This window comes from Bombus vancouverensis, chromosome 18 (genome assembly GCF_051014615.1).
Source record: "Bombus vancouverensis nearcticus chromosome 18, iyBomVanc1_principal, whole genome shotgun sequence".
In the NCBI taxonomy this organism is placed as follows: domain Eukaryota; kingdom Metazoa; phylum Arthropoda; class Insecta; order Hymenoptera; family Apidae; genus Bombus; species Bombus vancouverensis.
In genome coordinates, this window is record NC_134928.1 from 3,051,753 (window position 1) to 3,123,841 (window position 72,089).

The 72,089-nt window shown below is 40.7% G+C and overlaps 1 protein-coding gene across 1 annotated transcript; it reads left to right on the top strand.

Moving 5' to 3' along the window:
* The first annotated feature begins 8,989 nt into the window (after positions 1 to 8,989).
* Positions 8,990 to 56,654, top strand: LOC117160369 (Sex combs reduced). Its single transcript, XM_033341078.2, has 2 exons — positions 8,990 to 12,178; positions 52,827 to 56,654. The coding sequence occupies exons 1-2, from the start codon at positions 11,365 to 11,367 to the stop codon at positions 53,129 to 53,131; spliced, it is 1,119 nt and encodes a 372-aa protein (XP_033196969.1). The 5' UTR covers positions 8,990 to 11,364; the 3' UTR covers positions 53,132 to 56,654.
* The last annotated feature ends 15,435 nt before the right edge of the window (positions 56,655 to 72,089 follow it).

Consider the following 72,089-nt stretch of genomic DNA (forward strand, 5'->3'; position numbering starts at 1 on the left):
AATATCCAAATACCGTAGACGGTAGCCTTCGTAGATCGAAATTTGTCGAATTTCATGGAATTTTTATAGTAAAAATATTTAAGTATTACACAAGGTAGTCACGCATTTACTGAAATACTATAAAAAAGAATTTTTTGTAATATTATAAAATTACAGGGGTAGTCGCGAGACCACTGAAATATTATAAATAACCATTTTTTATAATAAAATTACAAAGGTAGTCACGAGTCTACTGAAATATTATAAAAAAGAATTTTTTATAATATAAAATTACAGAGGTAGTCACGAGTCTACTGAAATATTATAAAAAAGAATTTTTTATAATATAAAATTACAAAGGTAGTCACGAGTCTACTGAAATATTATAAAAAAGAATTTTTTATAATATAAAATTACAAAGGTAGTCACGCGTTTACTGAAATACTATAAAAAAGAATTTTTTATAATATAAAATTACAGAGGTAGTCACGAGTCTACTGAAATATTATAAAAAAGAATTTTTTATAATATAAAATTACAAAGGTAGTCACGAGTCTACTGAAATATTATAAAAAAGAATTTTTTATAATATTTTATAATATTTGAATATATTATATTATATTATAGTATATGTTGAAGATGAAAAGACATCGAGGCCTCCCTTTTTGAATATTCGGGAAAAGCCTAATACCCTACTCCAGACACTTACTGTAAATACACTTAAAGTAATAAAACTAAGAAATAGTTGTGCTCAAGGTTAATGACGGTGGGCTTGGGTTTGAAGTAACGTAACGGTTGACTGAACGTAGCCACGGTCGCGGGAGGGACGTGGATCTAACAGACGTATGGAATAATCATAAAGCTCTCTTTAAAAACAAAGATTGATCGGGGAGGTGGGGAGAGGACATAGAGAGATATTATGCAGAGTAGTACTACTTGCACTTTGAGCGAATCAGAAATCGTGTCAGAATCGTGTATCACATTGCATTCGTCGTCCTGTTGGCAATGGATTCGTTATCGAAACTGAAGCCACCGTCATTCGTGTCTAATCACCGCAATTACTCGATAACGTTGTAATACCTACGACTGTGATAGTCAACATTACCACTATTGTATAACAACCATGACTAATCCCAGCGAAAGTTCGTTAAACGCCCCTAACCCTATTCTTGTCGTCATCCCGATATATATTATATTATATTATATTTGTTGTTATTTCTATATTCAGAGATAGGATCACAATAGTTATTATTTTATTGAACGGATAAATCTATCACACAGTTGTGAGCCAGAAAAAACCTTTATTGCACGAGTTTACAAAAACTAGGGATAAAAATAAGAAAGCATCTTAAGCCTATCGATTAAATCTATCGATTGTAACTGGGATTATCATCTAGTTACTATTTCTTATAACTAACGTATCTGCATTAGGATGGCGAGCACGAATTCACGTTGTCATTTTCAACAATATTATATTAATATCATGTTATAATATCGAAATATTATAGAAAACAATTTTTTATGATATTTAAATATATTATATTTGTTGTTATTTCTATACTCAGAGGTAGGATCACAATAGTTATTATTTTATTGAATGGATAAATCTATCACACAGTTGTGAGCCAAAAAAAACCTTTATTGCACGAGTTTACAAAAACTAGGGATAAAAATAGAAAAGCATCTTAAGCCTATCGATTAAATCTATCGATTGTAACTAGGATTATCATCTAGTTACTATTTCTTATAACTAACGTATCTGCATTAGGATGGTAAGCACAAATTCACGTTGTCATTTTCAACAATATTATTTTAATATATTATAATATTGAAATATTATAAAAAACAATTTTTTATAGTATTATAAAACCAAATTTGAGCCTGCCGAACTCTATGAAAATAATTAGCTTTTTCTCCCATTAAATTATGGAAATTTGACATGATACTGAACATCAAGGTTACGTTACAGGCGATGGAAACAACGTTGGACAGAAGCGGACCCGACAAACATATACTCGATTTCAAACGCTGGAACTGGAAAAAGAATTCCACTATAACCGCTACCTCACTCGAAGACGTCGCATCGAGATATCTAAGGCTCTCTCTTTAACTGAACGCCAGATCAAGATCTGGTTCCAAAATCGGCGAATGAAGGCGAAAAGGGATGGTAAACTCGCTCAACCCCCATTACAAGAGGCGAACAAGGACGACCCACCCGCTTACTCCGCATCAGAAGGAAATTCAGAAGGCAGCAGTTCGCCGAGTCACAATGCTTTGCTCATCGATACGCTGCCGGTCACAGCGTACCCAGGACCAAGCACCGCACCAATGATGCAGCCAGGACGAATTGCGATGCCCGCTCATCTAGTTGCTGCCAGGCAAGACATGCTCCACGAGGCATATTTCGAATATCGTCATCAGCAACAACTACAACAACAACTACAACAACAACTACAACAACAACAACAACAACGACAACAACAACAACAACAACAACAACAACAGCAGCAGCAGCAGCAGCAGCAGCAACAGCAGCAGCAGCAACAACAACAACAACATTATCATCATCATAGGCGGTACGACAACAATGATTATTTTTAGGAAGAGGATTAAGGAAACTAAGATCGTCCCTTGAAATCATGAACACTTATAGCGGTGTATATAGTCCTATTCGATAGTCGCTAGTCGATTGATAGGAGAATTGGAAAATCGTAAGTATAATTATCTTAACAATCGTTGACGTATAGTGTTATTTCGCTAACGATATTTGATGTGTCGTAATGCAGAGAGTTAATAGAACAATGTGATACTCGCGAGGATTCGTGTAATTTGTTACTCGCATGCATGCAACGACAATAAACAAATGTAGATTCAAACTGTTCGATATAATCTTCTCGAGAACTTGGCTCGGACCCAAAGTAATTTCGTACGAAATGTTGAGAAATCGTCGAGTGCTTGAAAATTCAGTCTATTGTTGAATTTGCAAAACTGTTTAATAAACGTAAGTTTAGAACTTTGACACGGATCGTGAGCAAAGAACGTGGTTTTCGGAACAAGATCAGGCCAGCTGACCCTGCAACCACTATGATTTATGGCCAAATGAGCTAAACAGCCGAGTATCCTGCGGCTCAGGTATCTCGAAAGCGAGGTCGTTCACGGCGCATTTCGCTCTGTACGCGGTCGTCGTTGATCGGTTCAGGTTACAACACACAGTATCTCCATTTCGAAGAGAAGCGCGATCGTCCTTTCGAAAATATTTTGACGCGAATTTTATATTTTGACTGATTAATGACACTGACTCGGCGTTTTCACTTTGGTTATAACCCTTTGAACGTGGTTTCAGAAACCGAGACATTTGCAAAAAGTCCACTTGACCGATGGTTTCGCTCTTCTTCGAACGTAATTCTGATTTCAATGATTAAAATTATCGGTAGGAAAACGGTCTCGCTTTAGAATATGAAAAATAATTTCAAAATAATTTACCGATGTTCAGTTACCAGTGAAGGCACAGAATAACGTGGGGAGTCGTAAAGTTAAGGGATGAAGGAGAGTGGGGATACGCTCGGCAGCTGCGCTGTTCACACGAAACAAGATGGCCGAAAACGTTCTTTGTGCGTATACAAACGTGTATCTTGCGCTTCAGTTTTCTAAGTAATTTCTAATTAATAAATTCCTAATTAATAAAATCGCGGGACTTTGTGTGGTTGCGAATTTCGCAAGTATTTAATTGTCATCGTTGCCCGGGGAAAGTGAAGTGCGGCTTTGAATAAATGGAATTTTATAAATCCCGCAAAAATGCAATCACCAGTCCATGTTTTCTTGCTTTATTTAATAGTCGCATCGAAATCTCAGTGTTTGTTATCTAAATCTATAGTCTTTTTTTCTAAATTCTGTTTTTGCAATAATTGCAGATTAACAGTACATGCGAGCAATGTTTAACATTCCTATCAGTTAATTAAATAATTTAGATTTAGCAAGTTTAAATAGTCAGCTTTATATTTAAACGACACATTAGCTTTGTACAAACCGTACGGTTACACCAGTCTGTTATATAGTTATTTGTTACATGTTAATTTCTTAATTTATTAATTATAGAAGTTACACAACATATCCTATTTTATACTAAAACGAATTGTTTCTTACACGATGACAAGTTTCATTCGTAATGCTTTGCACCATAAATTAAAAACAGAGAGCAATTTGTCTAATACAAGCAGAAACTAGTAAACGGAAATCACATTTGCCTAGAATTAATTTAGACCGCCAGCGAAGATTCTCGCCAGTGGACTACCAGCAACCGCACGAAAGCGATTCGACAAACGAGGCCGGTGAATCGCGAGTCGTGTCGTCGTTATCGGTCGATCGCCAGGCATCGATGGCGATCGATAAAGCATTTTAATGGGATCGCGGTTTTCCTTTATCGTGAGGATTCCTCGTGCGCGACAGCCCGTCGGCCTTTAACTATACATCTCGCGCTCTTTTCTTATGCAAACGCAGCAGGCTCCATAGAGTGGAGGAGAGACGTGCCATTTGCGAAATGGTCACGGATTCTCGACCAGAAGGGAGGGGAGGAAAAGAGAAAGAGAGAGGAAAAAGGGGGGCCGAGTAAAGATTTGTATAGAAATGTATAGGTGAGGCCACATCGCGGGGAAAGAGAGAGTACAACTCTGGGACGGACGCCGGCAGCGAGAGTGAACCTTCGGTTTCTAGGGGTTGGACGAAGAGAGCGAGGGTCGATATTGTGCTTGACAGATAGTTTCCCATAGCTCCGGCAATCCATCATGGCCGGCACGCGGATACGTATTGGTTTTTCTGCAACGCGTCTTAGCTGTGAACCTGAAATTGAATATATTTTTTTTCCCCCCCACACTGTCCGGGTAACCCGCGCGGAATTTATCAGCTCTCTTGTTCCTTTCCTCCCTTTTCTAGTTGAGTTTATAAGATTCCCCCCCCCCTTTTTTTTTTGATGTTTGACAATTTTATCAAATTGAACTTTCACAAGATACAATGGGATATGTCTGAAAGTAGCTCTATGAAAATAATTGGGTTGTTACAATTCTTCTGGCTCGAAACCCTGATTAGAAAATGACATTATGAATGAAACAATATACAGCCGTATTTTACTTTAACTATTATTATCTGTAGGTTATATATATTGGCTATTATTGGTCAATATATATATATATATATATATATATGTAATAATAATAATAATATATATATATTGGCCAATGTATATATTGGCCAATATATATATTGGTTTATTATTATTATCTGTTGGTTATATATATATTAGGTTATATATATCTGTAGGTTATATATCTATATTGTTAATTGTTAATCGTTGTTAGAGGGAGAATTCCTTTCTAACGATTCAAGCAGAGTCATATATTGACTTTTTATTAATTATGAATCTTTTTACATTTTGAAATGTCTCACGATTTGACGCAGATTTTGAGGTTAGACTACCTTCATCGACAAAATTCCTTCAGATGTATTTACCGATCTAAGATTACCTATCATATTAAGTGTTAATAATCAATAGAAAGGAATATCTCAAAGGTTATATTCCAACTACATATCTCTATTACCGTGCAAGAAGCATCAACCCACAGACCCGCCAACGACAAAAAGAGAACCATTGACCTGGCAACCCTTATTTATGCAAACACATGAAACTGTCCACGCAGGGGTTTAATATATGAGCATCGTGACAGGCGCACAACCACGACAAGATCTACTTACATTAAACCACTGCCTTCTAAACTTGCACGAATCATTGTATCATTGGTCTCTAGCGTGTCGTATAACTGAGGATGCCACCAAGTTCAATATGTCCATGCGAATTGAAATTAATATATCCTATGCAAACTGAATCAATAAAAAAACAAGAAACAACTGTACATATACTACATAATATATAATGCATACTATTACTATATAATATACCATATAATGTATTATATAATATAGAGTATACAATATAATTGTATATATAATATGTAATATAGCATTAAATATTCTGTAGCATATGCAAAATATTTAAAGCATTGTGAGCAACCAGAACTGTAGTTATCCAACAAGTATGAGTTGTAAAAAGTAAAAAGAAAAGCAATTGTACATATAATATATAATGTAGCATTAAATACTGTGTAGCATATGTAAAGTATTTGTACCCTTGTGCCAAGCAGTACTGTAGTTATCCAACAAGTATGAATTTCAAAAGAGAAAAGAAGAACAATTGTACATATAATATATAATGTAAAATTAAATACTGTGTAGCATATGTAAAGTATTTGTACCCTTGTGCCAAACAGTACTGTAGTTATCCAACAAGTATGAATTTCAAAAGAGAAAAGAAGAACAATTGTACATATAATATATAATGTAAAATTAAATACTGTGTAGCATATGTAAAGTATTTGTACTCTTGTAACAAGCGGTACTGCAGTTATCCAACAAGTATGAGTTTCAAAAGAGAAAAGAAAAACAATTGTACATATAATATATAATGTAAAATTAAATACTGTGTAGCATATGTAAAGTATTTGTACTCTTGTAACAAGCGGTACTGCAGTTATCCAACAAGTATGAGTTTCAAAAGAGAAAAGAAAAACAATTGTACATATAATATATAATGTAATATTAAATACTGTGTAGCATATGTGAAATATTTGGACCCGGTGGAGAAGCAGAATTGTATAAATTTCAATCTTTAACATGTACAACTTTGTACAACTTTTGCGTAAGAATGTATCATGAATATAAATGAGGAAAATTGTAAAAAGAGATTTAAAAATATAGAAATGATTACCCAAACTAGAGTTGAACATATTTTACACAGATTTACCTACCCATTCTCATCCGTAGTTTACAAGTCGCTTCAACCCATTCCTACTTACAAGTCATAAGAAATGTACTTCATGATAATTCGTTGATTAAAACCCGCTATCAACGACGATGATTACTTCCCCAAAGTACTTCTGGTTGGTCGAGCGGCAAATATTACCGCTGGCGAAGGAAGAGGAGAAGAAAACGCCGCGCAAAGCATCCCCTTTCGCGTCGCGGAGAGGAAGGCATAACAGATACACGTGTCCTGGCGGCTCTGCTTTGCGACACGTGATTCATGGGGGTCCCGATACGTTTTTTACACCTGAGACGGCTTTATTAGAATTTCTAATGGGACGAATGAAGAAACAGAGAGGCGGAGAATGGACGAACGCCGTGCGGGAGAGAGACAGCTTTGAAACGACAAAAGAGTGACACGCGGCCGCGAGGCAATGCGGATCAGACCGAAATGCCCCGACCGTGGTCGACTTCTTTCCAAACCGATTCCCCCTATGCCTTTGGCTTTCATTACGTCAGTCTGAAATACATCGACGTCTTGACGTGATGACTTCGTTATCTCGGCCTACGTCCCGAAGAACGTACATCAGCGCGACTCTTCGTAGTATTCTCCGAATGCTATGGGACGTTCGTAATTTTCATCGAAGTATAATTTGTTACTTGTTGCAGCTTGGCTATTCGAACGTGGCACGAAATTCGATCGAACATGTGGCAAATATAATTCGTAATGGCGAACGATTGCGACGGAGGAAGCATTTAAAACATAATTGATTTATAAGATATTTTGAAGTAATTCCCGAAAAAATATAACTTCTTCTAAGTAGAGTATTTTAGAATAAGCTGAACTACAAGTATATTGCGGATTTTCTACAATTTCATATTTTTATCAATGTAAAGAAATTACATTTTCTCCCATCCACTAAATATCATAAAAAATGTCTTACTGTATATTTTTACGCTTTTAACCCTGCATGGAAAATCTCTGTTGGAAGAAAATACCTGCAAATAACACATCCATCTCCATTAGTCCAAAAAACGAACAATTTCGGACGTGACTTATTCTCGCCAATCGATATTCATCCGAATTTTATAATCGAATGGTAAACTGCAACGATGCAACTGTATCCGGTTCTGGCTGCGAGAATTCATTGGAAAGGAGCCTGCGGAACACCGGAAACACGGACCCCCAAGTCTGCAAGAACAAAGCGGCATCGTCGGCGCGATGACGAATCCGCAAACGTCCTGGCAATGATCGCGCTTCCAACGACTCGACGGTGTTTTGCGGCGAGAATGAACCGTGTCTGATCCGCGATCACTTGTCAACCTCCGTCTCCCTCTCTCTTCCTCTTCGGCGAACGAGTTGGTTGACGCGCGCGCGCGCGCGATCGTTCAGGGCACGCCACCGCGACGTGGAAAGAGAGGACTAGAAGGATGGTAGGTGTAGGACAAATACCGGGCTCCGAAGTGGCGAATACTGAAAAGGTGGTGGGGATAGTAGCGTGCACGTACACAACCGCGAGAGAACTTAAAGAGGAAGAGATAGCTAGTTTGGTCGGCGATGGTGGGGCGCGACGATGCGGTGGTGGGGGGACGCGGAAGAAGGGTGGGGCGACCGGGGGCGGGCGCGCGCGACAATTCAACAGGAACGGACGCACTTGCCACATCTGGCGAGCGAGTGGCATACTAGTGGTTTTCGCTCGCTTCTCTCCTGCTTCGAAATTATCCATCTATGGTCGAAACGTGTAGCGATGGTTTTGCGAGAATGTTGCGGCGAAATTTCGAAATTATAAAGATAAGGAGAATGTAACAGGATCGTTTGAGATGCAACACCGACTGTACAACGAATAGTCAGATGATAAAATAGATGAAAATAATAGATAGATGGAGCAAAGGGGAAACAGGAAGACGATAATTTAATTACGTGAAGCGTAGTCGCGAGGAACGCGGAAAATATGCATGAAAACTGGACGAAGTCGAGCACGAAGAGTTATCCGCGAGAAGCAAGGAGAGCTCCGCCTCCTCGGCCGTCCCCTTCGCTCCGGAACCCCACCGACACGTCGCCACCCCGCGGTGCCCCCCGTTTGACCAACTGGCTACTACGTCACACATGCTTCTGCTTGCTTCGAGCCGCCAACTCCGAGGCTTTCCTCTCGACCGGCTCAGTCGGTTCAGTGAGTTACGAGTTGCGTCCGGGTTCGCCGTACGTGCGATAACGGGGGCGTCAATCGGATTGCGCGATTGGGAGAGGATTCCTAACCTCGTGCACGCTTTCCTCTCTCCTTCTCCGTCTTCTCTATCCATCTTTCTCTATCCGTCACCCTGCCTTTCCATCTCTGTTGCTCCTTCCTTCGGTCCGTCTCTCTCATTCGGCTATGGGCAACAGGTTTGAATTTATGGGACAATAAAGAGTGCGGTGCGTAGTGCGCGCGTGTTTCCCTCTTGCTCGCACGAGCGCTCTCCTCTCTTTCCCACCAGCGAGAGCAGCCTCGTTTCTCCCACGGACACGTTCCGGCTCCTCTGCCATCAGAGAACACCGCGCCGGAGACTATCAAACTCTCATAAAACTGTCAGCCGCGGCCGGCCGGCTGACTTATGCGCATCCCTTCTTTCGTTCGCGGCTAGAGACCCGTTTGCTCCTCGACGCGTATTCCTTCTGAATCACGGGGCCCGCGAAATGCGGCCGAAAGTGGCTCGATGGCAGTGATCTACCTTTGGTCGCGAGAAATTTCGTCTAAGAGAAACGAAGAATCTACATTCCGTCGAAGCAGCAGCCTTTCAACTCGGAAATTATCGAGGGCCGTCGTCGTTCAAACTCGTTAAATCTTGAAGATTTGGTGGAAGACACAGGAGGAAATTAAAGGTAGCAATTAAAAACGACGATGATCGCGCGATACCGCTAACGTAACGAAAAACGAGAAATTGCAAAAAGATCGAGGCGATCGGCGATCAAGCAGAACGCGGCGGTAGCATCTAGCGGGGAACCACCTCTTCTTCCTTCTTTCGACGGCACGAGGGTGTACGCGGAAGGGGGCGCGTGCGCGCGTTGCCCCCTCGCAGAGACGGCAAGCGGAAGACTACTTCTTGGTGACGTTGCGGCTAGAAGATTGCAAAGGAGAAAACGACAGCAAAGCAGAAAGAGAGAGAAAGAAGCAGAGAGATCCTCGCCCCACCATCGGTCCTCGGGGCTCCCGAATATCTCTCCATTAGCCCCCCTGACGGTGCTATCCCCTCTCTGTGACCCCACGGATTTCCTGTCCTGCTCGCACACCCCTCTCGTCGGCTCTTGTCACGTCGGGTAGCAGCCAGGCAACACCACCACACGAGCAAGCAGCAGCAGCAGCGCCAGCAGCAGCACCACACAGACCCGACGGAGACGCAAGGAACGGGGTTGAAGAATCCTACGCCGGCGGAGAGACCAATCAAGGTTTGACGAACGACGGGGATTGGTCGAGGCGCTCCTCTGACACGCAGAGAGCGCGGGCACGTGACAAGCTACCGCATACACCGGGCCTCCGTTGGATCGTAGCGAGGCCTTCAGTACGATACCAACCACCCTCCGCGCACGCAACAGGAACGGTGAACGCCGAGCCGCGGCAATAACGCTTCACCCCCTAATGCGGTGATATCGGTACACCGGCATACCGACGATTCACCGCGGACAGAGAGTCATTCGCCACGGTTCCGTCTTCCGTCATACGACGATCGCGTTTTCTTCGTTCGCCGTGTACGTTCTCATTTTTTCGTCGATCTTACTGTCATACGGACGCATCGCATCGGTTGGTTACGTTGGAGATACGTCGTATCGCGAACGCCGGCACAATCGCGGATTTCGTGCATACGCTGTTTCAAAGGACACGCGGTGATTCGTGCGAATAAATCATCGACGAAGAAAGAAATAAAGAAGTGCATGGGGTCTGGTCTTCAATGGGGCGACCCGATAAGCCGGCTGTTACGCGCTACTGCACGCTGCCTCGACGAGTTCTCTGTAGGTAATTGCGACTCGTGAGGTCGTAAAGAAGCAGAAGACAGTTTTATAGCCTAGGCCCACGTGGCCCTCGTAAACTCGACACGGCTCAGGTCGGTTTAGACTCTGCCCGCCTGCCGGTACACGACTGCGTCTCTTTCTATTCGTCGCGATCCCCCTCGTTCATTATCGAATCGTTTAGGGACGTGTTTATCCGCGTGTAACGGGCCGCGATAGGTGTGAACACGCCAAACGAACAAGAGAACGGTGAGCTCGTTTTTATTCCTAACCAAGTGATAGCACCTAATATCCAAGGTTCCTCTGTTATCGGCAAGTGTGACATGCTACCGTTCCCACCGTCATCGTCCTCGTCTTCGTCGTCGTCGTCGTCGTCGTGAAATCAACGACCAGCGATGACAGGCTCTCGTATTTAACGACAGTGCGCGTATCTTGCCGCCACTCGGAGATCCAGATTAGATCGGTGGTGTTGTTGTCGTGGAATATCGAATCGTAACACGTGTGGAACGAATCGGGTAACAGTGACGTTAACGACGGGTGCACTACTCGCGTGAACCATGAGTTCCTATCAGTTCGTCAATTCGCTGGCGTCTTGCTACGCGGGGCAGCAGACGCAACAGCAACCACGAGCCACAGCTAATTCACCTGGAGAACCGATGCAGGCGGCGTCGCCTGCAGGCGGAGACTATTACAATCCGAATGCAGCAGCGACTAGCTACCCTGCACCGTGTTACTCTCCTCAGCAACACTATCCTCAGCATCCGTACGCCACACCAGCCTCTGGAATGCAACATACAGCGCCTACGGGTATGATAGACTACACGCAGTTGCAGCCACAGCCTCGATTGAGCGCAACGACAACCTCGCAGCAACACAATTTGCACCAGCAGTCGCAACATCATCCGCAACAGCACCATCCTCAGCAGCAGCTGCATCAAGACCCGACGACGCCACTTCTTCAGGCCGCGTCCGCGCCATCGGCACCGTCCACGTCGAGCTGCAAGTACGCCGACTCGACGTCCTCAACCAGCGTCGCGTCGCCCCAGGATCTGACCACGTCCACCTCTAGGAACAGTCCGACCCCTCTGGTAGCACCTGGCACCAGCAAAGCCGCGTCAGGCCTCACCTCGCCGCCTGGAAGTTCGTCGAGGTCGTCGGTCGCTGCATCCGCCGCCTCACCCGCAAGCGGAAGTTCCAGACCTGTAGCAGAGGGAAGTTCCACATTGACCACCGCGTCATCCGCATCCTCGCCAGCATCCTCGACCTCCAGTACCTCCAGCACTGGCAACAACTCGTCGAATAAGACAAACCCCACCGGCAACGAGCCACCGAAGATCTACTCGTGGATGAAGAGGGTGCACATCGGACAGAGTAAGTCTCGAACCTTTTCTTCTTCTTATTCTTCTTCCTCTTAACTCAATCGCTGCGATCGCATTTAATTGCATTTAATTGCGGGTTAAGGTCGGACGGTAGACGAACTTGGGTCAAATTACTCTGCGAATTGGTCCTGAAGACAGTAGACTGTTCGATCCGAAGAGATACTCGCGGTCAAGTTGTTAGGAAATTATTGCAAAACAAGCATAGTTTGTGTTTTGCGCAGAGAACGTTAAAACACGGTTATTTTGCGTTTCCTGGTAGGACACGATTATTGACGTGGACGTATAAATTAGACTTGCTATAATTTTGCTTTTTACCGATATGGCAAGATCCCATTCGAAATATAAAATAACATTGTCAGTATCGCAAAGGATATAAGATGTCTCTCGTTTTTTCGTCATTCTCCGATTTTCGCTTCCGGCGACGCGTGCACGAGTTCCTTAACTGCGATCGGCGAAAGAAAGTTTCGAATTTCTGGAAGTCGAACAGTTCTCGTGTTTCCTGGAACACGGGAAGTGTGTGGACCACCATAAACGAATTACTCCGGACGCACACGCACGACGGACAAAAAAAGGACGACGTGGAACCACGCGAAAATGGAGATTCCGTTGGGCCGTAAATCGTGCGTCGGCTTGGCACCCGATCGGCGATAAGTCATCGCGCAGATCTACGAAAGAAACGTGGCGGTTGGGTAAAAGTAAGCAGTCGGTGATTTGTTTTTCGGCGACACGGAAATTTGTGCCAGTATGTCATAACAGGAATGCGGGTCTTAGTTGGCTGTGTGATTACTTCGCGGCGGTCGCCACCTTAAATCGTCGTTAAATCACGCATAAAATATATTAGCCGAGCGATTATAAATTTCGATACTCGTCGCTGATAGCGATCCTCGTTCGTATATCATGCGCCGTGATGTCCCGGTGTCGCAACTATTTCAAATATTCTTTATCGTCTCTGTGAAATTTTTTGATGATCGTTTAGTAGGTAAATACAGATAGAAGTTGGCTGCTTTTTTCGATAATAAATGCGTATCGCTTTATGAGCGGCTAATGGGTTGGCACGCGGCGGAAAAAATTTATCGGAGGGCAATTTGGAGCAATTTGCGTCGGGGCAAAGTGTAGTTTGTAAATGTTATCGCCGAATGGCCGACGTGTAAAGACGAACGACGCGCAAGAATAGCAGAAAATAATCGATAGGATAGCCTCGCTTCTTCGAAACTTGCTGCCAATTACGTGACTATTGTGTCAGGCGTAAAAGAAGGGAAAGGCGACGAGCGAATCAAAATTCCGAAAAATGATAGACGCGTATAACGTGATATTAGCTTGGATTCTGTTAAGGATGGTAATGAATGAGAAACGTGTTAAATCCGACTACAGAGTCTTCTTCTAAATGACGAATAAAAAATTGCTAGGCTTGATAGGAATTTTCTACTTGTGAAAAATGTGACACGGGTTTTTGAGAGCTTACTAAGAATTTCGAGTGTTTGGAGAACTTCTTTATTTTGATAACCGGAATTTGTAACAGCAATCATAAATAGAAGAGAGCATGGTTAAATGGTTTCAGGGATCAAATTCAGAAGGAAAGAAATATGAAACCGTAACACAAACACTTGAAGCTTCTCTTCCATCGTCTTTTCTATCACACAATTTCGATACGAGTATCTAAAATTGAGACCTTGTTGTTCGAGAGAATTTCAATGCTATATTTTCTTTCAAAGACAGCGGACTCTTTCTAAAAGTCTAGCGAAATTAATGACGCCAGAAATGGCGAAAGAGCGCGGCAGCCCAACGTTCTCCCTTCTCTCGTCCCTTTCAAACAAACAAAAACAAATATGGAGAAATGCAAAAGCGAAAAACGAAATCATCCAAATGGAAGAAAACCCGTGACCAGTTCCCACTACTGCCCACGCTGTCCTCTCGCAGAAGGTATCTTCGCGCCGTGAACCTCGAGATCTGTGTGAAACCGCGATTACGTAAACGGTGTCCCGACAAGTGACTGCAGCTACCGTGGTGGTAGTCCCTGGTGAAATCAGCTCGCTGATTCTCCCGTGGATAACCGACGTCGACTATAAAAATACGGAAACGAGAGGAGACAAATAGAGTGCGTCGGTTTCGCGTCGCGAGGACGCCAAGGGGGTTAGAGCTGGTAGAGAAGGAAAGAGTAGGAAGGACAAGGAGGGGGCTAGTCCGAGGCCAGGACAAGAGTAATTCAGCGGAGTCCAAGAGACTGGATCCACCTGCCCCCGTGGTTCAAAGGAGATAAGACAGCGAGCGCTGGTCGCGTTCACATTAGTCGCCCCGCGTGATTTACTGCGTGGCCAGTATGATTCAGTCAGCGGGGAATTTGACGAAGAATTAATGGTATTATGATATCGTGTGTAACTCTATGTATGTGCGGCCGGGCCATAAATCAGGCTGCATTGTGAGGCGCGGGGGGCCCTTTCCTTCGTCGTCTTGCTCTCTTTCTCGATGGCCCTCTCTGTCTCGTCGCCTCGCCGTGTCTTTCTTTCGCCGTTTCCATGGTCCGTTCTCTTGCGCGTTCCCTCTCTGTTAGTCTTTCGCTGTGCGCGTCCGGCCTCTCACGAACGAAGGCCGAAGCCCATTCGACGGGCCTCCCAAACGGGATACGAAATCCAAAGCTCCTTTCCTGCGCCTCTCTCGACTTCCTCTCCCTCGCGCTCACGCCTCCTTCGCGCTTTCATTCTTTCCCCTGCGTTGCCTGTGCGTTTCTGGTTTCCAGTGCGCGGCTGCTGCGCTGGGGGGCTAGGATTACCGACACGGATTATCCCAACTGCGGCTAGAGGATGTTTTACAGGCTGGACGAACTTTCAGCGGCCAACGTCACGGGTTTCCTCCACCTACAGGCTTCTCTTTGTATTTACCTGACGATTCTAGCCGCTTGAAATTTTCATTTGGTAGAAACACTTTGACAGAAACGTATAGAATTGTTGATGCGAGCCGTGCAATATCGCGATGTACTTGAATTCAATCGAATTAATATACGAGGCTATATTTAGAAGCGTCTAGTATTGTATTGTATAGAGAGGGGTTATTATACTGAGAAAGGTGGTGTTTGAGGCTCCATTGACGGTACAACAGTCCTCTGAAGTTCGTCTCGCTATCGAATGCGACGCACGGCGAACGGTACCGCTCTCTGTGGAGACAGGAATTTTTGGCGACGAAAGGACGTCTGTTGAGCGAACCTAACCTTGCTTTAATTGCACTGACATTGTCGTAATAACAGCTTCGTTCACAGAATTGTGAATAAACGGGTGAAGCACAGGATGATCGTAAATCACGAAAAGTCACACGAACGTCCTGCCGTCAAAGGGTGAATTGTGCTCGAGATAATTACGCTAGGTGAGTCCTAACCTGACCGTCTCTTCTGTAAACGATCTTTGAAAGCAAAGAACCCGTTGTTCGTTCTCTTCTTCGCTTCTTTACTCTGTCGGAGATTCTGGATTTAGAGCAGTTTGACTCGAATTTGCCAGATCTACGAACGGCCAACGGTGATATTTAAGATACAATGATGTTGTTGTTGTACGGATTTCAAAATCACAGATTCAGCATGTTTGCCTGTGCGTGGATTAAATATGCAAAAAAAAAAAAAAAATATAGGACGCGAGTGCGGTGCAAGAATATACAAAATACTCAAGGTATTTGTGACTGCTTTTTTATATAAAACAGGAATAAATCTTAGCTTCTTTAATCAGTTCAGAAAAATACTAATTTGTATGAACATTCACAAATAGATAAATAGTAAATATAGTTGAAAGATTAAAAGAAAAATAGTCTGGTAATAAAATGAAGAAATGGCTATTTTTTAGAAGATGGAAGAAATTGGAAATGGAAATACTAATTTGTATGAACATTCACAAATAAATAAATAAATAATACAGTTGAAAGATTAAAAGAAAAATAGTCTGGTAATAAAAAGAAGAAATGGCTATTTTTTAGAAGATGAAAGAAATTGGAAACGGAAATAGTAATTTGTATGAACATTCACAAATAAATAAATAGTAAATACAGTTGAAAGATTAAAAGAAAAATAGTCTGGTAATAAAAAGAAGAAATGGCTATTTTTTAGAAGATGGAAGAAATTGGAAATGGAAATAGTAATTTGTATGAACATTCACAAATAAATAAATAAATAAATACAGTTGAAGAATTAAAAGAAAAATAGTCTGGTAATAAAAAGAAGAAATGGCTATTTTTTAGAAGATGGAAGAAATTGGAAATGGAAATAGTAATTTGTATGAACATTCACAAATAAATAAATAAATAATACAGTTGAAAGATTAAAAGAAAAATAGTCTACTAATAAAATGAAGAAATGGCTATTTTTTAGAACATGGAAAAAATCTTCGCTTCTTTCAAAACAATCAAAATTCTTCTATAAAAACAAAGGTCACAACGTCCGACAGATTAGGTTTCGTGTTTGTATACAGATACATCGTTGCATTCAGTTCATCGTGATAATAAGTAACAGAAATAGTGCAAAAACTAAAAGAGAAATATTCTAGCAATAAAAAGGAAAAATGATACCTTTAATTACGTTTTATATGGTGTGGAAAAACCTAAGACTTCGTACTTTATTATTACATATTTTCTTCTCATTGAACAAAAACACGCGTCAAAAGATGTTATTCGTAATATTATCCTCGTTCCACAAGTCAGACGTATATTCGTAAGGGTTGTTTCACAGAACCAGTTCCCGCATTAATATTTACGTTACTCCTTTGTGAATGCTACTTCACATGCTTTCAAATCGCCATGAAAGCCTACCGTCGCTTTGTCATAAATAAAATTCACTTTATCAAATAATCCGTATAATTGTCGATACAGTTAACGAGCATTTCTTCACGCATGAAATTGAAGGGAAGATATGGCTAATTTTTCTGATCGAAAACACGTGGAATTGCGCTGATTCGAAGCCGTGGCAGCGACACGATGACGTCATCCTCGTCACGGCGTAGTGTTTGTTTCGAAAGAGGTCGAAAGAACGCGTAAGAATAGACATCTCGCGTGTCCGCATCCAGGAGGAAATAATTGATTCGTCAAGGGTCGTATTCAACAAGGCATCTTAGCTGGAGCGTCGCGACGCTTTGAAACACGCGCTGATATGTAAACGTTGAACCGTGTGATCTGAAGAAATAAACGTGCCACGGGTCAGATGTTTCCGCGATCGAATTTTCCGCGTTCGAGAGAAGAAGCCACGATTATCTTCGAAGATGGGGAACATCGATTATTTTAGATCGAGGAATTTCAATGTGGCGCCATTTTCCCTGCTAATAGATGCACAATGTATATTTGAGCGCGTCGAATTTGATGTAAGAAAGTTATTAGTCGGGAAAGACGATTTTTAGTGGTTAAGAAATGTTGCTGTTGAAATTTACTTTCTGTAACGAAACTTCCAAAATTGCCGGTTTCAAACGAGTATTGAGCTCTGATACTTGGTTATTTTATTTTTGATCATAATAACATTCAGAATTAACGATAGGCTTTCATAAGGCCAGTAAGTAAATATTCCTGCAAGGGCAGGTAATTTACTCGATGGAACATTTTTCCTGGAAGCCGAGGGCAGAAGATGGCATCATTTGATATTGTATTTTTTATTATTGGGCTGTGCAAAAAGTTGGCAAATTAAAAGTTGGGAGATGCTGAACGTAATTAGTATTCCGAGAAAATGATGCACGCAATTAAAGTCCTACTTCCCGGTATCCTTGGCTTATTCCACGCATAATTATCTTATACAAGAACGGTATAATTCTCAATATCCTTTCCATTATACGCGATCGGAATTTATTCGAAATTATGTATCTTGATTGTAGTTTAAAGAGTTGCATGTTTCACGACACAAACGGCGAATTATTCTTCAAAATAAGGAAGAATCATTACGGGTATTCGAAAGACTTAAGCGTTATTAGCGTATAATACAACTATGTATAGAAATCTGCACGATTATTCTCATGGAATGGAACGCGAAGACAGTCAGTGCCAATTAACCTAAGCAATTTCTCACACTTGCATCGACGTTCCCCTCCAACCAGCTGAAAAATCAATCAGAGCCGAGACACGAAAATCACAATTAACACGAAATCTCGTTGCAATCCAGTCGGAAATCTTCATTGTAAGCTGGTGGACGGTGAAAAATCGACGAGAAGAGCGAAGTAGCGGCCGCGTTAATGTCCACGAAGCACGCAGCGTTAAGACTCGCGATAACGATCGCGAAACGCGGCCTACCGGTGCACGACGATCTCTTGCGTCGACGAAACGAATCAGTGGCGAACGATGGTGGCTCATCTTCGAACTCGCCGTCTATTTAGAAACGGTCGATTGGCCGTTAAACGGCACGATAATCGGCCTCGCGCGACCCGCTATCGTCCATCGAACGATCGCGCAATTATTTTTGCCTGGAGGTTAACGATTCCACAAGAAGCTGGCAGAAGCAAGCGGAAGGTGGGTTCGCGTAATTACAAGCCGATCGTTCTCTCATAAATAAACACAGAGAAACGTCCTCTCCGGATGTTTCTTCTGGTCTATCCGACGGTAATCGTTCGGCCGTGAGTAGGTTTGTTTGGACGTTTCGGATTATTTGATTGGAGAACGATGTCCGTGTGATGGAGAAGACACAAACCAGGTCTTTCATTCGGTGTAGAAGTGGTAGAATACGTTTGTAATTGTAAGAGTAATTGGAAAGTTGTTGTAACAGGCGCTGAAAGCCTCATAGATTAAAGTTTCGCGTGGAAAACTTTCATGTAAACTTCGCTTCTCATGATTATAGAAATAAGATGCCTGGGTAACTGGACACTCTTGTTTTTACAATAAATAGTTTTTGCTTCTATGTTATGAATAATAGATAAAGTGGAAAATGTCGATTAGTAAATCGAAATACTAGCCACGAGTAGAAATCATTCAAATATTTAGAATCTTTCTCGAGAACAAAGTAACAATTCTTCACTTTTATTGCAATTTCTCTTGATGTTTGAGAAAAAGCTTTTTTCAAATTTTCTTTTCACACATACGGGAGAGCCTTGCAATAAAGTTATCGATGATCACTTTTCCGAAGAATTTTCCATAAATAAACCATATGGTTTGACGTTCGGATGTCAAATAAATTACGCGCATCGATTAATATTGATTAGAAACGCCACGATCGAAATAGCTATGTTTCCTTTCAATAGATTTTACTCCTTAGATTTTAGACATTTTTAATAAATCAATTGATGTTCGAGGAAACCGTTTCTCTAAAGAATGATGCATCCGCTTTCATGAAAGTCCAGTCGAATCTTTTTCGACTTTGTCTGCTTCTTTTTCCATAATTAATCAGCAATAAAATAGGATGTTTTCATGAGAGGAATTCTATCGCCATTTGCCGTATTAATCCTGTTGAAGTAATTACTTCATCTGAAGTAAAAGAAGTTGAAGAAGGAGAGGTCCATATTGTTGTGCCCTTGAATGTGAATGCTGTTTTGAGGCCTAAAAACAAAACAGCTATAAGTAGATTGTTATCGCTGTCTGCTGTAACTTTCAGCTAGAGTTACACACCAAAGTTAATTTTCTTGGTAACGTTTTTTGCTGTAAATGTATCGACGTGCTCTCTATCGCCTTCATTTGTAACATGACACTGCTACAGTGAAGATCCGCATCAGCATACACTGTAGCTGTATTTACTGTGCTATATATTTCTATTAGGTTGGCAACTAAGTGATTGCGGATTTGGCAATACCACCTAGTGACAAAATCCGCAATCGCTTAGTTGCTAAGCCAATATTACAAATTCATGCACGCGTTCCTGTATCAGGTAACCTCAACACATCCGACCTTATAAATAAATAGCATGATAATAAGGACAATTAAAGACAAACGGATGAGCACGTAATACTCCTATTGGCATTCTATGGCTGCCATGTAATTTTTCATAAAAGATTCATGTAACCGTTCTGAGTATCATTGAATGGCACACAAAATCCTTTCCAATGGAGGTTTTTGTGTGGAAACAAATGCTTGTACGTGACTTCAGCGTCGATCTGGCGTTCCATATCTTTTCATTCTTCATTTATTTGCCATCTAGCAATCGTCTACCTTCGCAGCCCGTAATCACGAGTCAATCGTTTCACTATAAACGAAGACTATGAACAGAAAGTGGTACGAGCAAAGGTTTATTGTACTTCATAGGAGCCTATCGGTAGCAGTTAAAATGGCTGGTGGCAAGAACAAGCAGCGATTGCTTTCCCCCTTTAACAAGTCCGTCCCGATCGTCTTAACGTGTTGGTTCTGGTGATCATCGGTTGCGTTTTGAGTAGCTAGAACTCGTTACCGGCTGTGGAAAGGGTGGCGCGATTCGAGCGAAGGATAACAAGCGGATAATACGAGAAGCTATTACGAGTCAGCTCTTTGGGGTCATATTTGTTTGGTCGATTGCAATAAATAGCCGAAGCATTTGCGATTGATCGGCGTTCGGCCTGGTCGTGTTTGGGTCAAGGTAGGCAGCAACACAGGAATAGGTTAAACGTTCTATTCTCTAGTCGACTTTTAATTTATTATTTCACTTAACTATCGCAAGAATAGAAATCCATTAAAGAGTTTACAACAACAAGGAGGCAATTTCAATATTTCAAACGTATTTATGATGAGAACAAATATATAGATTTTCATGTTGAAAAATGCAAAAGTTTACTAGTTTGAATTCCTAGCACGTTTTGATTTTCAATTAATGTTTGCTGATTTACTGAAATTGCTTGAAAACGCAGTTACCTCCTTGTTATAGTAGTCTATTTGGTTTCTATTATTTAGCTAGTGAAAGGTAGAAATGGTGTGACTAGTTAAAAGGGTAGGTCTATTTCAGTTTATCATTTAGCTGGTGATTAAGTATGAGAATAATGGAAGAATTTTTCTCAAGATCCTTGGCAAAATGAATCTACCTGCTTTTATTATGGTAATCTTCGACGCACTGTTTAATCTCGAATTAAAGCTCGCCTACGAGCTGGTCGAACGATCGTCTTTTTCCACCTGATTTCTAATAGGAAATTAACAAGCCCGTAGAGATCGAAGGATGGTCGAGGCAGACGGTATCGGCCACGCATGATGATGAGAACGCGCAGACGTATGTGCGCATTCACGATTATACCATGCCTAACAGGCGAAACTAACACGGGAACGCTAGACTAGAACTGGTTTTCCCAGTCGCGTCGCATATTTCATCTTAGTAACAACAAAAACTTTTTTTCATTAGTATGCATTAATCAATCAGCATGCATAAGCAATACCCTGTCAAATATACAGCTAGTTCCGTGTTAACGTTACACACGCAGTCGGACATTCACGCGGCGGCCATCATATTCTTCCTTGCGAGATGACCGGTTAACAATACTTAATTTACACCGTCAGGATTGCTACTTCATGGAGTTTTTATGGGAACCGCGATATAGCGGATGTTTAATGGCCCGTATCCGGTCGAATCCTGGATGAGACGAGTCGAATGATTCCCGAACGAAGACATTCGGTGTATTTTCCTCCAATCGATTTTCTGAAATGTCGTTCTATCAGGTGTTTCCAATTTCAATATCCAACTCTAATTTAAATAATTTTAGTTACCCCAACACCTTTCGCTTATCTTGTTTCCTTTCACGAAACCTGTGGAGAATTGTGAATCTTAATGGGCGAAATAAATGTATGAGAATACTTACATTGTACTTGGAATTGATATGAAAATAGTTCCAGATTTGTTTAATATGCGATTTACAAGATATTCGTGGATACATATTTGCGCTCTCTTTGTCTCGCCATCTTCTTTTCCGTGCTACCAACGGAACAGTTGCATTTTTCTGTTCTTACGAGCATATATGTGTGTCACTACTACGTGACTAATCTAGTCTAGCACACGAAATTACACATATCTCAATAGTAATTTTAAAATTTGAGATTTTTCATATAAACTAAGACGAACAAAATTTCTAACACGATAAAACGAATATATTAGGTCGGCAACTAAGTGACACAGCGATAGAAGGAACTAACTTTGCTCCAACTTTTTAAATACTTCTTTCTAAGATTCATAACTATTGAGAATTGTGGATTTTAATCGCCGAAATAAATGTATGGGAACACTTACATTACACTCAGAATTGATATCAAAATAGTTTCAGATTTGTTTAATATGTGATTTACAAGATATTCGTCGATACACATTTGCGCGCGTCTCAGCACTCTCTTTGTCTCGCCATCTTTTTTATCACCATGCGTACGCAACAGTTGCATTCTTCTGTTTTACCATACGCTGCGCACGCACATACTTCATACACTCGTACTCATATATGTGTATCACTACTACGCGGCTAATCTAGCGTAACACACGAAATCACACATATCTCAATAAAAACACAGCTCGCCACTAAATACAATCTCAGACCTTAAGAACCTAAATGGACAAAAATATTAGGTTGTCGGAGAAGTTTCTCTCGTTTTATGAGGAAATAATAGACGCACAACGTTTTTGCTTCTATATTATTTTGTCGAATTACGTACCACCCATTTCGTTCTGTTGAGATAAACACCGCGACGTTTCACAGACTTGCTTTCACGTTTGTATGAAGCTGCATTGTAAAAAACACGTTTGCGAAAGAAAGACACTCTCAAGACAATTTATATTTAAAATCTAGCGATTTAGACAAATACAAACAGCGATTATGAAGCGACCAAACTACAAGGATGAACAGCAGCCATTTGAAAAAATTCAAAGCCATAATCGTATAATGGCTGAAGCACGCGTTCACCTCGGTAGAAGGTGGATGCTGGCAGGTTGTCCAATTTAGATCCAGCACGGCCAAAGACTCGAAGCACGGTACAAATCACTTATTAGGACATAAATTTTCAATGCAAGCAGCTAGCGCAAACGGGATGAGCCGATGGGGTAATGGATGTGTGCCGGGAGCGAAGTGGGCCGCCTGTTGCTGCGTGGCCCGCTCACCACGGGGATCCTTGATCCTTATGCTCCTGCAGTCGCTCTCTTTCGGCCCCGGCAAACCCCTCCCCGAAGGAGGATTCCCGCTCCTGAAAATTTACGAGCTGCCGCTGAATGGCTCTAGCTGGCCTGCCGCCACGTTACACGCGTTCCGTGGTTTTCCCGCGACAAAAGTCCCTGGAAAACCGACGCGTAAACCTCCTGATGTCTTTTTCTACCGATTGCTTCCAAACATCTTCATACGGCCCATTGAGTACAAGTTTCTATACACACACTTACAAACATATTCCAACACTTGCACACACATTTTCTAAATATATTATGCATGTTATACATTTGGAAATTTCATTAGAACTATTGTGAGATTTGGTTATTGTGAATACGTTGATTAAGTTTGAAACTAGTTTGAAACTGTATAGAGGAATTGCAATATGTTTATTGCAAATGTATCTATACTGCGTAACAATTAGCAAAGTATTTGAACAGTCAATTATTCATTATATTTATTAATTGTATAGGTGGTATTGGCTAATTAGACGTTTAAGGCCATTATTCATGCTGTACACTATTTCTCTTTCTAAATGTATGTTTGCAAGATTGATTTCTTACCAACGTCATCATGCCAATTGCACGTTATTACGATGCTAATGAAATTTCAGAATATTTTATACATTAAATTTCCTAACCTGTATTTGACCGATTGCAATCTAATGTCAGAAATTGATCGTTTTATTATTCCACTATTTTACGCTTTCGAAAACCACAGGAAAAATTGGTTAACACTAGCTCAGACGTCCTTAACTCTTCGATTTAGTTTGGAATTATTATAAATTTAACTGGAAGTCAATTAGAAAGCTGCAGTGTCTGAATCAGATACCATCCTTGTTCTCTCTGGCCGACAAATTGTCTACGTATTACTAGCTATTTAAACGAGACCGATAAAAAGGTCGGCAGGAATTCGAGGCTCGTATGAAACGGGGCATTCGTCGATCCAGGCCAAACGAGTGATTGTAAAAAAACAGTGTTTCACTCCGCAGGAAATTTATGGCCTGCTCTTGAATGGCGTCTGTTCGTGCGTCTTGGGCTTTGATACGACACGAGCACTGCAACAACCGGCCACAATGATCCTTACGGATGCACCCAGTCTGTGTCGACCCGGGTATCGAGAACAATTTAGCGTGTCCTCAAGGCGTAACATAGTCGTATAATTGTACCTGGTAAACACCACGACTGCCTGGATTATTTATGTGAATCAGAGAATAAGTCTTTACCTCTGGTCTTTTAATCGATCGTGACTCCCCTTCTTCAGGTTTTTCGAGTTTGCATTTGTCAGAGCACTGGTATTAAGGTGTCTCTAATTTTGTGACAGATGTTAGCGAATTTTTAAACGATTATATGAGGTGGTACGTTGGTCAAGGTGCTCACAAGAAATACTCTTGATGTTCAACAAAAGAGTTTATTAAACTGTTAACAATCAACAGTTTGCGATCGACAATTAACGATTAACTATCAACAACAGATAACGATTAACGATTATAAATACCACCACTCGACACTAATTAGTGTCGGACGACGGTAGCGCAGTGATTAGCGCCTTAGGTTACAAACGTTCGGGACCCGGGTTCAAATCCCGGCGACGGTAGTTTGATTTTTCTTCCACGATACAAAATTAAGAAAAAAAAGCAGCAGTACCCTAGCAGTAGAGCACTACTACAACTACTACCAATTAATTACTATTGCACTTCACAACAATTAACGATTAAGTATCAAGAGTCAATAATCACGTATCTCTAATAGCGTTGTTTGCTTCGCTATGACGCTAACCTTTCGCACTTCGCAGCTCGAGGCAGAATGAATCTGGTTCGAAACCAAACGGATTCTTTTCTTTGTTGCCCCTCCGTATCCCCACTACGCACGCGTTTATTAGGTGTCCGCGACGGTTGCCGCGTTACGCGATCTTCCGAATATTCGGCGAAAGAACCGTAGGGATATCGATGGAACATTAGGCGTGTCGACCTTACGCTTCGAAGATACAGCGCTGTGTGTCGCGAAGCCATTAGAAAGTTCCGTGGTCGAGTGTCGCCACATATAGAATAGTACGTATACTTTAAAATGCTATTTAGAATATTTTTCCACATTTTAAAATTAGCAAGTTCACGTTTCTAAGGGTTTTATTTCAGAGGGGAAAGAACAGTAAAGTATACTGTGAACACTGAAATACGACTGTATGCATTTAAATATGCCTCTTCGGTATTATAACACCATTTCTAAGGATTTTAGTCATTTGCTTATTTTCTGAAACGCGTTGGTGCAAAGATATCAAACGCTCGATAAAAATTCGCCAAAATTCTGTACCGCGCCGATTGTTTATGCTAAACGATTAGTCGAAGTTAAAACAATCTGAGAATTATTCTGGAAGATTGGGCGTCGCGACGCCTGATTTACGGCCGATCAACTGTAATAGACGTCTGCTCGCTGGCCGCGCGCTCCTTTGCAAATAAATCACACGAGATCAACGGTTCTGCGCATTTACATCATCGTTTTAAAACGTATGGTCGAACACGTTCTTCGATGCGATTGAACTCTCGAACAATTTGCGCGACTTCGTGGTTTCCTTCGCGCGGCACGTGTTCTCGTTGCTTGATCAATCTCCGAAACTCGTAAAATTAACGTCGCTCTTATTACCATTGCTCCTTATTATTGATCGATGGGCCAAGTTTCTAGAGGAAATCTTGAGCGAAATTGCCATAGCTAAAAGCGTGGATTATTTGTCAAGGGATGTTGAGTGCCGTTTGAACAGTGAGAAATATATTTCCTTGTCATTGTTGATCGATTATCGAAAAGGAATTACTGCTTTTGCATCATTTTCTCGTAGCACGTTTACCAATATTATGTGCTTGTCTTTGATTAAGGGGATGTCCCGAATTTTTGTGATTTTAAAACAGCGTCTTTTTGTGATTTTTTTTTTTTAGAAGGGAAAGAAAGAAACGAAGTTGTTGAATTTTTAGCTATGGTTTTATATATATTTAAGGGATACAAAAAAATTTTTTTTTACATATTTCTAAGCCTATTGCATGGGCTTCGATGAACTAAAAAAAGACAGAAAATAATGTGAAATTAAAAATGTTGGCGGGTTTAAAGGAAAAATGTGTTTTATGAAAAAAACTAAAAAATAAAATTTAAGGTGCTACAACAATTATTTGAAGAAACTTTTTGACGAACTTTTTTAGTTCATCGAGAAGAATCTTTTTTGGTTTTTTGTTTCTGCCGATTGAAAACTGCAGCCCTTAAAAATCTGTTACAATTTTTTGTCTTTAAAAAAATTTTTTCTATTCGTTAAATATACAGGATGGTTGGTAACTGGCGGTACAAGCGGAAAGGGGGTGATTCTACGCGAAAAAACAAGTCGAAAATATAGAATAACAATTTTCCGTTCGAGGCTTTGTTTTCGAGAAAATCCACTTTGAATTTTCGGTCGGTACGCCTGCACTTTGTCGCGTCTCGTTACAACGGATCTCACTGTTGATCGTTGTCTCGATGGAAAAATTAAAAAAAAAAAATGTCACCCCTTTCCGCTTGGACCACCAGTTACCAACCACCCTGTATATAAAACCACAGCCAAAATTCAACAACTTCGTTTCTTTCTTTCCCTTCTAAAAAAAAAAAAATCACAAAAAGACGCTGTTTTAGAACATTCTAATTCAGAACGCCATCTTAACCTCTTAACCTACGATTTACGTAATATTTACGTTTAGCCCGATCATCGTACTACGGGCTGTGCCCGTAGTTGTAGGTTAAGAGGTTAGAGTAGGATATTACACGATAATTTAACTATAATAATTGCATCCGTCGATCTATTTCTAACATCCGACTAGAAATAATCTTAGTGCCAGACAGCTGTATATTTTTGCTTTTTTATATCGAATATTTTGTCTATTTCCACACGGTTTTCAAAACGAACGAATTGTTTCCGTTCTTGCGATTGGTTCACAGTGAAAGATATGGGAGAATCGGTTGGAGCATCGATCACAAAATAGAGGAAGATGCGTGCGCTATGATGAGAAATATTTACGTAGATGACACGTCGCAGAAAAGTTCAAGGCACACGAGAACACGTGCATGAAACGTATTTCTATGAACGTTACGTGTGTAACATCTGATAGATAAATGTTTATTCGATGTAACGGTGTTATCTTATAATTAATACAATCGCTAATTACCATTGATACAAGTACGGCACAAAGGTGTTGCAATTTGAACGTAATCACATGCACAGCTATTTCAGAGTGACGAAGAAAAATGGTAATAATTGGACGAGGTTGCAAATCATTTAAAAATTATAATCACCTAACGTTTTTATCATTGTAAATTCTGAAGATTATGTTGAGAAACTAAACAGCTTCTCGATGGTGATATTCAGATCCAAAGTGTTCGACGCTATTTAACCAAGTTTCCTAACTTTCTATTTTACCTGGCTGCAGGAAATTCGACGATCGTCCGCAAACACCTCAATTTATTTATTTCAAGAAACATAAACAACGATTAAAAGCGATTAGAAAAAGGCGGAGAATTGACATGGAAAATCGAAAGTTAGAGGCTTTGTTTCAGGCCAGCCGTCCAATGACGTTCGCTGTTGAAATTGACGACACGGTGTAGTAAAAAACTTGGCTATTGAAACCAGCGGAATAAGTTTCAAAGGCGATGTGAATTCTTCCCTCCGTTGAAGCCCGAAACGCTAGAAAGGAAAACGTGCGTTTGCTTGGAAATCAGGCCCGCCAATGCTACGAGACAATTAGTCGAAAAACCGCGATAACCGTGACGATAAAACTCTCGTAACACCTGTAGTAACTGTAATGCAACTTTCTGTCGGTTGAAAGAAAAAGAGAAGAAAAAAAAAACGTGATAAGAAACGCGTATTAAGAAGGAGAGAAAAAGAGAAAATTAAAGCTACCGAGGCCAGTAGGGGAACAGAGTATGGCACCTACTTTGATGCGTGATAAAAAAGAATGCACAAGTCAGCTGCTCGCTCGCTGAAGAAAGATTGGTCACGGTGACATTCACGGTTAGCGAGCAGTAGGTCGTGCATATGAAGACGTCCATGAACACCGAATTCTGCATGCCAAGTAACAAACACGTCGACGAGTCTACTTTTACATTTCCAGCCACATTGCGCTTCAGCCATTCCGTTAGTCGCTTCAACGGTTTCCCGCAATCGCCAAGTCTTTCTTTTCACATTCTAATTGCAAAACTGCCAAACATCGCACCGATCTGTGCAGGAGATCTTCTCCTGGAAGAACGAAGAAGCAGGATGGTTCTAGCGATTTAATGACCGCACGTTGGAACACTGAGAGAATAGTCGCTGCAGAGGCAACCGCTTTGAAAATGGCCCGAGAACGCTAATCACCGAACGGTGAAACGGTAACGCGCGCAAATCGTGTCCATTAACGGGTCTAGTGGTTAAGAGTAAGATGCAGAGATTCGTTAGCACCTACGTTCTATGACACGGCACATTACGTCCCGTGTAACAATTTAGCGAACACATACATTTTCCATCCGTGGATCGCCACAGGCTGATCGATTTAACGAGAAAGAAACGTTGCAGGGCAAAAAGGCTTTGCATAATTCGACGCTTACGGGGCTTGCGTGAGCCATTCAATTTATTTATTCATACGTTCAACCATGCGCCATTCGCCAGCTTAATTATCCCTTCGGATATTTCAATCCGCACGCGGAATCACGCTCAGCTTACATCGTTGCCCCTTTTACACCCCTAGCAACTATTTTCGGCTGGTGCGTACCGCGAATACTCTGATCGACTGGCTGCAAGGGAACGGGGATTACCGTGGACACGGTAGACGCCATTTTCCAAGGGAATGTTGGTAAATACGTTGATACGTGCTTTCTTCCTTACCGATTCTTATTTATATTTATTTGGCCAAAGAAAGATTTACGGAGATAGGGTGGTCAGACAGATCGCGCTGGGATTTCATATGGGATTCTTAATGGTTTTCTGCAAGTTGGGTAATTCTGATCAGTAAGAACTGTACATGTCCGCCGTTTGACACATTTAACCGCCATGATGTTTTATCGTTGTATACTGAAACTTGGTACACATATTTGTTTTATGCGAATTATTATCTTCTATAGTTTTGTCACTTTTAGTTCATATACCCCACATTTGTGTCGGTATCGTACAGATAACTTGAAAGTAATTGCGGAATATGAACTGCTCAGAGGTCCAATTCCATGAACCGAGAAGCAGAGAAACGAGGTTATGTTTAAAAGATGATTTTCTCTTCGCTTTAGAGTCCACTATTGGCTTGGCAACTAAGTGGTTGCGGGTCTTGTCGTTAGATGGTAATGACAAAATCCGCAATCACTTAGTTGCCAACCTAAAAGAGAGTAATAAACGTGAAACTCGTACGAGTGAAAATTGATTCAGTGTTCGTCGTGTGAGGGCCAAATAGCCAGCTTTGTACGCCAATAGGAGGATTTTTGCATCATTGTATTAATTACATTAACTTAAAAGGTAAAATTTCGTATTATTTGAGAAAATTGTGATATGTGAATGTAACTTATGTTACATATTATAGGTTGGCAACTAAGTGATTGCGGATTTTGTCAATACCACCTAATGACAAAATCCGCAGTCACTTAGTTGCCAACCCAATATCATAAACTTTTTAGTTTATATTATTTGATACTTAAACTATTTAAAATGACCTTCAGTGTTGAGAATACCATTAATTGAAGCTACCAAAGTATCAGCAAGCTTACCTTCAGCAAAGAGATTTCACTGTATCAAACGAAGGAAACCAGAATTGAATGTGCCAACGTATGTCAACTTCTCACAATAAATGAACTTATGGCAGAAATTTACCTTCTGAAAATGGAAGTTCAGTTCTATACTTCTATAACAAGTACTTGCCTATCCACAGAAAAGTAATTTTCTATGAATTCAAATTATCCCAAAACTTACAGTTGATGTAACTTAGTACTAAGACGTTTATTGCATTGAACAGTAATGTGTTAATTATCTGAGCTAATTTTAACTTAATTTTAAGGTGTATAAATAATTCTGTAAAAGTCCTATAAACTGTCAATCAATTTGGCTTGCGAAACTGTGACATATTAGTTTCAACGTTTAAAGAGAAAATATCTTATTTTATAAGATAGACTCGATGACATAATAGAGACGTTCTTATCAAAGAAAATCGTTGATTACACATCCTGAACAAGCTCAGATTCGTTCGAAAGGGCCCAGTTGTTCGCACGAGACAAAGTGCACCGTATGATGTCAGATAACTTGTGTTCACCAATTATCACATGGTATAGCGTCAATTAACAAGCGTTTGCAGAGGCGCTTTCGCATCCCATGGATCAAAGTGGAAGGCGGAATTAAGTAGGAAACAGCTTTATTCCATGGCTGATGGCTCGGTGTAAAATATGTTCTGTAAAGTGCGGCGTAGAGGCGGCCCCCGCGCACAGCCGGTGACCCGAGACCATAAATAAATGCTTGCGTGAGGTTTACATACTACTGTGAATTCTTTGGAGGGTCCTTTCCATTTGGATAAGATTTTCAAACATCGCCCTCGGGAAAGCGGCAGCTACTTCACTAAAAAGCAGCTTGGAGATTTTTCTTTCCCTTTTTTGTTTTTGTTTTCTGAAAGCGATGTGTCGCTACAATTTGTTCGCTTATTAAAAGGTCGAAGATAAATGTTTTAAGAACTCTTATACATATCTACATTATCTTTACTATTCAATCAATTTTTATTATTATATATCATATATATGTTTGGATATAATATTTAATTTAATGTAGAATTGATTTTAATCATTTTAATTGGATACAAAATTGAATATGAATATTGTATATATGTTTAAATATAATAATAAATATAAATATAATAATTAATATAATATATATAATATAATATAATATATATAATATAATATAATATATATATAATATAATATAATATAATATAATATAATATAATATAATATAATATAATATAATATAATATAATATAATATAATATAATATAATAAATATAATAATAAATATAATAATAAACATTTTTTAAGGAATTGAAATTAGCTAAAGATATTTAACGCACTCAGATAATTGATATATTATTGTTCAATGCAATAAACGTCTTAGTATTAAGTTACATCAACTGTAAATGTTAGAATACAATTTGTTCACTTATCAAAAGGTTGAAGATAAATGTTTTAAGAATTCTTATACATATCTACATTACTTTTATTATTATATATTATATATATGTTTGATTATAATATTTAATTTAATATAGAATTGATTTTAATCATTTTAATTGAATATAAAATTGAATATGAATGTTTAAATATAAAAAACATTTTTTATGGAGTTGAAATTAGCTAAAGATATTTAACGCACTCAGATAATATATTATTGTTCAATGCAATAAACATCTTAGTACTAAGTTACATCAACTGTAAATTTTGGGATAATTTGAATTCATAGAAAATTACTTTTCCGTGTATGTTTCATTAATTCACCAGGTAGAAAAGTAATTCCATAAAATTTTAGAGAAAACTTTTTCATTTATATTATTTGATGCTTAAACTATCTAAAATGACCTTCACTGTTGAAAATACTATTAATTGAAGCTAGCAGAGTATCATCAAGTTTACCTTCAGCAACCAGATTTCGCTATATAAAACGAAGGGAATCGGAATTGAACGGGGAACGGCTTCATTCGATAGGCGATGCTCGAGAAGAGCATTATGGTTGTGTAGAGGCGGTTCCACGTACACCCTAGCTATCCGGCACCATAAATAAATGCTCGCGCGAGGCTTATGTACTACTACAAGTCGGCCTTAGAGGCTCGTGCACCACCCGACTAGGGTAACCAGGAGGAACGCCATGGCCGATCAAAACCGACAGCCTCCTAAGAGGAACAAGCTGACCTAAAACATCGGTACTGCATGATTCATAGAGGACAGGAGCGGTAACTTCAGGCCCTCGGAAGAAAGATGCGTTTCCGATGATATCTACTTCTAACGCGTGCGCTTTGCATGGAAAATAAGAAGCAGATGTCGCTTACGACTTCTTACGAATTCCGCGGAAATATTCCTTGAAAGATGATTTTAGTCCTTGTAATTACTCAACAACATAACCTATCTTATTACTCTTTGCTATTGTGTTGGTGCGTTGTATGAATACGCTGAGGAATATAACTGTTTAGGTTAATGACTGGATCACAAAAATCGTCGAATACCTTGTAATTACTCAAGAACATAACCTATCTATTACTCTTTGCTATTGAGTTGGTGCGTTGTATGAATACGCTATACGAAGAATATAACTGTTTAGGTTAATGACTAGATCGCAAAAATCGTTGAATATTCGAAAATATGTAATATATCCAGAGTAAAGTACTCGACTAATGAGTGAAACAAATGTGAGGTTAGATTTCATTTCTGTAACGTATTAGCGAAAATACGAGTTTGCCATTGCGAATTATGTTCCTGTTTTAAAACTCGCCATAAAAAAAGTACATATTAATCGATGGCTAATTAAAAGTACATAAACTTCGTGCAAAAGAATTTTATTTCAAGTTTCACGGCGTATATAATTCAGTCCATCCAGCCATTTTAACTCAACATTGGAAGAATTACCTACTAATACCAGGATAGTTCATTTCAGGTTACTCTAAAGTTAGCCTGTGAGTGTGTTTCAAACAAACGCGAGTCCGCTGGTATTCTGGAATTGAAATTGAAGCCTGAAATTGAAATAAGACGCGTTTCGCTTTGGCCGCGAGGCAAGATGCGTCCGGTGGCCGAAAATATGAGCAAACATCCTAAAATTGTAGGATAGGAAGTGTAGAAACTGGCAACAATGTAGCACGAAGGAGGAAGAGAGGGTAGTGAGAAGACGGGGAGGTACACAACGCGATAATCCAGCGAGACCGTGGCAAATTGCGCGTGAAATATTCGCAGCGCGCCAAGAGAGACACAGGCCTCGATCGGATTACGCGTGTCCCGAACGAAAAACTGCTACGAAAATGATATCGTTCGCATTCTCGCGTCTGGAAATAAATCGATCCACGGATACACACGCGTCCCTCTCTTTGCCTTCGTTTGTGTGTTTTTGTTCGACCTTAGGCGAGAGCCTCTAGCATCGCGGCGGCCTGCGCGCTACTCGCAGACACGTAAAGAGTCGCAGCTGACTGTATTGTTCCCGTTGAAGGTAAGTCATTAATTTTGCCGCGGCAGCAACGCTGTCTCGGTCGTTTGTGTGCACCGTTTCCTATATGTATGTGTGTGAATGCGCGCGCGTGCCTTCGTACAGTGTGTCACGGACCAATGTTCGAAGGATCATTGCCAATTAATTTTTTAAAATCTGCTTGGCATCGTGTACCATTGCCTACGATCTATAGTTGCGGTTACTTGATTGGTTACACTGTTAGATGGTGATGTCGATGCTCGATGAGAATCTTAATGACGTTTCTAGGCGAATAATGGATGTATGTTTTATTGCAACACTAGATGGCACCGTTACTAAGAACATTAGAGTTCTTCAGATTAAATTAACGAATATAAGTATGGAGAATTGACAAGATGCAGTAAACGTTCGTGAATCTGATCAGATCTCGACTTGCTGCGTTTTTCAGCCCACTCTTTTGCGACATTTCAGACTCGATGTGATCTTAAGTTTGACAAACCTTCATATGCATTGTATGGTTTCTTGTTGTAAATATTAAACGAAGAATGAGATCAGCAGGGTTGATCAACACACATGCAGCGGCACATGAGCCAGAGGACAATCCGAATCATGTTTTGACCTCGGAGTATCAATATCGTTAGAATACGCGTAATGTATCCTAACGTAAAATAATAAATAAACTCCGGGCAAAACAATGTCGCTGTCCCGACCAGTATAAATAAACGCGACCATAAGAGTTCGCGATCTTATTTACTATTTACACACTGTCCTTAGCGAATTTATTTATTAATTATTTTAAATACACACGACGGTTTTAATATCTCGTCATGTAAATAACAACTCAATCAATATATACAGGGTGGTTGGTAACTGGTGGTCCAAGCGGAAAGGGGGTGACATTTTTTTTTTTTTAATTTTTCCATCGAGACAACGATCTACAGTGAGATCCGTTGTAACGAGACGCGATAAAGTGCAGGCGTACCAAGCGAAAATTCAAAGTCGATTTTCTCGAAAACAAAGCCTCGAACGAAAAATTGTTATTCTATATTTTCGACTTCTTTTTTCGCGTAGAATCAGCTTTGTATAAACACCCTGTATATTTAACGAATAGAAAAAATTTTTTTAAAGACAAAAAATTATACCAGATTTCTAAGCCTATTTCATGGGCTGCAGTTTTCAATCGGCGGAAACAAAAAACCAAAAGAAGCGAAAAAAGAAGTCGAAAATATAGAATAAGAATTTCTTTTTAATTTTTCCATCGAGACAACGATCTACAGTGAGATCCGTTGTAACGAGACGCGATAAAGCGCAGGCGTACCGACCGAAAATTCAAAGTCGGTTTTCTCGAAAACAAAGCCTCGAACGAAAAATTCTTATTCTATATTTTCGACTTCTTTTTTCGCCTAGAATCACCCCCTTTCCGATTACCAACCGCCCTGTATACACACATATACCAAAATCCATTTTTTTCTAAATTACCATCTTTTTTCATTTCTCTTTCTAAATTAATCCTTTGTTTCACGTTTAAAAATTAATCGTTATCACTTAATTAATCTACTTATTTAACTCAATCGGACAATACTCTACGCATATCAGTAGACGTAGAAAATTGACGTAAAGATGCATGAAAACGATTGAATTACTCGACACCTTTCTTTTAACCGACTGCAATACCGAAAGCTTTCGAGATTTCTAGGCGCATTCCTAGTGCAGTAAATTCCAAAGTTATATTTCCGCCCGTAGTCCATGCAGAATACCAAGGACGTTTGTGGCTCGGTGAGAGCGTATAAGGCAGGGCACGTAGACAGCACGGAACATTGAAAGGCAAGGACAGTGACATGAGTATCGGTGGCGTGGCGAGCCATACGTTATTCCACGAACGCATAAAGAGGCCTAAACGCTCTTATTATCGAAAAAGCATCGGGGATAGCCGCGCACTGTGAACGCCAGATAATGCATTCGGAGGTTGTCCGTAGCTTGGAGTCGCGTGTTCCCAACGATCGAACCGTTGCCTGATGGATGGAGACGCGTATCCACTGTACACCATTCTTCCTCAATCCCGTTCCATCGTCTTCGTCGTCTTCCCTCTACGCACACACAGATGTCCCACGCGGGTCCATCTTCCAGGCGTCCCGTGTCTCCTCTCTCAGTGCCTCCCGTAGCACAAAAGTGACCCCTCGGCCGCAGGACAGTTTGCCAATTCGCTCCCCTGCGTCCACGCACTCGAACATGGCTAACGTGTTGTCGTGGATTTCGTGGGTCTGAGTGACCCACTGAAAGCACACCGTCTAATTTTGGATCAGCTATGATTTATCGTGCTCTGTTCCCAAGGACTGCACAAGGATTACGGGGATCAGACACGCGCTTACGAGCAATCGTACGATAATTCGAGACGAATTGCTGTAGTCGAGCAATCGACGATCGCTGGGTCCTTGCTGCTCGACTATTTTCAACAAATAGCAAATTTCGTGAACCTGTGCGTGACATCCGGCCCGGCAGCCAACTATCTTCCGTTGAAAATGTTAGGCCAATTAAGGCTCGCCGAGGGGCTCGCGCGTATCTGTCTTCCGATGGTTGGAATTTTCGAAACTTTTTCCACCACTTGCACGAGCCACAAAAAAGTGTGGAATCAGCAAAATAAGAACCACAGGGTTCGATAGTAAAGTACAGTTTCTTCTGCAAGTTATACAGTCGCTGTCTCGTGTCGCGCAGGAGCTGCGAACGGTTCAAGGTCATCGAGCATTCCAGGCACGTACGTCAATATTCCGTCGGTCCGCGAGCTCGCATAAAAGAGACGAAAGAAGGAGAGCCAAGTGCGACTTTCGTTGCCTGTCAACGGCTACAAAGTGCAGAAACGGTGGGGGCTGGCGTCGGCAACGACGAGAGGCGTTAATTGAATTTGGGTTCGTGTGGATTATTGTGAAGCGTTTAAAGCGGCCAGAAACAAACCTATTTGCGTCGGGGAGCTTTCTCGTGGAAGATAACAAATGATCCACGAGGCGGCCGGCTCGCAAACTTCGGCATAAAAGCTTCACCGGCAGAGAGAACCCGTCGTTCTCCCTCTCTTTCTCTCCCTGTTCGTCGAGGGATCGGGCATCGTTTCCTTCTTCAACCCCCTTTGCTGTTCTTTCGTTCGTTTTACCCGCGTCGCCTCCCCCCCCCCTCCCTTTCACCGACACGCTCTTCTCTCAGGGAAACCTCTCGCCGTGCCACGCGGATTGAAAAGCAATAGTTTTTCAATCTATTTATAACTGTCCGCTTCACACGGCCAACGCGGAACCAGAATCACCTAATTTGATTAGACCGCTTCTTCGTTGCGTTCTCTCCTTTCCTTTCAGAGGTACAGAGCGATATTAGATTTAACGGACAGTGGATGTTGAAAAGTATTTGACCTCGAAACATGTTGCTGTTGTATAAAGGCGAGTTGAAGAGGTAGCGTAGGTTTATTATAATGCAACGGGATTATGGGTTATGGGTGTGTGATGTTAGTCAGGTGTACGAGGAGAACGGCAAAGACTGAGATCAAATTTGCCTGACAGAGTGGCAGCGCCACCTACTGAACTCTGTAGGGTGGACAGAATGTCTTGGAAAAAGTTAATACACGCGAACGCGCTTAGGGCCGTGTTGTTGCGCGAAAGCGACGATGGTTTTAATTATAGAAGCGTCCACAAGATGTCACAACTTTCACGGAGGCCAGCCATTAACACCTCAAAACAATGATACAGATCAGATCACAATATCGTCAGTCGTCGTTCAGCCCACACTTTGCCGCTGTCTGACCAACCCATTCCACCCACGTGATCCACGTTCCTCGACAATCCGAAAAATGGATGGGCTCGTAACGTCCAAAGTGTGTCCCTTTCCTCGCCTACTGTTCTCTCGAGTCATTCCGTCGATTCAGAAGAAGCTCGCCATGGCTCATAAATACAGAGCTTTGAAAATGATTGCTTGGCCGGAATGTTCGCGGAACGAGTGACTATTCGAACGCGTACGTTGTTTATCAGTGGAAATAGATCCGGCTTTCCAACGCGGATTTAACACAGTCGACAGATCCTAGCGCTGTGCTGTCGGACGTGCGGTAACAGGTGGATCGCGTAACGACCAGAGCGGATGGAGGCGAGCGTCGAGCAGGACACGGCGTTTTCCACGTCGCGGAATGTCGACAGGTCATTGATTTTGCGATCTTTGGCTGGCGATCGGCCGCCAGCTGCGAAAGCACCGAAAGGTCACAAATCAACCGGGATAGGGTCTGAATGACGCAAAACACGCCTAGATAAATTTAAATCGCGCGCACCGACCCGGGCCGAGTCTAGCGTTTTCGCGATACCTCCGTTGCGATGGTCGCGACTGGCTAAGAGCCAGTCGTCGATGTGGTCCGACCTGATCCCTATCGTCCACGAGGTAACTGACTCTATGCGAGGAACCCTTTACTCGAATAGTTCTTGCGCTAGGAAATATGAGGTTTCTTGGAAACAACGCGATCTCCATTGCAGAGATTGGTTATGCGATTGGGGGAAGCTTCGAAAGAAAGAACGGTTCTTCGCAGGATGAAGCTTTGCGCTAACGTGGAACAACGGTGGTACAATTACGTGTATGGTTTATTAATTTTGATTATGATCACCTTATTGAGATATTGTTCCTGAGAAATTGTTCCTGAACTTGATTACGTGAGGTAGAAGTTGAAGAATTATTAGAAGATTATGATCATGTTCTTCGGTAAATTCGCTTATGATTTTTTTGTTCTGGCTGTTTGAAGTTGTTTCTGAACTGGATCGAGTGAACTGAAGGATTAAACAACGAGATATTGGAAGTTCGAGAAAGGTTGAAGAACTGTGAAAAGATTAGGATGTTCTTTGCTAATTTCGCTTATGATTTTTTTGTTCTGGCTGTTTGAAGTTGTTTCTGAACTGGATCGTGTGAATTACAAGATTAAACAACAAGATATTGGAAGCTCAAGAAAAGTTGAAAAATTGTGAAAACATTAGGATGCTCTTTGCTAATTTCGCTTATGATTTTTTTGTTTTGGCTGTTTGAAGTTGTTTTTGAACTGGATCGTGTGAACTGAAGGATTAAACAACGAGATGTTGGAAGTTCGAAAAAGGTTGAAAAACTGTGAAAAGATTAGGATGCTCTTTGATAATTTTGCTTATGATCTTTTTGTTCTGGCTGTTTGAAGTTGTTTCTGAACTGGATCGTGTGAACTGGAGAATTAAACAACAAGATATTGAAAGCTCGAGAAAACTTGAAAAACTGTGAAAACATTAGGATTATGTTCTTTGATAATTTCGCTTATGATTTTCTTCTTCAGGTTGTTCGAAGTTGTTTTTGAATTGCATCATATGAACTGAAAGATTAAACAACGAGATGTTGGAAGCTCAAGAAAAGTTGAAGAACTGTTAAAAGATTAGGATTATGTTCTTTGGTAATTTCGCTTATGATTTTTTTGTTCTGGCTGTTTGAAGTTGTTTTTGAACTGGATTGTGTGAACTGGAGAATTAAACAACGAGATATTGGAAGCTCAAGAAAAATTGAAGAACTGTTAAAAGATTATATTTATGTTCTTCGGTAATTTCTTTTATGATTTTGTCCTTCAGTCTGTTTGATGTTGTTTTTGAACTGTGAAAGAATTAGGATTATGTTCTTTGGTAATTTCGCTTATGATTTTCTTCTTCAGGTTGTTTGAAGTTGTTTCTGAACTGCATTATATGAACTACAAGATTAAACAACAAGATATTGGAAGCTCAAGAAAAGTTGAAGAACTGTTAAAAGATTATATTTATGTTCTTCGGTAATTTCTTTTATGATTTTGTCCTTCAGTCTGATGTTGTTTTTGAACTGTGAAAGAATTAGGATTATGTTCTTTGGTAATTTCGCTTATGATTTTCTTCTTCAGGTTGTTTGAAGTTGTTTTTGAATTGCATCATATGAACTACAAGATTAAAGAACAAGATATTGGAAGCTCAAGAAAAGTTGAAAAACTGTGAAAATATTAGGATGTTCTTTGGTAATTTCGCTTATGATTTTTTTGTTCTGGCTGTTTGAAGTTGTTTTTAAACTGGATCATGTGAACTATAAGATTAAACAACGAGATATTAGAAGCTCGAGAAAACTTGAAAAACTGTGAAAAGATTATATTTATGTTCTTCGATAATTTCTCTTATAATTTTGTCCTTCAGTCTGTTTGATGTTGTTTTTGAACTAGATCATATGAACTACAAGATTAAACAACAAGATATTGGAAGTTCGAGAAAACTTGAAAAATTATGAAAACATTAGGATTATGTTCTTTGGTAATTTCGCTTATTATTTTCTTCTTCAGGCTGTTTGAAGTTGTTTCTGAACTGGATCGTGTGAACTGAAGGATTAAACAACAAGGCATTAGAAGCTCGAGAAAACATCAGTTCTCTGTTTTGCAATATTTTCATTAGCCACGAACGGCGGTTCGAGGTTGGCTCGAAGACATCAGACACGTGCTGCAAGAAACGAACACCAGCGGAGGGTTAGCTTTTTTTCACAAGTTAGTCATAGTCTACCATCTGTTCCATTTCCCTCCATGCACGTTTTGTAATTATCAATTACACAACGATTTCTTTATCGATCACGATGTCAGCCATACTTTCATAATGAAATATTCCTGACTATCTTCTCGACGAATGATCTCTTCGGGGCTTTCGTTTCTCAGCTAAGAACTGTCTTGGAAGCGCCGCGAGAGAAAAGTAAATACTTCAGGGTTGAGAAACGGGAAATCGGATTTCGACTAAAAATACCGCGCTTTCCTTCTCCTAAGATTTCCACGTATACTAAATGGAAAATAGAAATTCCTGTTTTGAAACCTGCCAACAGAACGGACCAAAAGGGAAATAAAAAAGAAGACGAAAAATAAAAGGCACGCGAAACAGTTAGCCCCAGTATCCAAGAGTCGAAACAACGACAACTTTTTAAGAGGCATTATCTCGTTGACTCGGCCCTGAGATCTTGAGGCCGTGGACCACCTAGGCTTGAAAGATGCAATCGTAATTGCATAATAGGCACGATAAACTGGCCGGGTTATTTATGAACCTACACTCTTCTTTTGTCGGCCGTGTCAATGGGGAGCTGGGATTTGAACGGTGCTGGATGTGTTTCAGTGGATCGGGCCACGATGTCGGGCCCGAGTAGATTTTAGATTTACATCGTCTTTGTCGTCGTGCCACGCGGTACTTCAGCCTCTTCTTCTTTTTCTTCCTCTTCTTCCTCTTCTCTTTCTCGTTCGGTTAATCTCTTCGGTCGAGGATTGATGATTTATAATTTCTCCGGACTCAGATTCCTGTTCGTAGTTATAAATACTTGTTGTTCTGGCGTTCGCCGCGTTCAGGCCTGATTTTCCTTGATAAACAGCCGTTGCTCTGTCCGATCGCTCTCATCGTCCATTCGAAACGCTGCTTTAGGGAATATTCGCAAACCTAACCTCAATATTTGACATACAGCGCAGGCCACGAGCGTTAAGAAAATATGACGCGAACGAAATAATAGATTTATAAGAAGATAACTAGGAAATAAAAGCAGTGATTAATAAATATTCCAATGTTTATAACCTACAGTATATTTCGACTAATTTCTTTTCTTCTTTCTCCGAATTCTTCTTTGAAAAAGGGCGCCATATTGGCGCTCGCGTCATCCATCGTATGATTATTTTTAAACATAAATAGCTACATTTAGCTGCAGCTAAATTTTCCTTAAACACATAGAAGTGCTGAGTCTACTCAGGAGTCGCGATCATAGCAAATCATACTGTTACTTCGATCGGCTACATGTTGCTCTCCGCATTTCCATCGTTATCGCTATCATCGTTGTTAGCCACGCCAGTTCCTATCATGCAACGTACACTCTATAGAGTTCTTCAGTTTGCAACGGCCATTTTGAGAAAATAGAAGCAATCGCGGCGCGATGTTCGCACCTTATCACTCGCGCCTTCTTCGAAGTTCTAATTTTTTCTTCTTTTTTTTTCTCTCTCTCTCTCTCTCTCTCTTACAACGAAAGCTGATTCTCTGGCCGAAGGCCGAATTCCACGACGTTCTTTCCGTACATTCCACACGGAGGTTTTCGTTTAATGAAATGCAAAGCATCTCTTGCATCGCGTAGCTCAACGAGCGCTGGATTTTTTGTCTACGTTTTCGGAATGCGCAGCATTCGCGGTCGCGCTTTCACAGAGAATGTTCGTGCGTCAAGAATGGTCGTTTTGCATGTTAACCATAAGACCTGCTTTGTTACTTTGAGCTCTATTTATATAAAATGCAGCGTTGCACATGGCTACATGTTTGCATCGCTAATTTGTCCACCAATGGAAAGTTAATAAAAAGCGACTAAGTATATGAATAATAAAAATTCAATAAAAAATAAACGGTTTATAGAACGATGCAATCATCGAAGATTTTTTCGAACAATACGATTATATGTCATAAGTGTTAAGAATAATCCATTCCGGCCTATTGATACAATTTATAATTAACTGTTTAAATATTCCTGTGATTTCTGACAATTGTATACTTGCACCAAATATCTCGTACAGCGGTTAGATAAAATAATGGGGACACCCCTTATATGTCATATACATAGACATATAAGAGATATTCCCATTACTTTATCATATACATGTACGTATAACACGTAAAACATATAAAAAGTGTTTTCATTATCTTTCTCAACTGATTTCCAGATTTGTTCCAAACTTTACTAAAAATTTCCAGGCCTCATTACAGTACTACTGGGTTGGCAACTAAGTGACTGCGGATTTTGTCATTAGGTGGCATTGATAAAATCCGCAACCACTTAGTTACCAACCCAATACAATACATTTTCGACTTTCGCACGAGAAATCGTCCACGATTTTCGATACGCGCTGTAGTTTTCGAATCGACAACTTCTTCTATTTGCTCTTGTAACTCGTTCTCATAATTGTTTTTCCTATCGTTCTAGAAACGCGTAATTGTAACGAGATAGATAAAGAGGGCGTGGGAGAAATAATCGTACAAAAGATTAATAATTTTAAACATAACATCTGGAGGTTAATTAAACAGAAATATGCAGAACATTTTACCTAATGAGGTGGTTTAGTATAAGCGTTAATTTAATAAAGAGACGAGTGAAAAAATTGTAATAGTCAGTGCGTGCCGGTAATCATCGTAATCGTCGCTCGCTCAATGCTACTGTTCAACTCTACGCTCGCTACTCGACTATGTCTCGCTCTTCCAATACCACCTAGTGACAAAATCCGCAATCACTTAGCTGCCAACCTATAATACGTAACATAAGCTACGTTTACATATCACAAGTTTCTCAAATAATACGAACGATTTTACTTTTTAAGTTAATGTAACTATTGCAATGGTGTAAAAAGCCTTCCATTGGCGTACAAAGCTGACTATTTGGCTCTCAGACGACGAACAGTGAAACAATTTTCACTCGTACGGATATTTCATATTTATTGCTTTCTTTTAGGTTAGCAACTAAGTGATTGCGGATTTTGTAAATACCACCTAATGACAATATCCGCAGTCACTTAGTTGCCAACTCGATAATACAATTTCAAACGTAAAAATCCCGACGGATCGGATCCGCAGGCTAAAAAGACATTACCCTTTAGTTTTAAGCATTAGATTCAATTCAGAAACTTATTAAACACGACATAGTACCGCTCCATAATAATTTACTTACAACTCTCAATGAGAATTGATTGTAAAATTCTTGCGAATAAAAAAAAGAAAAAATGTAAAAATTTCACAACTTCTTTTCTCGTATACTGTTCCGAATATTCTCAAGAATATTGTAGATGTGAATATTATACTGCAGATTAATATCGAAAATTGTAAATTTCACGAACGACAGAAGAGATTGGTCAACGAAACACCGAGGCTCGACTAACAATAAAGCTTCCACTCGCACGACCCATAAACTTCTACGGTTTCCAAGCATCGGGTAAACTGAGCTGCTCGTTATCATTAGGTCGCGAAACGTCGATGGTTTTATTGCTTTCCTTGGAATTCCACGATCGATCAGTCAGATGGAAACGGACGATAAACCGCCGCTACTCGCTATTCCTATCAGATAATCGTTTAGATGCATGTGGCGGCGAGGGTTAACGGTGGTGAGTATTCTAAATATACATTCGTCGAGTCCGCTGTCGACCAGAGAAGCTCTATCATGCTTGCGCGTAGAGCTCGCGACGGTTGTTGGAATGCGACACGCGGCCGTTTCAGATTCTGATGCTGTTCGGCTCGCTTAATCGAGCAATTCTACTTGTGCGGCTCACCAGTTGCTCGCCTCCTCACCGATAGTGCTGCCGCGGCCAACGCGATTAATTGCACGTCCACCGAGATAATCCCGCCTTCCTTTATGCGGATATCTGAATCACGCTAGATGTCCGTACGTTTGATCAAACGACGTTGCTTGGCTTTTCGCAACGATGGACGTGGTACTGATGGCAGTAGGTGGTTTACAGTGAATTTTGGTTCGCATTTTTTAATAAGAAAATAATTATAAGGTTTTGAATGATTTTTTTTTATTCTTCTTATTATTATTCTTCTTTATTATTTAACCGGTTAATTGTTTAATCGTTTACAGTTCAGTTTGATCGTGTCGATAATTAATTACCCTGTTAGTGTAAATTTTATATTTGAAATCTGCGAGATGTTGGTATATTTTTAATTTTGCAATATGTTTTCGGTATCATGCAAATTTCTCCCTATCGACAATATTGTTTATTATGGCGACAAAATTTTCATCCTTTGACCCTCTGCACTGGGAATTCTATTTCAACGCTTCTATTTTTTATTTTTTAGTTAAAATGCAAGCAATCCGCATGCAGCACGTTTTCTGTAGAATGACACCGATGTTCCAGGGTTGATAAAATACAGTGGAAAATTCAGATTGTTCAACAGGGTAGAATCTTCATTATCAGAAAATCAATTCAATTCAATTTCTTTAGCAGCGGCTGCTTTCAAGTGTCTTATTTGAAATTTACTTTAATTAAAAACTAAGAGAATTTAAATAATCACTTGAATACCTATCGTATTTTCTAATTTTTAAGCCTATGATATATCTTGAAACAATTTCCAGGATTTCCACTTAATGATAGTGTCGTCCACAATAGCCTTAGACCAGTCCAGCCCCTGATACTGCACACTAAAAATCCTCATCCACGGAGGATCTTGTTTATACGTGGAACTGGCCATGCCACCCCTGATCACGCTGTCACGAGAGACACAGAAAGGACAGCAGAGCCGAAGGAGAACGGGGTCTAGCGAGGTTATCCCGGTCACGCGTTAGTCAGGCTGAACCAGCCGATCTGTCAGTCAGTCCGGTCAGGAACAGTCCCGATGCTGGCAGCCGGTGACACGTTCGGTACACAGGCTCGGCTCAGTGCGAATACACGCGCCGCGAGGCCCGTTCTATTAAGAGCGAGCCACGAAAACGCTAGACGACACGAGGTGACACCGAGATGCCTGACACGACACGAGCCTGCGCTTAGCGCGCAGTCTTTCATTCTACACCACACCGGTTGCCTTGGTGTCTTAACAGCACCGACAGCTATGCGACTCGTTCACCCTGTCGTTATTTCGCTCTTCTCCCCTATGGCCACGTCAAACATTTTTACGCAGTGAGACTCCCTCGGTGACGCTCGATGGAGCAAACTCCCGATTTTCTTCGGGAATTATTATTAGGCTAGACGCTGCTTCTTGCTTTTCCAGGGAGCAAATCTTTCAGAGTTTGTAGACAGTTTGGTGGGCTGGAACGGTGGTGTTTTTTTATTTTCCAAGAAGTTTCAATCGAGTTTGATTCATTGATGTATTTGTGTGTCTTCTTGTGTGCATCTTCCAGGAAGAAATTTCAAGCTGCAAAATGTACACAATGCACGAACATATTGTAATAAGACATCTAAAATGTAGCACTTTGAGTTATCATGATTCTCCAGCTTCCATTTTTTATTTATATCCGTAGAAATATGAATCTTCAGTTTAGTTAATTCCATCTAACTAGCAGTGATCTAGTCTTTGCTAGACGATTGTGAATAACACCTTTAATTGTATTTTATTTTCATATATTCTTCCTCTTGATTGAAGGAACATAAAAACATGATCGTTTGTAACTCTTGATATTTGCTATCAATGTGGTATTATGCTAACAGCTGCAATTCCTATAATTACCAACGCCCATTGCAAATTGGTGAGAATTACGATCCTCTTCTTGCACTAGCACGTTTCATCGCTGCTTTCTCCCCTTTTCTTTTGTTTATGTTGAGCTATCCGGACGTCTAGCGTAACACAAAAGCGAACGCTTGCAGCTGCTGCGAGTGGTAAGACACACATCGTTGACGGTCCGTATATTTTGTCATAAGATGCTCGATGGGTAACGATAGAAACGATACAAACATAATTAAAGTTGTACAAGCCCCTATCCTTAATTTTATTGAGAAAGGGATAAAAATGCGTATAATATTTTATATTTGAATTTCGATAAAACTGAAAAAACCGTTAATTAATATGTAGCGGAATTCGACACCAACTAGTGTCGAACGACGACAGCGCAGTGGTTATCGCCTGAGGTTACGAACGTTAGGATACAAAAATGAGACAAAAAGCAGCAGTAGCCCAGCAGCGACATCTACACCAGCAGCAGAACTTATCTCAACAACTACTAACTAACACTTACACCTCAAATATTTAACACATAGGATCTGACCAGAAACACACTTTCGTTCGGAAGAAAGAGAGAAAGGAAGAAGGGAAAAGAGAGAAAGAAAGAAAGAGAATTTTAATAATACAGCGCGAATGCAAAGAAGTAAAACGCTTAATGCACTATTCAGAGCGAAGGCAATTGCAGAGAAAGATTGATTGCCAGTAGTTAGCGGAGATTTTTTCGCCGATTCATTCGCGTTCGAGAGATCCGATCTGGCCTCCATTAATAGTAACACGCTCTCGTAACAAACGCTTAATAAAACGTTGTTCCACGGCGATTCGCGCCAGCCAGTTTTTCTCTAATTACCGTGATACCTTGCTCACCTAGAAGGAAAAGAAAAACAACAGGCACGCGTGTCGTTAATTGCTTGCCGCCTTTCCGTTCGTTGAACTGATCGCGATTCTTCGTCCGCCCAGCGAACAGATTTATTCTTTCGCTAGGGAAACCCGATCGGAGATGTCGTGTCTCACGCCCACACCCGTTCAATTATCGTCGTGTGATCCAGCGACCAGCTTAATTTCGCCGGTTATTTTCGGTGTTCGAGATAATGTTACGAGGAAAAGCTAGTCTCGTGCTTTTTCGCTCGCCTTCTTTGTCTTGCTTGTCGTGGAATAAAATGATTTACGTGTTTACGTTCGCGTGGACCAAGTGTCTCTCGAGGACCGACAGTCGGCTATATATGACAAATGGAGCAAGATTTCGAATAGTAAATGCACGTTTTACACAATTCGTATATAGAATTTGAATCGGAATGGAAGATCGCTGTGCTATAAACGTTTCAAATTCTACGTAAATAAAACATCTGTCAAAAGGACACGATTGTTCAATTCAAATCTCCTCGTCCGAGGTAGATCAAAGAGCGATAAAAGCTGATCTATACGGTTGAGAATTTTGGATCTTAATTGCCGAAATAATGGTATAGGAACGCTAAATTTACACTTAGAATTTATATTACAATAGTTATATACTTATTTGATAAACGATTTCAAAGATATTCATCGATGCACACTTATGCACGCGTCTCTGCACTTTCTTCCATATTCGACTGTTGACCGACTGAACAGTTTACATTCCTTTGTTTTGGAGACGCATACATATACTTCCACACACTGATATTCACATACGAGTATTACTACTACGCAGCTAACCTAGCCTAGCACATACAATTATACATATCTCAATATATACAGCGAATGGGAGGAAGTTTCAAGGAATAAATAGAAATTTACAATTTGTCGCATAAATGTCGAGGAAAATATTAGGTTGGTATGATCACTTCCTACATGCAAGGTTGGCATGACTTCTAACGACGCTCTTTTGTTTTGGCGTTCGCCACGTGTTAGTTATCTCAGTGTATCCGGTGTATTCATATGCCTGTACATGGCTAAAATCTATTTAATAACAATAAAATCATCTTTATATCTGTATAGAAATTACGAAAATCCTCTATCATTCATACACTGGAATTTAAAGAATAGCGTGTACATTGCCAATCAGCTAATTCAAATTTGCACATAAAACAGAAGAATGCGTTCAATCGTTCACGTTCTAACCAAATTTTCTTGTTCAAAGCGTGTGAAAGAGCACTAAAAGGACTGAAAAAAAATAGATTACTGTCCGGCAGACAATATTACAACAGTTTTGCTTGTTCCAAAAGGAAGGAAGGACGGTCGATCGCGAGTCCGAAACAAACGAAACGAGGCTCGACTTTCACCGGGACCCGCATTCTTCCGTCACACAGGCCGGTGCATCGACGTTGACAAGACGCGGCTAGCGATTAATCATCGCGTCGTGCGGGAAAAGAAAGAAAGTTTTAGCCCCGTGTATTCCAGTCACGGTGGATCGCGCCAGTTCGCCGCCGTATCTTTATCACCGACTGATAATGGATCATTATCCAGCTCTCTTTGTTCCGCCGGTTGAACGAACCCGTGGCCGAATACGAATCCGCGGACGCATTCACGGATTATTCAAAAGGCGGTCCTTACTCTCCCTCTCTCTCTTCTCTCTCTCTCTCTTTCGGGCTCGTACGCGTGTGCACGCTCGCGTCAGAGTTGTTGCGAGAGGGCTCTGTTGTTGCAAATCCTTGGTCGTGGCATTCTTTCACAGCATTGGCCCGATGCGACGTGGACGAAACGCGCGGACGAGTCATTAATCATCGGTGGCGGAGGATTTAGAAAAAGCATCCGACCGGTGTCCTTCTCGATGACAGAGCCTAGGCACAGCTTGTTCTCTGGCTAATAGTTTGATACGCGTTTATGCCGCACGCGATGAACCGTGATTTTATTATTCGATCGACACAACCACGTTCTTTTTTCCACGTTGCTTTTCAATCGAGCTTTTTTACCGACGTTTTTATAGACGTTACCGACTGTTTATATTGTCCGATATCGTTTGTTGTGTGGGATACCTAACCTTATTGTATTCTTCAAATTTCGTGATAAACTAAGAAATTTGTAATATTTTTAGAAACACCAACGCACGATTAAAAGATGGAAAATTATGGATATCGACAATGATCGTTTCGTGCATTTAAAAATTCGTAAAAAGTAAGAAGATGCCATTGGGTGTAAAATTATTCAGAGAATGCGACAGAATTAGAGGACACAGTGGATGATATGTCGCGTTCGTTTCGTTGTTTGACAGAGACAATGTGGTACAAGGACATGAAGGGAAAGTTCGTATTCATTGAATAGCATTTAACAGCATTGTTAGATTAGGGATTAGAGAGCGCGGAATTTGACTTGTTCAAGGTTATTTCTTTAAGATACATCAGGTAGAGAATTCTTTTGTTGTTATTCATTCGCTTTAATGTTAGAGATCGGATAAGAATATTTTTTGAAATAACATTGAACAATAGATGCCAACACATATTCAACGATTTTATGACATATAGACTGATTTGCAAGTAGATTGATACACCAGAAATAACAACTAATCACTATGCTTGTAACAGATTCTGAATGCGGTGATTATCGGCTTTCGAATCTTCGGCGTCGAATCAACTACTTTCAATTTGCAATCGCTTTCAACGCTACCATCCGATCGGTACAACTCCACCCCCGCATTTAATTTCCAAATCTCCCGTGCATCGTCACCATCAGTAATCTCCGCCCCCGTCTTCTGGCTGTTGCTTCTTCTTTATGTTTATCATATTTATTATTCATAGTTATTTATTTTACTTCACATTTATTATTTTATTTTTATCTTTATTATTTTTATTATTATTATTTTATTATTATTTTTGTTATCTTATTTTTTCTTCACATTTATTCTCCATACATTTCTTTTATTCTGATTAATTGGGAATTTTTATGAAATTTATCTAGCAACCATTGGAAGAATATTTCTCTTCTTTAGCTAATCGCCGCCTCCGCCTTTTGGCTGTTGCTTCTTCTTACTTCCAAGTCCATCTCGAGTGTTTATGTTTATCATATTTATTATTCATAGTTATTTATTTATTTTTTCTTCACATTTATTCTGCATATATTTCCTTTATTCTGATTAATTGGGAAGGAGACAAATGATCTATTTTCTAGTTGAATATTTGAATTTTTGTAAAATTTATGTAGCAACCATTAGAAGAATATTTCTTTTAATAATTTTGAAGCATCACTGAATGACTGAAAAATACATCCACTGTCTACTTGATCTGAACGTTTGCCACTTTGAATATAACTTAAAATTTGATTAAAATATAATTATCAATTTAGACTTGCTAATATTTAAAAACTGTCAAAGCAATTTACCTACTTCCCTAAACCCTTTTCCCAAAAATTTCTGCAGTTTCTCAATCCTAATTAAAAATTCTGACCAAAAACGTACTCTAAAAACCTCTTCATTTGAATCTATTTTATTTACATTTTACCCAAACTTGTTAAATTCTTCCCAATTCTGCTGCCCTCAAACTATTGTCATTTTGAATATAGTTTAAAATTTGCATATAATTAATAATTTAGATTTGCTAATATTTAAAAACTGTCAAAACAATTTATGTAATCCCCTAAGCTTTTCTTCCAAAAATTTCTGCAGTTTCTCAATTCTAATTAAAAATTCTGACCAAAAACGTACTCTAAAAACCTCTTCATTTGAATCTATTTTATTTACATTTTACCCAAACTTGTTAAACTCTTCCCAATTCTGCTGCCCTCAAACTATTGCCATTTTGTATACAGGGTGGTTGGTAACTGATGGTACCAGCGGAAGGGGGAGGGGGTGATTCTAAAAAAAAAGTCGAAAATATAGAATAAGAATTTTGTTTTTAATTTTTCCATCGAGACAACGATCCACAGTGAGATGCGTTATAACGAGACGCGATAAAGCGCAGGCGTACCGACCGAATATTCAAAGTGGATTTCCTCGAAAACAAAGCTTCAAACGAAAAATGTTTATTCTATATTTTCGACTTCTTTTTTCGCCTAGAATCACCCCCTTTCCGCTTGTACTGCCAGTTACCAACCACCCTGTATAACTTAAAATTTGCATATAATTAACAATTTAGACTTGCTAATATTTAAAAACTGTCAAATTTCACTAAACCCTTTTCCCAAAAATTTCTCCAGTTTCTCAATCCTAATTAAAAATTCTGACCAAAAACGTACCCTAAAAACCTGTTCATTTGAATCTGTTCCACTTACATTTTACCCAAACGTATTAAACTCTTACCAATTCTGCTGCCCTGAAACTATTGCCATTTTATAATACAAACTAACATACCAATGATCGTGGAGTTAACATGGCACAGTATCGAACTACTCGCGTGAGGATATTTCGAGCGTGCGGATGGCCAAGCGGATTGTCTCCACGCAGCGCCATAGGGCGTATCGACGTCAGCGGGACATGGCTGGCAATTAATCACCGCAAAGGATCCACAGCGAGGATCTACGGGAGGAGCACGCTGAGTGTCCCTCGGTGCCCCGTTCGGTGACGTCGGTACGCGTGCCGGCTTTATAGTTCGCGCGTTCGACTGTCGTATAATAATGAGCCAGCCAGAAAAAGGAATTCCGTTTGGCCGTTACAAAACGGCTAGGTGCGCGCTGGATAAACGATATGCGGGTTCTCTCCAGTCGGGCCACTATTTATTAAAAAGTCAGCTCGACGACGTGCTACATCGGGAGGAAAGTGATAACACGCGGCTCGAAAGGTGCGGTCATTAAGCTTCGCTGGACAGGAGGTGCGTCACTGGAAACCTTCCTCTGGAATCTCCAAAAGCAAGCTGATTTCCCCGCCAACGAGTTTCCACGCGAACAGCATTTATTTTCTGCGAGAATTCTGCCCGATGAAAGTCACAGGTTTTGCGAGGTGGTCGGCTTTAATTTTTAATTAATCTTCCAATTTTTATTTAGGCTTAGAAAAGATTGTAGAAAATTTTTAAACGATGAACATCGACTTGGAATTTTTTACGATCGTTTCACGTAAATTAAGATCTTCTTAGGACACCACATTTCACGCGCTTTCCCACCGCTTGGAAAGCCTGCTTTTCGCGCACGTCACCATGCAATAGCCTAGCTACATCGCCGTCCCTGAGAGAGCCGAGCTCTCCCTTGCACAGTGCTATTAATAGCCCGCTCATTATCGCTGTAAATGAGCCGATTCTTTAATATCCGCATTCACATGGATCTACGATGATCGCGAGGGAATGGGGTTCCAGTTTCGATCCGCTTAGCACCTGCTCGATTCGCTGATCCAAAACCATCGATATGGCTTTTAATAAAAAGAGAACAGGTAGAAATTGCAGCAGCTTGTAAGTGAATTCTATTATCTTGCATCGGTTCTAGTTCTCCTCGGTCACCTTGTAAATCAACCTTATCAGACAGAAATCTAACGACCAGATGTATATTAAACGACAGGAATCGTGAGCAGCAAATTGCATCGATCAGGCTTCCTGAATCGATAAGATTACGTGATCAACGACACATGATTCACCGATTTCATAATGAGAGTATCGAGCGTTATTGTAATTGGGATATTAAAATGTTAGCAGTAAATCGGCGAGCGTAGCCGCGAGCCGCTGATTGCGTGGCTGGAAAAGCAGAAGTAACAGGTTATTGGTATTTAAAGGCGACCTCGAGATTTCTCCTGATGCTCGTTGCCCGAGCTATTCATTACCGAGTCTTTTGCAACGCACAGAGGATAGGTGTAATAGGCGGAGTATCGTAATAACAGCGTTGCAAAATTATTTATGGCTCGGGCGTGCTGAGCAAATAGGTAAAACAGCTGCCAAGTGACCAGTTCGCGATCCGGTAGCCACGGTCCATGTATTAGCCGCGACTCGTTGAAATAATTAACCAAGTCGTGAAGCGTTACACGCGTTCAGCCCAGCTATTATGCATCGTACGCGTTTCATCCTCTTGCTCCTGTCCCTTCTTTCTGCATCGTTCGTGCGTAACGCTTCGATACATTGGATGATCGCGGATCTTGTCGCCTTCTCCTCGACTTGTGTTATGACACATTCTCAATTCGATAGGTCAATTTGATAGAAACATGCCTAGAAGATTGCCTTTAGCTGATAATTCTATGCAACCTGTTTAAGCTAAGTCGATCGAAAGTGGTGTCAGTTGATTGCCGCTCATGGTCGTTCCACCCAATGATCACTGATCGCAGGTAACATAATCGAAGCTCAGCCTTGAAAATAGCTTGGAGGGCCCTTCTTTATTTAGGAAGACCCTTTTTTATTTAGGAAGATCCTCAAATTTCCATAAAATCACTAGCTACATATAACTACATATGTAATAACAGATGGATATATTTGTTTGGCAGGCACGGTGAACGCGAATGGCGAGGTGAAACGACAGAGGACGTCGTACACCAGGTATCAAACGCTGGAGCTGGAGAAGGAGTTCCACTTCAACCGCTACCTGACGAGGCGGCGTCGCATCGAGATCGCGCATGCCCTTTGCCTGACGGAACGTCAAATCAAGATCTGGTTCCAGAATCGGCGGATGAAATGGAAAAAGGAGCATAAGATGGCGAGCATGAACATTGTTCCGTACCACATGTCGCCGTATGGCCACCCTTACCAGTTCGCGCCCCACCCAGGCCAGTTCGCTCATTTGGCCACATAGGACGAGTTCTCGCCCGCCGAGCTCGGAGCACACGCTGTCCGGTTCCCCGGGATGTACGGCGAGCAGAACTTCTAAAAGGCTTTTTTCCTGTTCTCGGCTCGGTCGCCGTCACCAAAGACTATAGCAAGTCTCGCGTGACCTGGCGGCCCGGGACACTTCACTTCCAGTAGGACACGTGGTGAGACCCGACGAGGTCTGACACAGGCCACCGATGCCTCGACGGATTGTCACTCGTCAAGCAGAATTTCTACTCCTCTCGTTCTTTTTATTCTTATCCCTCTCCCTCTTCTTCCCCTACCCGGCCTTTCCGTCGTCTTCTCCCATCGTCTTTTTGCTGGTATTCGAGTACTACACGCGTTGCGTTCAGACGAGAAAGGGTTTTAGAGTTTTTATCACGAGGAACCTCGACCCGACGTGTTCAAACTTTAAGAAACGAAACTTCCTGAAATTCATCGTGGTTTTACCGTATTTTATGCTACCTTTTCCATACACGATCGATTGGAATTCGACGGTCCGTCGGTCTGTGCCTGTGTCCATCCATAAGATACTCCGTCACAATACAACTATTTGAAGTTGAAGGGAAGCCAAAAATTTTCTGCAAAGCACGCCGTGCGCCCGATTAAATGGACTGGACGCGCTCCGAGGGGCTCTCGCCGCGGCTGGATTACAAACGTACCGATGCTGAACGCGGACGAGGAGCCACCTCAGCGGGTGAGATAAAACCGCATCAGTAGTTTTTAAGGCTTAGAAATTAGCGGTCTAAGAAATTAATTAATTGAGCGACTAATTAATTAATTATCTTGTCTGGCTGCGCACTGTTCCGCACCTCTGGATCTATCCAAACCCCCCTCCTCCCCACCCCTTGGCCCCTGTATCCAACCTATGCACATCGTTCCCTATATTCCGAATACGAAGGAGAAACTAAAAAAGAAAAAGAAAGGAAAACAGAGGATGCGCTGATGTACTTACTTAACTTCTCGTTTCTTCTTCCACTTCCTCTCTTCTCTTTCTGTTCTTTCGCTCGTTCTCGAAATCTGTCTCTCTGCGAGGGCGCGTTCGTCGATGGAGATTCGCGGACCACGCAGTCTCCATCGGCGCACCGCGCAGTTTCTATGTGCACGTTAAAGTCTCTACTTCATAGTACGTAAGGTGCCTATTAATACTCGAGTCTATTCTCTGCCGTTTTTCGATAGAGGCTGCTGACAATTTTCGAAGTCCGCTCGGTCGACACGAAATAAGTCGCCAAATCGATGCGACAAAGCGCATGTTAACTTTATAGCGAGTAAGAACAGCCGATAGTTAAGAACAAGCTGTTGTATCGCGCCACCGCGAACCTCGTTTGCTATACCGCAGTTCGTTAAGCCAAATCGATCGGAAAAGTATCACTGCTTTCCTCTTCAATTTACAACATTCTAAATGTACACGTCTAATACACCAAGTCACTTGTTTCACACGATATTCCATGTTCCTCTTATTTTTCTCTTTTCTGCCGCGTTTTTTTAAATATATGTTTCTTTATTTCCTATGTCTTCATCGAACACAGCCAAGTTGTCGAAGGTAACACTCGATGGGTTTTGAATTTTCGATAGAACATTAAGAAGAAATCGGTGAGCAGCCGAAGATAAGCAAGCTCTCTGTAAATACCGCGGTCCGTGTTTTTCTATGGCAGCTAACGATCGTCGTTTCAGAACGAATTACAATATGAACTGTTCTTTTTTACGACGATAACTTTAGGCGTAGTACGCGTGCGATTCAACCAGAGCAACACAATTTCGATACGGAACCGTATGAAGTCGAGTCTCGTTGCACTCGCAGAATTCTCGCGTCGCGTCGTTCTTTATAATAGTTGCAAATGTTCGGTGCATTATACATACGATACAATATTGTTGGAAATTGTACAAGAATCAAAGAATGTACAACTTTTCGTCTAGAGGTAACAGAGATTTCCAAATCAGCTGTTCACACGTACATATGTGAGATAAACACGTTCGTGTCCGCGCATGCGTTTGCCGTTTGCCTGCGCGGTCGCAACTGCGCATAGCGACGCGACGCCGCGTGCAATACGAGCGAATGAAGCGGAGTTTGTACAGTAAAACGGACGAACCGACGAAAAACGAGCAATTGTCCTTTAAGGAAGAGAGTGAAAAGAAAGAGGAAGTGGAATAGAAAGATTCCTCTATTTAATCGAACAAAACGGCAGGTGTATAAATGAATTTAGATAATGTGTTCGCGGTCGTGGTGCGCGCACGTTCGCGCGCTCGTGTTAATTGGTTTATCTTGTGATACGAAGACATGGAAAAAAGAAAAGCTATAATTAAACGAGAAAAAAAATAAGATAAACAGCTAGCAGTCGCTCCGTGCTTAGTAAGATGTCGTGAACTGCGTAACTTTATGCGAAGCAAATTCGGAAGAATACAGGGATCTAAAAAAGTATATATTATCGATATTTAGAGAGAGAGAGAGAGAGAGCAAGAGAGTGAGTGAGAGAGAGAGAGCGAGAGAGAAAAAGATTAGAAATGTAAGGTGAAAACGAACAAGGCGGAAAGAGAGATGTAAGTGTAGGCTATAATGTTGAATTGTACATAGCTATTGAATATATGGCAACACAATATTGAACGACGTTATTATCGTACGAGGCGTTAACGAACGAGCCGATTCCTTCAGTTCTTTTGCAGTCGATAAGCGACAAAAAATGATGTATCCGTGCTTCGTGGAACGTAATTGTTTGTGATATCTGGCACAGATGCAGGATACGAGTTGTTCGAAGAACGAATCGAAGCATATTTCCTATGTTGCAGAATCTTTCGTTATCGCCTGGTACTTTATATAGGAATATTTAAAGAAAAAGATAGTGAGGATTATAATAGTAATTATTATTATTATTATTATTATTATTAATATTATTACAATGATTATTGAAATTATTGACATTATTGCTATTATTCTATTGAGAGTGAGCCTGTTGCTAATGACTTGGTCCAGTGTTAATATTGTATTTTATTTGTTTCGTTATTATTATTATTATTATTTTTTTTTTTTTTTGTTGTTCACGCCGCGTGTCGTACACAACACGTTCCGTACCTATGAATGCAGAGTTCGGTTTTTCGCGCTCTTTAAGGGAAAAGAATCCGTCGTGAATGGGAGACGCGGAACGCGTGTCTTTTCGACGTTCGTCGTTTTACTTTCTTCAAGTCGACCGCGTCGTTCGGTAAACACGCGTCGCCGACTCCGTAGAAATCGAGGATGAAAAGAAACAGTGGTCAACGAAGCGAATAAGAAGAAGAAGAAGAAGAAGCCTATTTACTCGTCAGGTGCGAAGGATGCGTTCTCCACTTTAAATTAAGCTCAAGTATTACGTTCGTGTAGCGTCAACTCAAATGTTACTTCATTCCATGTAATATACGTAATAGTCTAACTAAAAATACCTACTTAATACATCTACGTAACCTAGAGCACCGTACGTGTAAGGTCGCATAATTATATAATTTAAATTGTAATTATTAAATGATATGACGTACAGAAACATACGATCGTTATTCATTACCTGATAATTCCGATACATTAAATTCACGAAACCATTACTAATCATGGCTTCTAAGAGCCATCATAACCTATAATTACAGAAGCAAGAAATCGTTCAAGGTCCAATACATAAATAATTTCGGCCATATTTACTCGTGAACTGTGCACATTTTGGTTAACGAAAAATATTAAAATCGCTTAAGGAAAAAGCTACTTTCCCTGCGAGTGCAACAATAATTGTTGCGCATTACGAGATACCAAACGACTTAACTGTCCGATAACGCAATCCTGAATTACTTTTAATCGGTGGAATAACACGACGCAACGCATAAAAATTGTGTTAATTACGGCGAGCTCGTAAAACGATAATTATTATGTTTACAATTACGGGCGATAGGACGAGGCCAGCCGTTGCTGAAATTCCAGGCCGCGATAACATTCGAGTCGAAAGATCGAGCGATGCCCAGCCCAAAGGTTATCGGACCCAGTGCACGCGTGTACACGCGCATTTTTCTTCGACTATAATAACGTTCGGTATGTGTAGATGGATCGTTCTCTAATTGGCCACACGTTTCACGAGTTTCCATTTCAATCGTACGGAACAACGGTTCCATCTACCGAGAGCTCGTGAATTATCCGCAATTATCGGTAACAAGGCTGGCTGATTATATTTCACGGCATCAGAAAATAATAGTTTGCCCGTTAACATTGAAACGAGCCGAATAATTGCCTTCTTTAATAAGAGATCGTATCGATGACAGTAATCGGGCGTATCCGATCGGTGGTGAAAAATAATTTCGTTTTCGGCTACCTGCCTTGTTCCTTTTATTTGTCCAGTATCCACCATTCGTCCAATAAATTGGATAAAAAATATTTTCTACCTACGAGCACCACTTGTGTGCGACAGTGACGTAATTCGAAGGGCAAGGATCGAGAAACTGGTGGAGATCGGCGATCGTGAGCGGTCGAATCCGCTCGAGTAGCGCGATAAGATCGCGTGACAACAGCGGGAGGTCGCGCGTGATAAAGCAGCCTCACACCCTCAAAAACTACCGAAACGGACAGGAGTCGGGTAACAAGGAGACAACAAGAGACAAGAGGACTGAACGCAAGTCACGATCTATGCTTCGAGCAGTGCTTCTCTCTCTCTCTCTCTCTCTCTCACTCTTTCTATCTCTCTCTCTCTTTCTGTTTATCCTACGATTTGACCATGCTACCGACGATGACAGCGCAAGTTTCGATCCACCACCGGTTCCTCAGGCTGCACGTTTCGCCTACTCGACGATCGTGACTTTCCTTGTCCAGATTGTAACGATAGACCGCACGGATCGAAGGATAAAACGAGCATGGCGCCGTCGAATTATCGATCCCTTCCGTTCCGCTGGATCCGTGGCCGGTCTTACGCGGACAGCCATGAATCCATGATAGTCATTAACTAGAGTGTTCGTTGGCAAACGTAGAATTTTCATTTCTACCAACCTCTCATTTTGATGGTTCAATCGAAAGTCGTAAAGGACTTTGGTAATTTGATAGTCGATGATTATCGACATTGAAACTTCGTCTAACGAGTTCGTTACACTCTTCGTCTAGTCGAGGAACGGGTAATAGCGGATTTTCACTGTTTGAAGACATGTTCGTGATACTGCTACTCATAAATATGATAATAACAGAGTATGAATTTTGGCATAATAGGGCGATGAAGGAATTCAATGACAGAGGGTTTGTCAAGTAACAGTATAATTCTCCAAGGTTTGATAATTACAAAGAACAGTTTTATCATCGTATGTTGGCTTTTGCAAATCAATTTAATCTCATAAAACACATCTAATACATCTAATAATAAACAAGTGTCTAGATTCTGTCGCAAATAGTCCTCAAATTATTTCTCCTAACCATTAATTATGACAAATAGCATTTTAAAAAATACCGCAATTATAACACCATAAAATGTGTCTCAACATCTTACAGATGCCCTGTTCGTAAACGCTGTTCGCCGCCATGTTTGCTAGTAAAAACCTGAAGAAATCCTCGTGTTCGTTAAACGCTAGAAGCAAAGCAGTTTACATGAAACGGTAGAAAATTCGCAAGATTTCGAGGTAGGATTTTCTTGGTGGGTAAGCGAGCCTCGTCTCCGGGAAAACTCGTAGCAGAAAGCGTGAAGCGTTTGGCGCGGAACGCCGTAGGTATATAATACCTCTGGGCTGGCGTCAGTCACTCAGTCAGTCATTGATACCGCGCGGTGATTAATGAAGAGTCAAGGTTCGGGATCACGGTGCCGAGTTCAGAGTAGGGGACACGACGGGAGAGCTCTCGAGAGGGACGAGTATCGATACCGCACGTTCCTTGGGAATAAAGCGGAGACGTGCTCGTCGCGCGTGCAACCACAGGGAATGCCCGGTGTTTGTTTCAGACGAGCGCCAATCGTTAGCCCTTCTATAGCCTCGTGCAATGAACTTGAGTTATTATTCTGTTACAGTCGTTGTTCCATGTTACCGAGTTTGTATCAAGAAATGGACATCTTTCGTGCGATCGTTATATTCGTGGAGCTCGGGTTTCTTTCTATAGTTTTGATAAACCGGAGTATCCATCAGGGCATCTTTGATCAACATGTTCAACGTCACACACGTGTCACGCTTTAAGTCGAATTAGGATTTATATTGATGTATGTAACTATAGTAGTCGATTTGAGGTGTTATGATTGGATTAGTTGCAGTTGCTAGTGTATAGAAGCCGAGATAGGTTCTGCTGCTGGTGTAAAGATGTCACTGCTGGGGTACTGCTGCTTTTCTTCTCATTTTTGTATCGTGGAATAAAAATCGAACTACAGTCGCCGGGATTTGATCCCGCGTCCCGAACGTTAGTAATCTAAGGCGCTAACCACTGCGCTGTCATCGTTCGACGCTAGTTGGTGTCGTCCGGTGGTATTTGGTGTCGAGTGCTGCCACAGATTAAAAAAATAATAGAAGCATGTGAAATAATAAAAATATATCTGAGTTATTGTACAAAAATACACAGAACAAAGCACAAGCCGTGAATAAGATTTTATTCCGAACGCGTTAATGGTAAAATCTTGTAATGTTGTCGTAAAATGATTATAACTACGTGACAACTCGTCATAGAAACAGCGGGCCATAAATCGAAGCAGACGAACGAGAGGATTGTGATGCGAAAGGCAGACGTCTATGGCGAAAAAGTATCGCAATTCTCGAAAGCGGCACGATGTGGCCGGAAAGCCATTAACAGGCTCCCGCTAAGACACCGGCAAGATGATCCGCGTTTGGAAAAGTTCGATAACTCGATCGGCAGCGTGAGTTTTTCCGCGGCGAGTCAGAAAGGCGGCCCTCGATCCCGCGGCCCTTTCTCCTTCCATCAGCGGTCGATCGGTTGAGTGACAGGCGACGCAGGGACCATGAAGAGAGAAAGAGTCAGAGACGAAGGAGGCAGAGCCCGTCCGTCTGTCCGTCCGTCCGTCCGCGTCGCGTTTGTTCGTCCGTTTGTCCGTCCGTGGCCGCGTCCCCTGTCCACAAACGGAGCGGAGCAAGACTTCACCACTTTTATGTACGGAGTCTGAATAACAAATCTGTCCAATTCACATGTCGACATCAAAGAAGATAATATAAACACTACATCGATACATCGTCTACAAAACCTTAATGTTTTATTAATGCGGCCTCCGTCCTCGTCCCATTCCGCCGAGTCCATTCCACTCCACAGATGCAGAGACTCGGACGGACACCAGGCGCAACTCTTCCTCTGGCCAACGAAACTCGACGATCTGCGCCGATCCACCGGTGGAGTATCAGCACGCTACGGGGAACACCCGCTTATCCTGCTCTCGAACCTCCAGTTTCTCCTTTTGTGCTTTTTGCCAGCCGATGAGATGTGCGCCCCCTTCCGGACAAGCTTTTGATCGCCTGTCCAGCCATAACGTCCGCAGATACTTGTCTTGACGCCCCGGTATCGCGGATCGAGTCCCGCTTTTGAAAAAATTAGCAAGCGATAGTCGATGCATTGGATCGAAGGGTCGAAGGACCGAGGCTTCCGGTAGATTCGATGCAGGTTCAGAGATAAAGAATCGTTCAGTTCGATAGGTGAGATTGTGAGATATATATAGAGTTATGAAGGAGTTTTCGATGTTTTTGTGCTTGTTTCTAACATTGAAATATACTATAAGTCTAAAGAAGAATTATTGATTTGTGTGGTTAAAATTGCTTGTGTATTCTTCGTCCGGTATGTTAGATTTTTAGGTTTTTTGATAATTGTGAGCACTCAAAAGATTGATAATTTTAAACGTTTAGAGATCAATCTTTGGATTGAACGAAAATACGCAAAACGTTTTATCTAATGAGGTGGTTTATTATACGTGTTAATTTAAAATTGTAATAATCAGTGTATATTAAAATCGTTTTAAATACAAGTACAGAGATGGCGCATGCAGGTCTTTTAGATTTTTCGATAATTGTGAGCACTCAAAAGATTAATAATTTTAAACGTGACATCTAGAGGTCAGTTGAACAAAAATACGCAAAACGTTTTATCTAATGAGGTGGTTTATTATACGTGTTGATTTAATAAAGAGACGAGTGAAAAAATTGTAATAGTCAGTGTATGTTAAAATCATTTTAAATACAAGTACCGAGATAGTGTGTGCCGATCGTAATCATAACTCGTTCAATGCTACTGTTCGACTCTACGCTCGCTAGTCGACTGTATATAAACTCGTTACGATGATCGTCCTAGAGAGTACGTTCGTCTATTCGTATCGATCGGTGGTATTACAGAAATTGTAAACGTATCTCCGGTGTCGATTACAAGTAACGAAGACGATGTTTTGCTCGGAGTTTGTTTACCTTTAAGCCTAGCGAGCCAAAACAACGTTGCCACTTCAGGTCACAACACTGTAAGCCTCTCCCGATTCGAATCTTCCGTCGACTCATATACCACTACATATTCATATTGTTTATGTAGAATGTAGTACATATTGTATTATCTGTAAATAATGCTTATACAATCCTACTGCTTTCATTTTAACCAACGATTATTTGATGTTAATATTCTGAATGAAAAATTACGAATAGCACACGATAGCAATTCCTTCGCGTTCTTCCTACATTTAAAACTTCTTCTGGCCAAAGGAAAATACAATTTGAAAATGTGGCAAAGAACGCAGGAGGAAATAATTCATAAAATGAATACATAAAAAATACATAAAAATACATTAAAAAGTACTGAAATATACGTAAAAATGTTTCTCCTCTTGCCAAATATCTTTCAAATGGCATTAACATTCGAACAAATATATAAATTATAAAAAGACATATTTGATATGAAATTTCTAACCTGTGTAATTCTATCCTCAGAATAATCTAACCGTTGCATCTATGACATCATCAACTTCTAACCTTCGGAAACGGATATCCAACAGACCCAGAAAAATAGTGATACACAAATATTCGGATACTTCGAAAGTTTCATCACACCTAACGTTAATAAAACTTTCCAATTTACTATGAACATATCGAACTTTATTATACTCCCATACCTTCTGCATTATTAATCCGTGCTTTGTATTCCTAATTGTATTTATAACAATTCCTTCTCTCTTTTCGCATAAGAACGAAGGATATTTTCTATCGGAAGGAAGATCGTGACGCGTCGAGTCAAACGGGAAGGGAACCAATGTGGAAGACGCGACGAGTCTCGTGACACAAGGGACCCACCTAATTCAATTTGCCGGGCACGTTTCCCGAACTCATCGATGGCTAACGTTGCAGCTTCAGCCGATTACCATATTCGCATTGGCGCGCGATCGATGCTTCTCTCGCGCGCCACTTCAATTTGTATGTAAATCCCCGCGGAGCCGGTGGGTTTGACCGAGTTACCCAGTTCGTCATCGGTCCGCGAGATAGTCATCGACATGTACGCGACGACGCAACCACCCGTGGCTACTGGTTGCGTTTATTACAAAATTTTTATATCAATCCGGTCCACTGATACCCAACCATATTGCAATTAACATACTTTGCTTCTTTCGCAACTTTTGAATGTTCTGCTTTTCTCCTTGAGATGAACTAAATTCACAAATATCAGCGCGTATACTCGTTACGTTTACACGTTGGAGAAATAGAAACAAATTGTAATTTAATTTAGTATTTTAAATTGTAGAGTACGTACGATGCCAAACGGAATACGAGATTTATAATAAAATAGTAGGAAATAATAAAAAAAAAGCTAAGAATCACAGAATTTGTGCTAAATATCAAGTGGAATAAAAATAATTCTATATTTGTACACCATATAATTGGAATTAAAGCGTTATATGTGACTCAGACCGTAAAGTCTTAAGATTTAACTAGTAGAAAAAATCATTGATGATTTTTAGTGGAAAGTTGATGAAATGGCTAGTAACTTTCTCGTTGTTATGTTTCTGATAAAACGTTGAAATTTCTTTGACGATGAAACAATTTACTCGATGATGATAAAAAGTGCGTAATTAATTGGACAACGTCCTGCGATTAATTTTTAGCTTCAGGACTTTCGCATTCACGGACGGAACGTTAGAAAGTAGAGAAGTAGCTGGAAGCACGGTGAAACGCTCGAAAAACACGATTTTCCATGACCACTTTAAACGTAATCTTTTACAGCCTATGATACTCATAAAAAACATCTGCACAAGAGTCGACTTTCCGTGTGTTTTAAATTACCTGTCCTATGGGAGGCTTTCCTGGCAACCTGAACTAGGATAACGTTATTTCTCAACTTCACTCGCCTTATAACTAAACTAAAAAATCATTCCTTTAAAGGAAATCATTCCTTTAAAAACACACCATAGAAAATAATCGTAAATGCTGCTTTATAATCATATAATTGAGGTTAGAAGTGTGAACATACCTTACTGTTATATATAGAACGAGCAAATGCTGTTTACTAATATCTCTACACGTTCAACAATATATTCTGCACGTTTTGCTTGCGACGAAACAACGAATGCGAATGATTTGTTGAAATAAACGAAGTCTTGTTATAATATGTCGCTATCAACTGTTACCAAGGCGCCACGGTGGTCACCCGTGGCCACCAATAAGATAAACGGTCCATTGGGGGAGAACGTTGTCTTACATCATCAATTTATTATTATTTTGCCATTATATGCTTTGAATAATAAAAATTCCCCCGTGGCGTCCTCAGCGAAACATGTGATTTCAGAATTCAATTATTTCTATTGCTACTGAAGATTTTGAAACGTTACTAACGCTGCATACGACGTCATTGCAAAGTTATCTTCAATTCGTTCAGATGTCGCTTAAAACATCGTATACATAATATAAGAAATAGATATTGACACGCAAACCTGATTTGATGGCCTTAAAATTATCTTCAGGGTATTCTCACAGATACTTTGTAGGTAAGTTAGATGCTGAATTTAAGCAAGAGCCGGTATATAACATGTGATTTTGGCGTGGCAGTAAAAGTGTTAACTTGTCCTGAGCTAAACGAATCTCCCTGTCCTACCAATACAAACAGATTGTTACGAACATCGGTAGATGTAAACCTAAACCAATGACAGACTTCTCAATCTCACCGTATCGTCTCCATCTGCTATACTTCGAACGGAACGCGTAACTCGAGCCAAAAATCGACGCAGCGACTATTTCGCTTCGCTGGAGTCCGGCTACAGCGAACGTTACGCACGAAATGCATAAGCACAGCCCCGTGTAATTGTATGCAGGAATGCAGGCAAGGTAGCGAAGACAGGGTGTACGGTCTTCTGCTGCCGTAGGGAGGTTTGAAATCGAACGAACGAGGACGAGCGGAACAGTAAGAAGGGCGCAGGGCAGCGGGGAACGAAAGAAAGCAGGAAAGACGAAGAGAGCGAAGAGAAGACGACAAGATAGATAGAGAGAAGCCCCTGATCCGCGGCTGATGTGACTGAAGGCCGCGCCGTGGAAAGAGGCCCGAGAGCTGAGTGACAGCCTCGCCACGTATGTGGGAGGCGAACCCGCAACAAAGGAAAGACGATAGCCTTATGCAAATAGCTGCGATATCGCGAGCACTCCCCGCGAGACGCACGGACCCGCTTCGTTGATGGAGAAGCAGGCCACGGCAGAAACCTGCCCCGTCCACGGCCCCACGCCGGATTCGCTCGCGTTCTCTACTCGTCCAGACACCCGGGGAAAAATTTTACCAACACGCTGCTGGGAAAACCAGAATATACGATCATCGCCATTCTATTCCACAAGGAGACGTATGGCGGAAGCTTCGTGCACTGATATTGGCTTGGCAACTAAGTGATTGCGGATTTTGTCATTAGGTGGTATTGACAAAATCCGCAATCACTTAGTTGCCAACCTAATACAAGAGTGCGGTTTTGCATTTTAACCTTTTGAGCGCTATGAACGTATATATGCGTTCTCACATAACCTAACATTTTTACCGTAACATTTTTAGGCTAAAAGTGGCGTGATAAAGGAGACGTATGACCAATAAAAGAAAGAAAAGAGACCAATGCGAAAAATGTAACATTGGCTTAGGTATCGAACTCTGTTTTTAGATTTACCATACAATACGAAATTATTAATTTTCAATTTAAAAGATATAATTTCAAACTTTGACATTGTTCATGTTACTATTGCTTAATGAAATAAATGGTTGTTAAGGCTTTTCAGGTCACTACATAATTTATTTTAGTCACAATCGATATATTTTGCAATGAAAATTCAGTCTGCTCAACTTGTGTTCTTTCGTGAAATATACGCAGCCCACGGTGTGCTTCTTCGTAAAGAGTGGGCCGTCCAGGGCTCACGCTTAACGTCGGATAACGGAGCATTTAAAGGGTTAATTGTGTGTTCGGTTGCTTGAATGAGCGAAAGTTTGAAATTTTAGTCTAAACGTTTCAAAATTTATTTTTCAATAACTTCCAAATTTTTGAATTTTTTACTTTTCAGATTTCAAATTTTCAAATTTGTTAATTGTTTCACATGTACCTGAAGTTGGCAATGACGTTATCTAATGGCATGCAAATTAGTTTTTTCTGCTATTCGATAAACTGTTATTCGATGAAGAAGAAATTTATACGAAATAAAGGAATATTCTTCCGGATTATCATGCAAGATGATAAACTCCAGCTATAAAATTTTATGGACCTTCGGCAGCCCATTGCGTTTGAAAATACACAGATTATTTTGACTTCTGAATTCCCATTATTTAACTAGTGAACGTTAAATACTAGATTGACACTCCATTATTTACCTAATGACACGTTAAATATTAAAACAATAAAAGTCAACTTCTGGTTTATTATTTAACTAGTAAATTACCGTTTACTGTAAGTTCTTAAATATTCAGACTACCAATAAAATCTTCAAGATCCTTTGATTAACTCATAGTAAACGATTTTATCTCTCTATTGCTAATTAGAAAAATTCATTAAAGAAACACATTAATCCAACAATAACCCAGCTATCAATCCACTATCAAACTTATAGCGAGCCACGTCCTTGTCCTAAAAGAATCATTTGAAAACCTCCGTGTTAAAATGACGGAAGGACTAACAATAATGGGAAATTGGTGCGGCAGGGCAAGAAAAAAGAAGTCAAGACAGACAAAGAAGCCGCGCAAGCGGTAAGAAGCCGGGTTACCGGTTAAAGCAACGAGGGCGGCCTTTAGACGTCACTCGGAATTCCAAATATCCGCGAGTTTCTACGATGTAATAACGAATGACACGGCCGGAGAACAAACGAAACGAGAAAGTCTGCTTGGTGGTAAGAGCAGCTCAGAGGGTTGAAGAGGGTATGGGTTGTCGGGTGTACGCGAGGAGCGAAGAGGAGGTTCGAAGTGACGGTGGTTGGGGTTGTTGGAATGGTAGAGAAGACGGGGTGGAGCGGGCGCTACAAGCGAGTTCCAAAGGGTCTGGCGCTTTCCTGCCGAGAATTAATCATCCCTGGCAGCTCTCAATGTCCCTACCTACTACTTTCTTCGCATTCCCAATTATACGCTTATCTAGCAAATCCGCGTCAAAGCTTAAACATAAACGACCTTCTTGAGAGTTGGAAATTTGAACTCTGTTGGCAAAAGAGAATTTACGTGTACGTATTTACATGTGAAAATATTTTCCAGCAAACTTTCTTACCGGTTCGTTTCATTTCTTCTAGAAAACTACTTCTTTTCCTTCTGCTTGATTAATTTCTGCCACGCGTAACGCGTGAAATAAATTGAAATTTAATATCCTGGAAGATGAAGCGAGTTACGTTACGAGTCTCTTGTAATGTAGCAACTGTTTGACAGGAAAGTGATTCGATGAAAGATGATTGTCACAGACAGTTGTCTCTGTAAAGTTCTCGGTCAACATTCGTACACTGTCAATCACTGAAAAAGCTACATTTAAAGCCATATATTAGCCTAATAGATTACAATGCCATATATTACCCTAATAGATTACAATGTTCATCGATCAACGAATCATTAGTATCCATTCATGGAATTAACCTGTCACTCAATTTTAAATCGACAAAAACGCTATGTTTAAGTTGATTTAAAGGCGCCACTCGTCGTACGCAAATGAAACAAAGGTGGTAAACGCAACAGTCCAATTAGCGTACCATTCGTAACACAGGTGGCAACAATAGGCTGCTCGTAAATAACTTCCTAGAAGGAGATCACGATGAAAGAAGAAAGGAAGTAAGGAGTAAACACTTCTACACATGGATACAGCAGCGGGGCAGGAGTGGAGAATTTACGAGATAGCTGGCCTCACCACCCCCACCCCCTTACTTGCCCCCTTTTCGCTTCTACCTTCTCTCTGTCTCTCTCCCTCCCTCTCTCTCTCTCTCTCTGCTGCTGTCCTCAACAGGTGGTCGTTTTGCTCAACTTCTGTATAGTAATTTATAATTTAATTGATTTATGCCCGAGGCCGCGGTTATACAACGACGGTACTCCGTTTTGGAGAAAAGTACCGTTCAGTAACATCGGTTCGGATAACGGTCCCGCTGCGAATCCGATTTACAACCGCGTTTTACCGCCTCTGGACCCCTCTCGATCTATCAATTCTCTACCTTCCTGTCTTAACCAACACTTTTTCTCCTGTTTATTGCCGTGCTTCTTAATGGGAAACGAAGGCCGTCGTTACTATTGCGCAAGAAGTGTTAATAGTTAGAACGTCTGGTTCGGAGATCTCAGGAAAGAAGAAGCGCGATAAGCACATTTTTCTTCGTCTTCTCAGTTTGATGTCCGGTGACTAAAAATACATATTTTAATATACTGCGGTTATGACAAATATTTATTAAATGAAATGATTAATTAAAATAGAATTGTTAGCGATTGTGAACAATACCTTAATATCTCCGATATTTCCATGGTTTTCAATATTTTAATATTATTTAATATTAAGAGGATGGATATGTTATCGTCCGTAAAAGTATTTGTACCCTTATGTTGTTGTTTTTGTTATATCTTCAAGGTTATGATCGAAGAACATTTCCCTGTTTTAGTTGGAAAATTTTGAAATATTTCCAAGACTTCGTAAAGTGTAAAGTTGTGTACGGAATCTTGGCAAGCGGTCCGCAGCGGGTCAAATTGATTTCCGTTTTCCACGGATGGACGTTGAGAGCCTGAAAAGGGTCACTCGTGGCAAATGCAAATGACAACCCTTCCTTTTGTACTGCTATCTGTTTCTATGTATTTCCACGGCCTTGTCGCAAAAATCGAGCAAAAGCGTTTGGACCGTAAATCAAAAGTGCCGATTTTCCGACGCTTTGCAAACTTTCTCGCATAATTTACTATTGGCGAAACTAATGTTGAAAGAAGGGTAAGGTTAGACTGCATTTTCTAACGAAAATTATTCCCTGTTTCCTTCGATCGTTCCATAAATGTTTATTTGAAAGATACGGCAGCATCTGAAAAGAAATTGCCATTTTTTAGCAGTAGCAAAGGTACAATTTTGTTGTTTCTTTTTGATTTTTCTATCAATAAAAAGTTTCTTAAATTGGAAGAAAATATGGAATTTGTACGGTAAGTTGTTTTCTACGTTGAAACTAAAACGAGATTGGAACGTGAAAAATTTGGGGACTACAATAAGATTAGATAAACGAGAGAAGAGAAATTGTCGTGTCAACGATGTTCCTATCGTTGTTTTACAAGCAACAGAGAAATGCAGGCTTCCATCGCCGAAAGGAAACTTTATCGACGTAACATCGGCAAATTAAAGATGGCCGCAATTCACCGCGGGGTCATTAGGAGATAGAGCGGCGGTCGAATCACGACCGCCTTATCGGAAGACCAGATCGCAGCCAAAGAAAACAAGTCCTTCTTCAATTCAACTTACTTGATGAACTCGGGACCTGTCTGTTGGCTTACGTGCCGCGACGACTCGCTCGACACCTGCAAACTTTTCGCTGCTATTTTACCCTCATCGCCAGCGACTTATAGCCCCATTGGATTGTAACTCGTTCGCGTTTTTTACTTAATGGTGTACTACTATGAAGAACTAGACGACTACCAGGAAACAAAGATCGATACACAACACACATTGTTGAATTTATATACTGAAATATGTAAGAAACAGGTATTAATAAAAATATGTATTTATATGGGAAGAATATTGGGTTGGCAACTAAGTGATTGCAGAGTTTGTCATTAGGTGGTATTGACAAAACCCGCAATCACTTAATTGCCAACCTATAATATGTAACATAAGTTACACTTACATGTCACAATTTTCTTAAATAATACGAACGATTTTACCTTTTAAGTTAATGTAATTATTGCAATGCTGTAAAAAGCCTTCTGTTGGTATATAAAGCTGACTATTTGGCCCTCAGACGACGAAGATTGAATCAATTTTCACTCATACGGATTTCATGTTTATTACTTTCTTTTAAGTTGGCAACTAAGTGATTGCACATTTTGTCAATACCACCTAACGACAAAATGCGGAATCACTTAGTTGCCAACACAATATATCGATATTGAAAACTCTACGGATGAATAAACTAAAGTCTAATTAAATTAATAAAAATGTAAACACGCGAATGGCAAAAGTGTAATGTAAGAAATTGGTAATAATAGAAATATGTATTTACATGGGGAAAATACATCGATATTGAACACTCTACGGATGAGTAAACTAAGCTCTAATTGAATTAATAAAAATGTAAACACGCAAATGACAGAAGTGTAATGTAAGAAATTGGTAATAATAGAAATATGTATTTACATGGGGAAAATACATCGATATTGAACACTCTACGGATGAGTAAACTAAGCTCTAATTGAATTAATAAAAATGTAAACACGCAAATGACAGAAGTGTAATGTAAGAAGTTGGTAATAATAAAAATATGTATTTACATGGGGAAAGTACATCGATATTGAACATTCTACAGGTAAATAAACTAACCTCTAATTGAATTAATAAAAATATAAACACGCGGATGGCAGAAGTCAGGAAATTAAGAGTTAAGGTAAGAACCAAAAGAAGTATAACAATGGTAGAAAATATACTGGAAAATTATTAGACGAGTTTCTTTTGCCACAGTTTACACTGAAGCAATCATATGCTACTCTTATACCATGCAATTTTCGATAGAATTACTATAGCATATTAATCAATGCTTTATTAAAACTATCACAAAAGATACCATAACCATCTAATTCGATCTCATCCAAACCTCTGCCCTCAAAACTCATAGAAACACGTTCGCATGGACACAGGTGACCGGAGCTTAACAAAAGCGATCAGCGGACAGAGGATTACAAGGAAAGGGAGGAGTTGCGAAAAGTGGCGACCTTCGAGTTCTTTCTACCCATCGCGGGGTAGATTTGTAAGCTGCGTTAACCCTGGCGAGCAAAACTATTACAATTCCTGGTGCGGCTGAAGCGCGTTCCCTTCCCTTTACGTCTGCCCATCCTATCGGCACCCGTTCCTCCACGCTCGTAGCCCTCCGTAACCCACGTTTCCCCCTCCCCCCACTGCGTTCTGGCATCGCGCCCGTCAAGGGAGATTTATAGCAACTCGAATTCCTCGACTACTAGTCGGCCGTGGCTGAAGGAACGAACAGCGGACGAAGAGTAGAGCAGAGCAGAGAAGAGAAGAGAAGGAAAGAGAAGAGAAGAGAAGAGAAGAGAAGCAAAGAGTGAAAGGGGGGAGTGAGCCCGCGGTTCTGGAGAACCTGGAGGGCCCTCTGCCTCCGAGGGTGGTTGTAGGTGGCGTTGCCTGACGTTAGGTTGTTGGCCCGTTCGATGGCCTGCCAGAGTGTCGGGGGATGCAGAGGGAGGGCACTCGTCACTGCGACGTGACGGCCGCGGAACTCGACTAGCACTCCATCGCCTAACCTGTCGACGTCGTCCCGAGGATTGCGTTCGTACCGATGATGAGGATGGAACGTTGAAACCGCGGTCTGGTCGATGTTTCTTAACATAACTAAAGCTACTGACCCGAGAAAAGAGTTACCGGTTTGTGGATTGTGAAATGATTGGATACGATGGAACGATAGCATTTACATCGGAGCATAAGAGAACGCGTTGAAGAGTTTGAAAAATTATGAGGTTTTCGTAAATGATCTCCATGTTCTTTCTGATTTTTAGATCAGACTCTTGTCGTAGATAACTTGCTATCTAAAACACGTATTTTATTTTGAAATTTATTTCTCCTTAGTAAATAGATTAAATGGAGAAAAGACAAGATAGAAAATTTCATGCGACTTAACCTTACTTCGAATCTCCGAATGCAACTTGCAGAACCGCAAATTGTAAAATCCAGGAATCGATATTCAATCGATAAATCACAATTTGCAAACTAGCGTCGAATAAATAAATAAATAAGTGGAGAGACAGAATTCAAAAAAATATATCATAAAGGAGTTATTATGGAAATAAAGAGTTACCCCTTCCTTCTTAGTAAACAGATTAAATCGAGAAAAGACAAGACAAATCGATGCATAAAAATTTCATGCGACTTAACCTTACTTCGAATATCCGAATGCAACTTGCAGAGCCACAAATTGTAAAATCGAGGAATCGATATTCAATCGATTTGAAGTCTCGAGAACTACGATTCAGAAAAGACACAGGAGCTACCCTTAACCGAGTGAAATCGAGTTGGGGCTTTCGTTTTAAAACAAAAGCGCGAACGGGAATAGTTTTCTCCTCGGGACTGCGGTGGGAATCGGAGGGAATAAAGGGAAGGGCCGCGTACGAGACGAAGTAGATATCAATCACGCGGGCCGGTGACGGGCTGAGATTTGGCAGCAGCTTCGGAACGCGCGGAAGAAAGAGGAGGGGGAAGAGCGCGGGGGCCGCGAACAACTGCGTCCATTCTATCGTCATTTTTCTAAGAAAGCCTTCCTCTCTTTCCTATATTGATTCACGAGTTATCGAAGTGTCAACGCCGACTGCTATTGTCGTGGTCTGGGTCGGAGCTGTCGCGTCTTTCCGACCAGGC

Bases quoted from the DNA above. Each gene is read 5' to 3' on its own strand.
- LOC117160369 (XM_033341078.2), top strand. From the start codon at position 11,365: ATGAGTTCCTATCAGTTCGTCAATTCGCTGGCGTCTTGCTACGCGGGG. The intron at 12,179-52,826 runs GTAAGTCTCGAA...TTTGTTTGGCAG, and splicing joins GAGGGTGCACATCGGACAGA to GCACGGTGAACGCGAATGGC.